This window comes from Ornithorhynchus anatinus, chromosome 2 (genome assembly GCF_004115215.2).
Source record: "Ornithorhynchus anatinus isolate Pmale09 chromosome 2, mOrnAna1.pri.v4, whole genome shotgun sequence".
NCBI lineage: Eukaryota > Metazoa > Chordata > Mammalia > Monotremata > Ornithorhynchidae > Ornithorhynchus > Ornithorhynchus anatinus.
The window spans coordinates 63,038,926-63,108,653 of NC_041729.1; the positions used below are offsets into that span (position 1 = coordinate 63,038,926).

A 69,728-nucleotide genomic window follows, 5' to 3' on the forward strand; every position below is an offset into this window, starting at 1 on the left:
CAGAGAAGTGAAGCGACTCGCCCAAGGTCACACGGCTGACAAGCGGCAGAGCCGGGATTCGAACCCATGACTACACACGAACCGAACCTCGTACTGGCGACGTGGAACCGCAAGTCGTGAAAGAGTTCCGTTACGTCGACGGCGCGCCGTCCACCACCTTCTCTGTCTCTCAGACGCGTGACCTCGGCGTCATCCGCTTCTCATCTCTCTCAGTCAACCCTCCGCTTCGACCTGTCGCCACATCCCGTCCGTTCCACCCTCGCGGCGTCTCGGGAATCCACCCGTTACCCTCCGTTCAGACCGCCTCCACGTTGATCCAAGCACTTAGCCAGTCTCGCCACTGCATTCGCCTCTTCCCTGACCTCCCTCCCTCCCGTCCCTCCCGACTCCGGTCTAAACTTCACTTTGCTGCCTGGATCGTTTCTCTCAAAAAGGTTCAGCCCACATCTCCTGACTCCTCAGCGGTTGCCCTCATCAGACAGAGAGTCCCCGCCGTCGGCTTTAAGGCGCTCAGTCGGCTCTTCCCCTTATACTGTTATTAGAGAAGCAGCGTGGCTCAGTGGAAAGAGCCCGGGCTTGGGAGTCAGAGGTCATGGGTTCGACTCCCGGCTCTGCCCCTTGTCAGCTGGGCGACTGTGGGCGAGTCGCTTCACTTCTCTGGGCCTCGGTTCCCTCATCTGGAAAATGGGGGTGAAGACTGTGAGCCTCACGTGGGACAACCTCATTCCCCTGTATCTCCCCCAGCGCTTAGGACAGTGCTCTGCACGTAGTAAGCGCTCAACAAATACCAACATTATTATTATGACTTTACCCGGCTGATTTCCTGGATGATTTAATCCTACCTGCCCACTTTGCTCCTCTGATGCCAACAGACTCAGCGAACCTCAGTCTCACCTGTCTTGCCCCCGGGCCCCTTGCCCGCGTTCTTCTTATGCTCTGGAACTTCCCACCCCTTCATAACCGACACATCCCCCCCGCCATCAAAACACTCCTAAAAATCACTTCTCCTCCAGAGGCCTTCCTCCACTAAGCCCTCATTCCCCTTCCTCTCCCTCCCCTCTGGGCCTCCTAAGCACTCGGCTCCGCCCCCCCGGCACCACGACATTCATTTCCGTATCCTTAATTTATTTTAATTTGTCTTTCCCTCTACACCGCAAGCTCCCGGGGGCAAGGATGGCGTCCACCACTCTCTCCTGGTTCTCTTCCTATCTCTCGGGCTGCTTTTCCTCCGCCTCTCGCGTGGGCTCCTCCTCCGCCTTCCATCCTTCAACGGGGGTCCTTGGAGGCGTAGTTCCGGGTCCCCTTCTGTTCTCCGTCTCCACCCACTCCCTCGGAGAACTCGTTTGGAAGTCCCTCAGCGGTCCCTCGGCTTCGACTCCCATTTCTACCCAGATGATTCCCATGTCTTCATCGCCGGTCCTTCTCGGCAGTCTTGCATTTCCTCCTTCCTTCGGCGCGTTTCCGCGTCGGCTGACGCCTCGTACCCGACGGGTCCGAAATAGAACTTCTCTTCTTCCCACCCGAACCCTGTCCTTCCCCTTCTCTTTCCTCTCTCCGTAGGCATCTTCCTTGTCTCCTATCCTTAGGCTCTGCCGTGTCCCTTGCCAATCGATCTGCCACACAGTAAGCACTCAAAAAGTATGATCGAGAGGTAGATATTAAAATCAATCGTGAGTATATATTTGTGTATATTATATACATATAGATAAAGTGCTGTGGGGGCTGAGGGTGAGGTGAATATCAAGTAGGGAAGCAGCGTGGCTCAGTGGAAAGAGCCTGGGCTTTGGAGTCAGAGGTCGGGGTTCGACTCCCGGCTCTGCCGCTTGTCAGCTGGGTGACTGTGGGCGAGTCGCTTCACTTCTCTGGGCCTCAGTTGCCTCATCTGTAAAATGGGGATTAACCGTGAGCCTCACGTGGGACGACCCGATGACCCTGTATGTCCCCCAACGCTTAGAACGGCGCTCTGCACATAGTAAGCGCTTAACCAATACCAACATTATTATTATTATTACTTCAAGAGTACACAGCCAGGTCCGCGGGCAGTGGAGAAGGGAGAGGGAGTAGACGAAAAGGGGCTTAATCACGGAAGGCTTCTTGGAGGAGATGTGATTTTAATAAGGCTTCGAAGGTGGGGAGGGTGGCGGTCTGGCGGATGGCGAGAGAGAAGAAGCTCCAGGCCGGAGGGGGGATGTGGGGGCAAGGGAGTCAAAGGACCCCTGTTCTAATCCTCGCCGTGCCCCTTGTCCGCTGTGGGACCTTAGGCAAGTCAGTTCTCTGGGCCTCGGTTCCTTCATCTATTTAATTAAATACCCGCCCTCCCTCCTACTCCCACCGTGAGCCCTCTGAGGGACAGGGGTTTCGTCTGGCCTGACTAGAGAGTATCTAGCCCAGCGTTTAGTGTAACCCTTGGAACGTAGCAAGTGCTTCACGGATCCCTTTAGTACCATCTAGGAGGGTTTTGAGGATGGAGAGGTCTGAAGTTTGAGGAATTTGGCATGGGAGGGAGTTCCGGGCCCGGAGAACAGCACAAAGGATCACCTCCTCCGGGAGGGTTTTCCCAGTTAATTCGTCCTCTCTCCAAGTCATTTGCTCCCGACCACCGTCTCTGAACGTGCACCCGTGGCATTTCTGTACGCGTCGATTACGTACTCGACTCTATAGCATTTCCTTTCGCACGCACCCATCTCTTCAGGGCCCTTGTCCTCCTGCGGGTAGATTCATTTTCCGCCCGTCTCCCGTGCTGGAATTCGCAGTGCTCAGTTCGGGAGGGATGAGCTCACGGGTTAAAGAGCGGGGCGAGGGTTTACTTACGAATTCCCTCCCGCACCCGGGGCTTCGATCGAGCGGCTACGAAGGGGGAGGTGTGGCAGAGAGGGGGAGGGGGTGGAAGGATGCCAAGCCCCCCCTCTTGCCGGGTCCCCCGCCGGCAGTCACAATGGCCCGGTTCTTGCGGGCGTCGGTCTCCATGGCGACGGGCTGGCCATTCTCTGGGAAGGCGAGATGCCCGAGGAGGCCGCAGGGCCCAGGCGGGGTAGGCCCGGCTCCCGCTCCTGCCCCCCGGGACAGCTCTGCCCGCCCGGCCCCCGGCTCTAGGACACCCCGGCGGGCGGGGGGGGGGGGGTCACGCCGGCACCCGAGCACCCCTTCGGAGTCACCTTTCTCCCTCCTTCGTCCCCCTCCCGCTTCCCTGCTCGGTCCCCTTGGGCAGCTCACTTCCCTTCTCTGTGCCTCGGTTCCCTCCTCCGCGACACGGGGGCTCATCATTCATTCAATCAGAAATATCGGGCGCTTACTGCTGCAACTCCTGATGATGATGGTATTGGTTAAGCGCTTACTATGTGCCAGGCACCGTGCGAAGCGCCGGGGTAGATTCGAGGTGATCAGGTTGTCCCCCGTGGGGCTCCCGGTCTTCATCCCCATTTTACAGATGAGGGAACCGAGGCCCAGAGGAGTGAAGTGGCTCGCCCAAGGCCACACGGCGGGCAAGGGGAGGAGCCGGGATTAGAACCCACGTCCTCCGCCTCCCAAACCCGTGCTCTTCCCACTAAGCCGCTCTGCTTCTTTACTGTGTGCAGAGCCCTGTACTGAGCGCTTGGGGAAGTACAAGACGAACAACAATAATCGTAATAATAACGGTTTCGGCGAAGCGCTTGCCGTGTGCCAAGCACTGAACTAAGCGCTGGGATGGATACGAGCGAAGCGGGTTAGGCACAGCCCCTTGTCCCACGCGGGGGTCACGGTCTCAATCCCCACTCTGCAGATGAGGCAGCTGAGGCACAGAGAAGTTAAGTGACCCGCCCAAGGTCACAGGCAGCTGACGGAGCCGGGGTGACGGAACGCGTTCTCCCTCCTGCTTAGTCTGTGAGCCCCACGTGGGACCCGATTATCTTGTCGGGACTTAGGACAGTGCTTGGCACCTAGTAAGCACTTACGCGATGAAGACTTTATTATTATTATTATTATTATTATCATTGTTACGATCACTAGCGTTACGCCCCGAAACGTATTTTCTGTCTCTCCAGCTCCTTGTAAGCCGCTCGAGGGCGGGGATCATTCCTCCCAAACCCTAGGGTGCTTCCCTAGGTGCCGAGGGGAGTGTTCTGCACACGGTGGGTGCTCAGTGGGCGCTATTCATCACATCGGGTAGATGGATCGATCGATCGGCAGTGGACCGCGGCAGACGGTCCAGCGTGGTGCAGTGCAGGGAAGGGAGGAGTGGCTCTTAACGAGAAGCTTCATAAGGGATCCTGAGACGAGATGAGTTAGCAGGGAAAACAGTGCCAGGCGCCGCCAACGGGAGACGTGGCAGCACCACAACAGACAGGCTCTGTGCGGCACAACGCGGCCGGGCACCGCGCACGACAGACAGGACGGCCCCGCAACAGACGGGCTTTGTGGGGAACGATTCAGCCGTTCATTTGTTCATTCAATTATCTTTAGTGAGCGCTTCCGTGATGCGCAGAGCACCGAACCGAGTGTTCGGGAGAGTACGGTTTAACGGTAAAGAGGCACAGTCCCTGCCTACAGTGAGTTTACAGTCCTGACGGGGAGAGAGACGTTATCGTAAATCGATAAATGACAGATATGGCCAGAGAGACGTTATCGTAAATCGGTAAATGACAGATATGGCCAGAGGTGCCGTGGGGCTGGGACGGGGGAAGGAATGAAAGGAGCAAGTCAGGGCGACGCAGAAGGGGGTGGGAGAAGAGGAGAGGAGGGCTCCGTCAGGGAAGGCCTCTTGGAGGAGATGGGCCTTCGATAAGGGTCTGAGGGGGAGGAGAATAATTTTCTGTCCGATCGAGAAGGCGACACCACGACGGACGGCCTCTGGGTGGTAGAGTGCGACCGGGGCTGTGGGGCCCGCCTTGGTCTTTTCTGTCAAACGGCCCGCTTAGGTGAATTTAACCCCCGGAGACGTCTTCTTCTAGGATGAAGGACAACTATATATATAATAATAATTCCGTTATTCGTTAAGCGCTTACTAGGAGCCGAGCACTGTTCTCAGCGCTGAGGTAGGTACAGGGAAATCAGATCGTCCCCCGCGGGGCTCACGTTTTTTAGTCCCCATTTTTACAGGTCAGGTAACTGAGGCACAGAGAAGTGAAGTGACTTGCCCAAGATCACACGGCAGACAAGCGGCGGAGCTGGGATTAGAACCCACGTCCTCTGACTCCCAAGCCTGGGCTCGTGCCACTAAGCCACGCTGCTTCTATACATATATATTCCCCCCCCACACACACACATATGTACACACACACACACACACATTATACATACATTATACATATATACACAATGTATATACGTTCTGTATACATATGTGTGTATACATATATACATGTATGTATATATATACACACACATATACACACATATATAAGTATATATGTGTATATGAGATATATATATATGTATGTGTGTGTGTATATATATGTATATGTGTGTGTATATATGTGTGTATATATGTGTGTGTACATATATATATATATAAGCTGACAGTAATAATGATGATGGCATTTGTTAAGCGCTTACTATGTGCAAAGCACTGTTCTAAGCACTGGTAGTAGACAGGACAGCCTCACAACCGACAGGCTTAGTGCGGGAAATTGTGGCCAAGCACCGCAAACGAGAGACATGCAGCATCCCGACGGGCAGGGAACGCGACGGCTGATTTTGTTGTATTTAAGTCTCCCGAGCTCTTAGTGCGGGTAAGTGCTCAATAAGCACTATTGGTTGATTTATTGTGTGTCAGTCGATCGTATTTACTGAGCGCTTAATGTGTGCAGAGCACTGTACTAAGCGCTTGGGAGATACAACGGGATCAGCGGACACGTTCCCTGCCCACAGGGAGTTTAGAGTCCGTAAGCCTCTAAACTTACGGGGATTGTCTCTCTTTGTTGCTGAACTGTAATAATACTGTTGGTATAATTAAGGGCTTACTATGTGCCGAGCACCGGTCTAAGCACTGGGGTAGTTACGGGGTAATCCGGTTGTCCCACGTGGAGCTCACAGTCTTCATCCCCATTTTACAGATAACTGAGGCCCAGAGAAGTGAAGTGACTTGCCCAGAGTCAGCCGACAAGCGGCGGAGCCGGGATTAGAACCCCCGACCTCTGACTTCCAAGCCCGGGCTCCTACTGACCCCCACCGCTCAGTGGAAAGAGCTTGGGCTTCGGAGTCAGAGGTCATGGGTTCGACTCCCGGCTCTGCCTCTCGTCAGCTGTGTGACTGTGGGCGAGTCGCTTCACTTCTCTGGGCCTCAGTTACCTCATCTGGAAAATGGGGATTAACGGCGAGCCTCACGTGGGACGACCTGATGACCCTGTATCTCCCCCAGCGCTTAGAACAGTGCTCTGCACATAGTAAGCGCTTAACAAATACCAACATTATTATTATTATTATTGTTATCCCCAAAGCGGCCCTTGGGTGCCCCGCGATGGTTCTTTCATTTACCCATTTATCATTTCAGAGAAGCAGCGGGGCCTAGTGGAACGAGCGTGGGCCTAGGCGGCAGAGGACCTGGGTTCTAATCCAGACCTGCCACTTGCCTGCTGTGTGACCTTGAGTAAGTCACGCGACTTCTCTGGGCCTCGGTTCTCGCATCTGTAAAGCGGGCGTTCGGTACCTCTTCTCCATCTGTGGAACCGAGAATGTGTCCAACCTGATTGCCTTGTAGCAACCCCAGCGCTTAGTGAGCGGTTGACACACAGCCCGCGTGAAATAGCCGCGGCAAATATCATTATTACTACTATCCGCATACTTGCTATTTCCCCGGGTGCATCTGTGATTTTCCTTTCTCCTGTTCGCACGCAGATTTTCCGCACCTCCAGTCTTCCCCATTAGAATGCGACATGGCAGGGGCCGTTTTTTTTTACTTTTAGTTTACGCAGTCAAGTGCCTCGTCCACTGTTTTCTCTGCATACATTAGTTGTTCTGTCTCACCTCACCTACCGCATCAGCCTCCTCTCCGACCTCCCTGCCTCCGGCGTTTCCCCTCCTCCGGTCCGTTCTTTGCTACCCAGATTATTTTTCTAAAAATCCATTCTGCCCAAATCTCCCCGTTCCCGATCGATCGACGGTATTTATTGTCAGTCGAGTCAGTCATATTTATTGAGCACTTGCTGTGTGCAGAGCGCTCTACTAAGCACTAGGGAGAGAGCTGGTAGATATGTTCCCTCCCCTGAAGGAGCTGACATCTAGAGGAGGCTCCTCTAAGGCTCGTTGCGGGCAGGGAACGTGTCCGCCTACTCTGTTGTTTTATATTCTCCCAGGGGCTTACTACAGTGCTCGGTACATGGTAAGCACTTGATAGATACCACTGATGGCTTGATAAATAAATGGGGCCCAGGCCTAATTCCGAGGCCCGTGCCCTTCCCCGGCAGCCACGTTGCCTCTGAAAGTTTCTCTCTGCTTCTGTGCCTCGGTCAGTGGACGCAGGACTACAAAATGGCCTACCCAAATGGGCCGGCCCACCTTGTCTGTGGGCCATGAATTGGGAGGAAGAAAATGATGAGAGGGGGTCGATCCCCGGGACCGCTCCGTGGCCAAGCTCGTTGTGGGCAGGAAATACGTCTGCCGATTCTCTCCCAAGGACTTCGTACGGTGCTCCGTACACAGTAAGTGCCCAGTAAATACGGTTGAGGGACCGACTGAATCTCAGTAGTACCTCTTGCCAAAAAAAAATAAGGCGCCCGTCTTTGCTGAGCTTCCTATTGAGGTGCTTCAGGCAGCTGGAGAGGAATCAGTTAAAGTCCTCACCAAATTGTGCCAACAAGTAAGGCTGACCACTCAACGGCCATCTGACTGGAAGAGATCAGTTAATGTTCCGCTCCCGAAGAAAGGCGATAACGACCGAATGCGACAATCATCGTACAGTTTCCTTGTTCTCACACGCCAGCCAAAAGTCACACAGCATCGAATGGAGACCTATATGGAATGGGAATTGCCCGATGTTCAAGCAGGATTCCGGAAAGGAAGAGGGAGGCGAGGAATTATTGCTGATGTCCGTTGGGTGATTGAAAGGGCAAGAGGATACCAAGAGGAAGTCGGCCGGTGCTTTATCGATCACAGTAAGGCCTTAGACTGCGTGGATCCTGAGAAGCCTTGGCGCACATTAAGGGAAACGGGCGTGCCGGACCCCTACGCCAGGCAGGAGGCTACGATAAGAGCAGAATATGGAGAAACTGATTGGTTTCCCCTTAATGACAAGGATGTATCGTCTTCTCTGTTCATCCTTTATGTGAATACGCAATGAGAGAAGCCGGATTGGATGGAGACGAATCGGGGAGCGGAGGTTGGAGGACGGAATATAAACAACCCTCATTATGCTGATGATACTACCCTACTAGCAGAAAGTGAAGAAGGTTTGAAGAACTTCTTATTAAAAGTTAAGGAGCAGAGCAAAAAGATGGGCCTGCATTTGAATGTCAAGAAAACAAGGACCGTGACAACTGGAAGTCTTAACACATTTATAGCAGAGAGAGAGAAGATTGAAATACTTGACGGTTTTTCTCTCCGGGATCAATAATCGATAATAAAGGAACCAGTAGTGAAGGAATATGCCGTAGATTAATATTTAGGAAGATTTGCCATGAAGAGCCTGGGAAAAATCGTGAAACGCGCTGATCTAGCAATGGCCACAAAAATCCAAATCGTCAATTGAGTGGTGTTGCCAGGGACGGTGTATGGATCCGAAAGCTGGACGGTTAAAAAAAAAAAAAGGACAGAAAGAGCATCGATTTTTTTGAAATGTGGTGTGGGAGAAGGCTTCCGCAAACACCACGGGCTGCCCGGAAAACAGACAAACGGGTTTCGGAGCAAATTAAGCCAAGGTGATCTCTGGAAGGCCAGATGACTGGATTTAGATTAGCATATTCCGGACACGTCGTCAGGAGGACTAATTCTCGGGAGAAGATACTAACGCTAGGAAAAAAGAAGTCCAGGGAAAACATGGAAGAGGCAGACCGGCAGCTAGATGGATAGCAACCGTCACGACGGCAACGGAAGCACCGTTAGCAAGGTTAGGGATCACGTCTGGAGGTGGGACGTTCTGTGGATACAGGGTCGCCGCCGATCGGAAACGACTCGACAGCGTTTGATAATAATAATCATCCCCTCCCCGTCTCTGCGCGCTTCCCTACGATGGATCGATGGGTGGTATTTATTGAGCTCTTTCTGGGTACCGGAGCACTGAACTAAAACTCCTGGGAGAATACAACAGAAGAGGTGGGTAGACATCCTTCCTGTCTCCAAGGAGCTTCCGTGGAATCCATTCCCTCCCGTCTCCGTGGAGCAGCAACCTCACGGATATTCCTGTCCCTCAGTCCCCTCCCTCTGCGAAGCTGCACCCGGGATCTCAACCTCCTCACGTGCGGCCCCAGATACTCCCTCGGGGGCCGGAGTTCCCGCCCTCTTCCCCGAAGCCCCCAGTGCTGTGAAGAAGCAAGATCTCTGGGAAGAAACTCTTGGCTGTTGCCTCGGAGCTGGCATTCCCTAATACGAACAGCCCCGGGGCTCGGCCCGCCGCTCCCATCCCTCTGCTTCTCAGACCTCCTCTCCCACGCTGGGCTAGACTGGTCGTGGCCCAGTGGAGAGAACGTAGGCCCGGGAGTCGGAGGACCTGGGCTCTAAACGGCCGTTTTGCCACCTGTCAGCTGTGTGACCTCGGGCAAGTCACGTAACTTCTTCGGGCCTCAGTTCCTGCATCTGTAAAACGTAAGACGGTGCGCCTCATGTGGGACGGGGACTGTGTCCAACCCAATTATCTTTTATCCACCCCGGCGCTTAGTACAGTGTCCGGCACATCGTAGGAGAGCAACACATACCACAATCATTAGTTTAAGCGAACAACAAATACCACAATTATTATTTTCATTAGTTTGCTCTGCCGTGTGCCAGCGTCTCCCTCAACCACTCAGCTCACCAGCACTGAACTTTGCCCTACACAGGAGGATCCTACTCACTCAGAATATTCCTGGGATTCCCACTCTTCGTTGGGAATTGCACTCTCCAGGAGCTCAGCTCCGGTCACCTACCCGCCCGTGGGCCCCTCTTGCGCATTTCTAAACCACGTCGATCCTTTTCTCACATCGATCCTTGGGGACTTCAAAATCCACACCGATGTTCCTAATGACCCCTCTGCTGACCGTCTTCTGTCACTCCTCATCTCTACTGACCTCCTGCTCCACCCCACCTCACTCACCAACCTGGACACTCGATCTCATCATCTCTAGCCACTGTACAATCGGAAATCCCTCTCTCCGACCACCTCACTTAGCTCCTCTCCCACGCGCCTCCTCCCCGTCAGTCCGTACTATTCCCCCGCAGGGACTTCTGATCTCTCGACCCCGTCCGATTCTCTCGACTCCTCGTGGCCCGCTTTGTCTCCGTACACGAACTATTTTCCTTTCGGAACAAATCGATGCTCTCTACACCACCCTCTCTACTGAACACGACTCAGTCGCTCTCTAATCCCTTCGTCGATCTCATACCGCTGATCCACGGCCCTGGATCACCTGCACGGTCCGCCTCCTTCCCTCTTGCGCACGAGCCGTAGAGCGCCGCTGGCGGAAATCTACGCAATCGGGCCGACTTGGTCCACTTCGAGTCTATCCTTGCGCGTTTTAACTCCGCCCTCTCCTCTGCCCGGCAAAATTATTCCTCCACCCGCCTTGAGACCCATGCCCGTCACCCTCATCATTTCTTCCAGACATTTAACGCCCTCCTCAGGCCCCCTGCACCCCCACCTCTCCCATCCCTTGCCCCCAACGACCTGCCCATCTACTTTAATGAGAAAAATGACACTCTCAGGCGTGGGTTCCCTAAAATCTCCCTTGCCCAGTCCCTCCTTCCTCCTGTCCCCGCTTCAACTCTCCCATCCTTCCGAGCAGTATCTCTAGAGGAGATCTCCTGCCTCCTCCCCCAATCCACCCCCCTCCACCTGCGCATCCGACCCCCTACCTTCGTACCGCATCGAAACACTTGCCTCCTCCCTTCTTCTCTCCCTAACAGCCTTCTTCAACTCTTTGCTTTCCAATGGCTTCTTCCCCATCGCTTTCACACATGCCCATATTAATAATAATAACGATAACCCTGATGGCATTGACTAAGCGCTTACTATGTGCCAAGCACTGTTCTAAGCGCTGGGGTAGACACAGGGTCATCAGGTCGTCCCGAACCCGGGGCTCACGGTCTTAATCCCCATTTTACAGATGAGGTCGCTGAGGCAGAGAGAAGTGGTCTTGCCCAAAGTCACACGGTTAAGTGGTGGAGCCGGGATTAGAACCCATGGCCTCTGACTCCCAAGCCTGTGCTCCTTCCACGAAGCCACGCTGCTTCTCTGTTTCCCCCATCCTAAACAGAACCCTCTCTTGACCCCTCAGCTCCCTCCGGTTATCGTCCCATCTCCCTCCTATCGTTCCTCTCCAGACTCCTTGAGCGAGCTGTCTACACCCGCTGTGTCAAATTCCTCTCCTCCAATTCTCTCCTTGACCCCCTCCAGTCTGGCTTCCGTCCCCTTCGCTCCACAGAAACCGCCCTCTCAAAGGTCACCCATGATCTCCTTCTTGCCAAATCCAGTGAGCTCTATCCTGTTCCTCCTCGACCTCTCAGTTTTCTTGGACGCTGTCGACGACCCCCTTCCCCTGGAAACGTCATCCGACCTCGGCTTCGCCGACGCCGCCCGTCCTCTCTCGGTCCACCTCCTGTCTTTACGATGGATTGACCTGAAACCCAATTAAGACAATCCCCGGGTAACCGCCTGGGTTCTCCCCACTGCTCTGCCTGACGACGTCCTTCGCTCGAAACGTTTTCAGACCTCGGTTTCACCCGCTTCCCTGACTTCACTGACCGCTTCTGCTTAATTCTCTCATTCGTTGGCTCCTTTTCCACCTCTCACATCCTGTTATAGCGGGTGTATCCCGAGCCTCGGTTCTGGGTTCCTTACCCTTCTGGCTTTACACTCTCTTGGGGAGCCTATCCTCTCACCACATGTAGATGTCTCTTAAGTCTGCAGTCCCGACCTTTTTTTAAAAAATTTGTAATGGTGTTGGCTAAGCGCTTACTATATGCCAGGCAGAGTTCTCATCGCCGGGGAACTCCCCCTTCAAAGGTGACCAGCCCCACCACTCTCCCCGCCTTGCGTACCCTACCGAAAGCACGTTAATCAATTAATCGATCGTGTTTACTGAGCGCTGTGTGCAGACTCAGCAGTCGGGAGAGTTCAACGTAACAGAGGCGATAGACACGGTTCCCTGCCCTCCGCAGGCCCCCGGCCTAGAGGGGGAGAGAGATATTAATATAAATAAATTACGGAGACAGACGTTAAATAGATTACAGATATGCACATAAGCGCTAGAACGATTGCAGGTGGAGGTGGGTTCGTTTCGGGAGATTAGGGGTCCACGGCGTCGCTACGGGTCGGAGACGACTCGACGGCGTAAGGCAAGACGAGCTGTGGAACTGAGGGCGGGATGAATAAAGGGTAGAAATCCAAGTGTAAGGGTGACAGAGAAGGGAGAAGGGAGTAGAGGAAATGAGGGAAGGCCTCTTGGAGATGTGGCTCCTTGGAAAATGGAGAGAGTTAAGCGGCTGTGGGGTCGGAAAAGGGAGGGCATCCAGGCCAGAGGCGGGACGTGGGCGAGAGGTTGGCGGTGAGATAGAGGAGACTGAGGTGCGGAGGTCGAGGAAGGTGATCAAGCCGTAATCGAGGTAGGATAGGCAGCCCCCCCCCCCCCCTTTTCATTCATTCATTCGATTGTATTTACTGAGCGCTTACTGTGGGCAGAGCACTGTACTGAGCGCTTGGGAAAGTACAATACAACAATAAACAGTGACATTCCCGGCCCCAAAGGAGTCATTAGCGGGGAGGAGACAGACATCAGTACGAATCAGTGAAGTTACAGATATGCACATGAGCGCTGTGGGGCAGGGAGGGGAGAAGAGCAAAGGGGAAGACACGGAGTAAGGAAGCGGGAGGTGAGGAAAAGTGGAGCTTTGGTCTGGGAAGGCCTCTTGGAGGAGAAATGCCTTCACTAAGGCTTTGATGGGGAGGAGAGTATTGGTCTTGCGGATTTGAGGAGGGAGGGCGTTCCAGGCCAGAGGCAGGAGATAGGCTAGGGGTCGGCGGAGAGATGGAGGCCCAGTGAGAAGGTGAGCACTCGAGGAGCAAAGTGAGCGGGCTGGGTTATAGAAAAATAATGTTGTTGGTATCTGTGAAGCGCTTACTAGGTGCAGAGCACCGTTCTAAGCGCTGGGGGAGAGACAGGGTCATCAGGTTGTCCCCCGTGAGGCTCACAGTTCATCCCCATTTTCCAGATGAGGTCACTGAGGCCCAGAGCAGTGAAGCGACTCGCCCACAGTCACCCAGCTGCCAAGGGGCGGAGCCGGGATTCGAACCCATGACCTCCGACTCCCAAGCCCGGGCTCTTTCCTCTGAGAGAAGGGAGGTGAGGTAAGAGGAGGCAGGGGGACGGAGGGCTTTAAAGCCGACGATGAGGAGTTTTTATTTGATGTGGAGGTGGGTGGGAGCCATTGGAGGGTTTTGGGGTTTTTTTGAGGAACGGGGCATGTTTTTGTAGAAAAATGATCCGGGCAGCAGAGTGAAGTATGGATTTCTAGGCCTTTTTCCCTTGCTCAGTCCTGGAAAGGAGGGAGAGAGTCAATTAATCAATGAGTATTTTTCTATGTGCAGAGCACTGTACCGAGTGAAGCAGCATGGCTCAGTGGAAAGAGCCCGGGCTTGGGAGTCAGAGGTCATGGGTTCGAATCCCGGCCCTGCCCCTTGTCAGCTGGGTGACCGTGGGCCAGTCACTTCACATCTCTGGGCCTCAGTGACCTCATCTATAAAATGGGGATGAACACAACCTGACTACCCTGTATCTCTCCCGGCGCTTAGAACAGTGCTGTGCACAGAGTAAGCGCTTAACGAATACCAACATCATTATTAAGTGCTCAGGAGAGCACGACAGAAAAAAAAAAGCAGAGACGCCCCCTGCCCACAAAGAACGTGGAGGGGGAGACAGACAGTAATGAAGTAAATAATCTATACTCTGTAATCTAAAGATACGTGCATAATGGCGGTGGGGGTGAGGAAAAAACTGTTAATGTGTCTGTTAAATTGTGTTGTCCACCCCAAGGTGCTTAATACAATACCCTGCACACAGGAAGGGCTCAGTAAAAACTCCCGCATGACTATCAGACACCCAAAACACCCCTCCTACTCGGACTGTGAGCTCCGTGTGGGACAGAGGCCGTGCCTCAGTATTCATTCAGTAGTATTTACTGAGCGCTTACTATGTGCAGAGCACTGTACTAAGCGCTTGGAGTAGACAGATCGGTAACAAATACAGTCCCTGCCCTTCGACGGGCTTACAAGTCCAACCTTGCCTCCCCCAGTCATTCATTCATTTAATCGGATTTCTTGAGTGCTTACTGTGTGCAGAGCATTGTACTAAGCGCTTGGGAGGGCGCAATACAGCAATAAACACATTCCCCGTCCGCAGTGAAGCTTAGGGCCTCGGGCGGGGAGACAGAGACATTAAATAAATAAAAGATTATGGACCAAAGGGCTGTGGGGCCCGGAGGGAGCAAGTCGGGGACGCAGAAAGGGAGTGGGAGAAGAGGAAAGGGGGCGGTTAGTCAGGAAGGGCCTCCCTGCTTTCCTGCCGCAGCCCTGCGGGCACAATTCCTATATACTGAGCGCCTATTGTTGTGCAGATCACCGTACTAAGCGCCTGGAAAGTACAGCCCGCCCCCCAATACCAACCTTCTCACTGGGCCTCGATCTCCTAATAGCAATAATAATGTCGGTATTTGTTAAGCGCTTACTAGGTGCCGAGCGCTGTTCTAAGTGATGGCCTTCGTTAATAGTAATAATAATGATGGTATTTGTTAAGCGCTTCCTAGGTGTCAGGCACTGTTCTAAGCGCTGGGGGCGGGGGGGCGGGGAGAGATACAAGGTGATCAGGTTGACCCCCGTGGGGCTCACAGTTTTATTCCCCATTTTACAGATGAGGGAACTGAGGCCCAGAGAAGTGAAGCGACTGGCCCAAAGTCACGCAGCTGGCGGAGGCGGGATTAGAACCCACGACCTCTGACTCCCAAGCCCGGGCTCTTGCCACTTTGTCGCCGACCCCCGGCCCCCCACGCCCTTTCTCCTCAAATCCAACAGTGACTCTCCCCCCATCCCCACCCCAAAGCCTTAACCGAAGGCCCGTCTCCTCCAGGAGGCCTTCCCAGACTGCGCCCCCCCTTTCCTCTTCTCCCACTCCCTTCTGCGTCGCCCCGACTTGCCCCCTTTATTCATCCCATCCCACAGCGCTTATAATGATAATGTTGGTATCTGTTAAGCGCTTACTATGTGCAGAGCACTGTTCTAAGCGCCGGGGGAGACACAGGGCCATCAGGCTCACAGTTTTATTCCCCATTTTGCAGATGAGGGAACTGAGGCACAGAGAAGCGAAGTGACTCGCCCACAGTCACCCAGCTGACAAGTGCAGCGTGGCTCAGTGGAAAGAGCCCGGGCTTTGGAGTCAGAGGTCATGGGTTCGAATCCCGGCTAGGCCACTGGTCAGCTGTGGGACTTTGGGCAAGTCACTTCGCTTCTCGGGGCCTCAGTTCCCTCATCTGTAAAATGGGGATGAAGACTGTGACCCCCACGTGGGACAACCTGATTCCCTCGTGTCTACCCCAGCGCTTAGAACAGTGCTCGGCACGTAGTAAGCAGCGTGGCTCACTGGAAAGAGCACGGGCTTTGGAGTCAGAGGTCATGGGTTCGAACCCCGGCTCTGCCACTTGCCAGCTGTGTGACTTTGGGCAAGTCACTTAACTTCTCGGTGCCTTAGTTCCCTCATCTGTAAAATGGGGATTAAGACTGTGAGCCCCACGTGGGACAACCTGATTCCCCTGTGTCTACCCCAGCGCTTAGAACAGTGCTCGGCACATAGTAAGCGCTTAACAAATACCAACATTATTAAGTGGCAGAGCGAGATTTCGAACCCAAGCCTGGGCTTTTTCCACGGAGCCACCCTGCTTCTGGACGCTTCTGTCCAGATCTGTCATTCATTTCTATTGCTGCCCGTCTCCCCACTTCTAGCTGCTTCTTAGAGAAGCAGCGTGGCTCAGTGGCAAGAGCCCGGGCTTGGGAGTCAGAGGTCAGGGGTTCGAATTCTGGCTCTGCCACTTGGCAGCTGTGTGACTGTGGGCAAGTCACTTCACTTCTCGGTGCCTCAGTGGCCTCATCTGGAAAACGGGGATTAACTGGGAGCCTCACGTGGGACAACCTGATTCCCCTGTATCTCCCCCAGCGCTTAGAACAGTGCTGCGCACATAGGAAGCGCTTAACAAATACCAACATTATTACTATTATTACAGTGCTCTGCATGCAGTAAGCACTCAACAAACTGTACAGTCCAAGTGCTTAGTACAGTGCTCTGCACGCAATAAGTGTTCAACAAATTGCACTTCCACGCGCTTAGTACAGGGCTCTGCACGCAGTAAGCGCTCAGTAAATACGATTGAATGAATGAATGAATGAATGAACTCTGTGCGGTCAACAAATTGTTCATTCCAAGCGCTTAGTACAGGACTCTGCATGCAGTAAGCGCTCAGTAAATACGATTGAATGAATGAAGGAACTTCTCTGTGTGCTCAACAGATTGTACATTGGCTCAGTGGAAACAGCCTGGGCTTGGGAGTCAGAGGTCATGGGTTCGAATCCCAGCTCTGCCACTTGTCAGCTGTGGGACTGTGGGCAAGTCACTTCACTTCTCTGGGCCTCAGTTACCTCATCTGGAAAATGGGGATGAAGACTGTGAGCCTCACGTGGGACAATCTGATTGCCTCGTATCTACCCCAGCGCTTAGAACAGTGCTCTGCACATAGTAAGCGCTTAACAAATACCAACATTATTATTATTACATTCCAAGTGCTTAGTACAGGGCTCTGCACGCAGTAAGCGCTCAGTAAATACGATTGAATGAACTTCTCTGTGCGGTCAACCAATTGTTCATTCCAAGCGCTTAGTACAATGCTCTGCACGCAGGAAGCGTTCAGCATATTGTACATTCCAAGCGCTTAGTACAGGGCTCTGCACGCAGTAAGCGTTCAGCAAATTGTTCATTCCAAGCGCTTAGGACGGTGCTTGGCAGCGCTTAACACATACCAACATTTTTATTATTAATATTAATTCACAAGAATAAATGAATGAGTGAATGAATGAATGAACAAATCCGACTGAACGAATGAATGAGTGACAAGAGAGAGCCCCCCCCCGCTGCGCCTGCGCAGTTGAGGAACGTGCGCTCGGGAGCCCCGCCGCGCCTGCGCAGTAGAGGAACGTGTGAACGAAGGAATGAGTGAGAACGAGGGCGGTGCAGCCTCCCCCCGCCCCTCCACCGCGCCTGCGCAGTAGAGGAGCGTGCTCTCCGGAGCCCCAGTGCGCCTGCGCGGTTGGGGAACGTGTGAATGAACGAATGAATGAGTGAGGACGAGAGGGGCGGCCCCCCCCCCCGCCACGCCTGCGCAGTGGAGGAACGTGTGAACGAATGAATGAGGACGAGAGGGGCGCGCCCCCCTCCGGCCCCGCCCCGTCGCGCCTGCGCAGCGGAGGAACGTGTGAACGAATGAGGACGAGCGGCGTGCCCGCCCCTTCGCGCCTGCGCAGTTGAGGGGCGTGCTCTCCGGCGCGCCCCGCCCCCCCGCCACGCCTGCGCAGTTGTGGAACTGGTGAAGGAACGAGGGCGATGCGGATCTCCGACCCCCGCCGCGCCTGCGCAGTTGAGCGTGCTCTCCGGAGACCCCCCCCCCCCTCCCCGCACCTGCGCAGTAGAGGGCCGTGCTGTACGGAGCACTCCCACCGCGCCTGCGCAGTTGCGGAAGGTGTGAAGAAGCGAGGACGATGAGGTCCCTGCAGCGCCTGCGCAGTAGAGGGCCATGTTGTATGGAGCTCTCACCCCCCCCCCGCCGCGCCTGCGCAGTTCCGGTAGGTGTGAAGGAGCGAGGGCGATGCGGTCCCCCGCCCCCTCTCCTCCACAGTTGAGGAGCGTGCTGTCCGAAGGGCCCCCCCGCCGCGCCTGCGCAATCGCGGAAGGTGTGAAGGACTGAAGGCGAGGGCGATGCTGCGGTCTCCCGCCGCGCCTGCGCAGTAGAGGGCCGTGCTGTCCGGAGGCCCCCCCCCATGCCGCGCCTGCGCATTTGAGGAGCGTGTTCGCCGGAGACCGCCGCGCCTGCGCAGTAGAGGGCCGTACCGTCCGGAGGCCCTCCCCCCCGCAGCGCCTGTGCAGTCGCGGAAGGTGTGAAGAAGCGAGGACGAGATGTGAAGGATGCAGGTCCCCCCCCCCCGGCCCCCGCGCAGTAGAGGGCCGCACTGTCCGGCGGCCCCCCCCCCCATGCCGCGCCTGCGCAGTTGAGGAGCGTGCCGTCCGGAGGCCCCCCCATGCCGCGCCTGCGCAGTTGAGGAGCGTGCCGTCCGGAGGCCCGCCCCCCCGCCGCGCCTGCGCAGTCGCGGAAGGTGTGAAGGAGCGAGGACGATGCGGTCCCCCCCGCCCCGCCGCGCCTGCGCAGTATAGAGCCGCGCTGTCCGAAGCCCCCCCCCATGCCGCGCCTGCGCAGTTGAGGAGCGTGCCGTCCGGAGCCCCCCCCCCGCCGCGCCTGCGCAGTCGCGGAAGGTGTGAAGGAGCGAGGACGATGCGGCCCCCCCCGCCCCGCCGCGCCTGCGCGGTAGAGGGCCGCGCCGCCCGGAGCCCCGCCCCCCCGCGCGGGTCGCGCCCGCCGATTGGCTCCTTCCCCGGGTGACGTCACAATGAGGAGGGCCCGCGAGGAGCCGTTCGTCCTCGTCGACGGGTCGGCGGGTGCGGGCGGAGGAGCGGCGGCCGGCGGAGGGGGCGCACCGGCCCCGCCCCCCCTCCCCCCCCGGGACCCCACTTCCGCCCATTGTGTGTGCGCCCCCCGCCCCCCCCCCCGCCCCGCCGCCCGACCGCACGACGGACACGGTGGGTGCAGCCGCGGACCCGCCCCCCGAACCCGAGGGACACCGATGCGGGGCGGGACCCCCACCTCTTCTCCCTTCCCATCCCCCCCGTGACCCCCATCTCTCTTCCCCCCCCAGGACCCCCACTTCTTCTCTTCCCCCTCCCCCAGGACCCCTACCCCTTCTCCCTTCCCCCCCCGGGACCCCCACCTCTTCTCCCTTCCCATCCCCCCCGTGACCCCCATCTCTCTTCCCCCCCCCAGGACCCCCCACTTCTCTTCCCCCTCCCCCAGGACCCCTACCCCTTCTCCCTCCCCCCCCCGGGACCCCCACCTCTTCTCCCTTCCCACCACCCCCCGGGATCCCCACCTCTTCTCCCTTCCCACCCCCCCCCGGACCCCCACCTTTTCTCCGTCCCCCCCCCCAGGACCCCCACCTTTTCTCCCTTCCCATCCCCCCCTTCAGGACCCCCACCTTTTCTCCCTTCCCATCCCCTCCTTCAGGACCCCCGCTTCTTCTCTCTTTCCCCCCCCGGATCCCCACCTCTTCTCCCTTCTCATCGCCCCCAGGACCCCCACTTTTTCTCTCTTCCCCCCAGGACCCCCACCTCTTCTCTTTTCCCAACCCCCCCCCCCCGGGACCCCCACCTCTTCTCCCCAGCCCCCCCCAGGACCCCCACCTTTTCTCCCTTCCCATCCCCCCTCCAGAACCCCCACTTCTCTCTTTCCCCCCCAGGACCCCCACCCCTTCTTCCTTCCCTTCTCCCACCCTCGGCACCCCCACTTCTCCCTTCCCATCCCCCCCGGGACCCCCACCTTTTGTCCCTTGCCCCCCAGGGACCCCCACCTCGTCTCTCTCCCCCCTCCCCAGGACCCCCACTTCTCCCTTCTCTTCCCCCCCCCAGGACCCCCACCTCTTCTGCCTGCCCATCCCCCCCGGACCCCCACTTCTGCCTTCCCATCCCCCCCAGGACCCCCACCTCTTCTCCCTTCCCACCCCCCCCAGGACCCCCACTTCTCCCTTCCCATCCCCCCCCAGGACCCCCCCTCCCTTCTCATCCCCCCCCGGGACCCCCACCTTTTCTCCCTTCCCCCCCAGGACCCCCACTTCTTCTCCCTTCTCATCCCCCCCCCGGGACCCTCACCTTTTCTCCCTTCCCCCCCCCAGGACCCCCACCCTTTTCCACCCCCCAGGACCCCCACCCCGGGACCCCCACTTCTTCACCCTTCTCATCCCCCCAGGAGACCCCCACCTTTTCTCCCCCCCCAAGGACCCCCACCCCCCCCAGGACCCCCACCCCTTCCTCCTTTCCCTTCCCATCACATCCTCCCTCCCCCCGGGACCCCCTACCCCTTCTTCCTCCCCCCCCCCCCCCCCCGGCACGGCCCCCCTCGTCTCCTTCCCGACCAGATCTCGCGGCTCCCCGGAGCCCGTTTCGATGGCGAGGTCGGGCATCGACGGAGGGGCTTTCATCGAGCGCCTACTCTCCGCAGAGCCCTGGGGAGAGCGCGCCGCGGCAGCGCTGGCAGGCGGGCCCGTAGCCGTTACTAGAGGGCAGATGCCCTTTTCGGGATCGTTGGGGGGGGGTCACTTATCCATCCGTTCATTCCTTCAGTCTGATTTACTCGGCGTGTGCGGAGCACTGCGCCAAGCCCTGGGGATGGACGGTTCCGCAACAAAGACAGGCGACCCCTGCCCACAGCGGGCTCACCGTCTGGAAGGGGGGAGACGGCCGGCAAAAACGAGCGAAGGGGCGTCGGTATCGACGAACAGGCGGAGAGATATCTCCGCATCATTAAGGGGAATAAATAGGACGATCGATAGGTGACATCTAACAGACGAGCGCCGCGCGGCGGGTTGCGGACCGATGGGAGACCCCTCCTGGCTCGCCGCTGCCTCGGCTTCGGCGCAGCCCTCTTCCCCTGACCTTCCGTACCCCTTCCCCCTCTTTCTTCTCTCTCTCTTTTTTTTTTTTTTGGATTTAATTTTCCATCCAGTTCCCCGCCCCCCTTCCTCCCTCCCCCTCCCCTCTCTCTCCGAGCGAGCGCTTTAGAGCAAAACTGGTGCCCGGGCCCCGCCGCAGGAGGAGCAGCAGCAGCGGGTCTGCAAACAGCGGGAGCATGTGGTTCATTTTCTTTCCCTTTTGTGTGCGACCGTGTGTTCCCCGTTAAGTTTCTTTGTGAGGGAACGTGCGTGTTTGTCAGCGCTCTCCCTGAATCCGCCTCCGCGTGGAAAATTGCCCTTCCCTGCTTTCCTCTAACCCTCCTGTGGTTCCTTCTGCCCCCTTAAAAACCCTTTTCTTCTTGGACCCCAGCCTTTCGTCTTTATTTGCCCCCCCCCCATCCACCCGGTGTGTTTCCTTTCCCCAAACAATGCCCAGAGGGAAGCCTCACCGGCGTTTTAAAACGCAAAGTTGGGAGAAAATGAACTGCCGAGCGTCATCCGGTCGGTGGTTTTTATCGAGCGCTCGCTGTGTGCTAAGCGCTTGGGAAGTACGGTCGGGCCACAGAACCGCTTCGCCGGGAGCGAGCTCAGTATTCCCAGCCGTTCCTTTCCTAACGTATCCGCCTCCCATCGATCTCACGGGCTGACGTTCTGGAGCCTCTGCTGAGCGGTAGTCGTTGGATTATTCTCCCCACCTCCCTCGATTGGCTTTCCGGTCGCTGTCTTTTGTCTCCGCCGCTGAAATCCGCTCCTTCCCGTTTCTCTCCACACCGCGGGGGTATTTTGCAGCTCTCCCCAGCCGTGCATCCGAGTCCTGGGGGCGATTAGTGTATTTTAACCGATCCCGTTCCCTCTCCGGCGGGTGCCCCTCTCCCAGCACAAAGGACGGTGGACCTCTACGTTCTCTCTGTTGAATCAGGTGCCGGGACCGAGTCGGAAAATAAGGCATCCGCTCCAGAAGACGACTTTGAGGAAGAGGTAGCGTCACTTAGGTCCGGGGCCCTGAGATCGGACGAGCCCGAGGGTGTGAGGGCAGCGGGGAAACCTTACGGGGAAAGCCGAATCCCGTCACTCCCGGGACCGGGAGGGTCTCGGGTGAAGAAATGTACACGAGGGAGGAGAAACAGGAGTAGCGGTGAGAGGGTTTAAGGGTTTTCTGGGGGTAAAGCCCGGGGCTAAATATTTGGGAAAGGAATACCTGGATTAAAGTACAGATCGGGTCCCCGGCCCCCGGTGCAAGTGTGGGGGGCGGAGGGCGGCGGCCACGACACGTAAAGGAAGGTGAGAAAAGTGCAAGAGGATTTCAGGCTCCTTAGAGCTCAGACCGACAGTCACAGCTGCGATCATGGCGGTAAACCTGCCTTGTAAATCCGACCGATCAGTGGTATTTATGCAGCAGTTACTCTGTGCACGGCCCTGCGCTTGGGAGACTACAGTGCAGATGGTCGACCTACTGATCCCTGCGCCAGAAGAGAGCTTGCAGTCTAGTCGGAGAGAAAGCAAACTGAATTACAGAGAGGCTTTTAGTTATTGTTGTAGCGTACTTTCCCAAGCTCTTAGTACAGCGCCCTGCACACAGTAAGCGCTCAATCAGTACGATGGAATGAATGATCGGGAAACGACCGAGTTCAGAGATGGGGGACGCAAGGGTCCCGGCGGCTGCGGTGAGTATCAGGGTGCGTGGGGGTTAAGGGCGCAGAAGGCATGGGAGGATGCGAGCTTAGTCGGGGAAGGCTTCCTGGGGGCGATGTGCTTCGAGTAGGTCTTTGAAGATTCCTTCAGTGGTATCTATCGAGCGCGTACTGTGTGCAGAGCGCTGTACTCAGCGCTTGGAATGAACAGTTCGGCGACAGAGACGGTCCCCGCCCGACAGCGGGCTCACAGTCGAAGACGGGGAGACAGACAGCGAAGCAGAAGTCGTCAGGCATCGAGACCCTCAAAATAGATAAATACAATCGTAGATGTGTAGACGTCGTTAATAAAATAGAGTAATATATGCAAATAGGCACACGTGCCGTGGGGAGGGGAAGGGGGTAGAGCGGAGGGAGGAGGGGCGACGGGGAGGGGTGGAGGAGAAGGGAGGGCCTCCTGGAGGAGGTGAGCTCTCAGAAGGGCTTTGAAGAGGGGAAGAGAGTTAGTTTGGCGGATGTGAGGAGGGAGGGCGTTCCGGGCCAGAGGGGGGACGTGGGCCAGAGGCTGATGGCGGGACAGGTGAGAACGAGGCACCTTTAGCGGCAGAGGTGCGGCTGTAGGAGGAGAGAAGGGAGGTGAGGTAGGAGGGGGCCGGGGGATGGAGAGCCTTGAAGCTGCCGGATGAGGTGGACGCAGTAGAGGTGAGATGGACGTACACAAAGTAGATTGGGATTATAATAATAACGGCATCTGTTCGGCGCTTACTTTGTGCGAAGCCCCGTTCCAAGCGCTGGATTGAGAGGAATGGAGTGCGCGGGCTGGGTTGTGGTGGGAGAGGATGGAGGAGCGGTAGGAGGGAGAGAGGTGGCGGAGGGCCTCAAAGCCGACAGCGAGCGTCTGCTTGGTGCGGGGACGGCTGGGAAACCACCGGAAAGGCTTCTGAGGAGCGGGGAGGTGGGTGCAGAATCATTTTATAGGAAAAGGATCCGGGCAGCAGAGTGAAGCCGCTGGTCGGGCCCTTCCCGGGCCGGGGTTCGGTGGGAGCCGTGGGGGGCGGGGCGGAGTCTCGGTCCCAGCGGGCGGGAGTGACGGGAGGAGTAACGCGGCCACCGCCATCTGGGGCCTCTCCTGCCGCCTCTTGGGGTTCGTTAATAAGATCTTCGGTCAAGATGTCACCGGCCGTCATTCAGCCTGCACGCTGAATGACCCACTGCTGCCTTGACTCCCCGATAGGTTTTTCTAGGAGACGGACCCCACCGCCCGTGCGCCGACCCCTCGGGAGCCTTCCGTTAACTTGGCCCGACTTGGTAAGTGACTGGATCCCTCCACGGGGGCGGTGGGGATCCCTAAAAAAGCCCGAGAATGGGGGGGGGGGGGGGCGAGGCGAATGAGCCACCGGGGAGTCGGAGACCAGAAACGGTTGGGCCCAGCCCGCCCGCACCGCCCTCCCTGACAGCGCCGTCCTTCCGCCTCCGCGGGCCGCGGCGAGGCCCGGCCGCGGGGCCGAGCGAAGCCTGGGGAGGCAGGGCGGCCCCGGGCGGGAAGGAGAAGGGACAAGTCCGGACGTGAATGGGTTTCACCGGTGGAGAGCCTGCTCTGGCCTGTTCTCAGAGAAGCGGAGCCGGGGGGAAGCTGCTCGTTGTCCCCCGGCCCCCCGGCTACCCCTTTCCCTGGGCTGTACGTTTGCCCTCTGCTCTCTGGATCTCCTTCCGGAGCGGCTTCGTTTCCCCCAGCGACGGTCCCCGCTGGGTTAAAGTTATGGGGGAACCGTTGCTCGGAAAGGGATCGGAAAGAAAAGAGTTGGGTTTGGACGAGGGAGCGAGGGCAGACGGGGCCGAGAAGAAGGGGTTCACGGTTTTTGATCTCCAGTCTTCTGTGTACGTCACCCTCTGCTTCAGTCGGTCAGTCAGTGGTATCGACTGAGCGTTTCCTACGTGCAGAGCGCTGAACCGAGCACCCGGGGGAGCACAGTACATCAGAGTTGGTAGGCTTGATCCCTGCCCCGTGGGAATTTGCAGTCTAATAGAGGAGACATTCCAAGAAATTACAGCTAGGGGAAGGGGCAGAGGACTGGGATGGGTTCCTAGGTGTTGGGGGGCTGGAGGTGGGGTGAATTAAAGGGAAAGGACCCCGAGTACGTAGGCGACGCAGAAGGGAGAGTGACTAGAGTGGGGAAGACTCACTGGAGGAATGGTGACTGTTTTAGGGTTTGGAAGACGAAGAGGGTGGTGGCGGGGGAGGGAGTTCCAAGCTAGAGGGACGACCCGAGCCGTGTAAAAGAGGAGCTGGAGGCCCGGCGGGTGGGTTAGCGCTAGGGGAGCGGAGTGCGAGGGTTGGGTCACCGTAGGAGATTGGTGAGGTTTGATCGAGAGGGAGAGCCGACTGACTGCCTTAAAGCTGATGGCGAATAGCCCGCTGGACAACCGTAGGCGGTTTTGGGGGAGCGGGGAGCCGGGCGGAGAACTCGTTTTTAGAAAAAATGATCCGGGTAGCAGAGTGTAGTTTGGACTGGAGTAGGGAGAAGCTGGAGGCGGGGAGGTCAGCGAGGAGGCTGATGCGGTAGTCGAGGTGGGGCACGGAGAGTCCTCGGGAGCGGTTTGGATGGAGATGAAAGGGATGGATTCCGGAGATGCTGCGAAGGGAGAATCGACGGGATTCGCTAACGGACCGACTGTGTGGCTGGAAGGAGAGCGATGGGTCGGGGAAGATGCCTGTGGTGGTGTTTTCTTCGGTGATGGGAAAGTCAGTGGGAGGAGAGAATTTGGGTGGGAAGATGAGAAGTTCCATTTTGGACGTGTTGAGTTAGAGGCGTTATCGGGACATCTCAAGTAAGAGATGTCCTGAAAGCGGCAGGCAACTTGCGACTCCAGAGAAGGAGAGAGATCGGTGTCAGGAAGGTAGGTCTGGGAATCCTCCACACAGAAGGGATAGTTGAAGCCTTGGGGAGCGAATGACCTGTCCAGGTAGTCCCTGTCCTGGTGCCCGCTGCCCTCGGGAGTGAGTCTCCAGTGCTCTCCTTTGTTGGGGATTGTTGACTGTTACGTCGTCTGAGATCTTAAATTACTAGGCGATTCCCAATTTAAATTCCCTCACTCGCTCAACCCCTCTCTGCTGTGATGTCCGTTATCCTCAGGCCCTGGCCCGTGCAGCTGGACAGGAAGTGCGCTTGACAGAGAATCCTGGGCCCGGTTCGAGTTGTCCTCTCGGTGGCAGATCCTCGCCCAGAGGTACCAGGTTTGATACCTTTCAGCCCGTGGTCCCTCCCGCCTCCCTTTTCTCTCTGTCCTTTTCAGTCACTCCCTGTGGGGAGGTTTTTCCTTGCCTCTGATCGTTTCACTTCCCCTTCTCTGTACTTTTCTCCAGTTCTACTCAGTCGAAACTAACATGGGATGATGTCTTATTTTCGTAACTCTCCCCAAGCGCTTAGAAGAGTGCTCTGAACACAGTAAGCGTTCAGTAAGTGGCGACCGATGGATCGATTCCTGACCCTAGCGCGCTAAGCCCGGATATTCTACGGTCGCGTTTAATGGAAGGTTTTGTTTCTATTTGCAATAATCGTGATGATATCCAGGGTGTGGGAGATCTTTTGGCTACTGCCACGCTGGGGTTAAATGATGTGAGGGATAGTTGTCAGGAGCTCTGTCCTGAGGCCCTTCAGGTAACATTGAGCCAATGTTTTCGTATGGGTAAGTGTGGATTTTTGACTCCTTGAAGATATATCTTGTATTTTTCTTACAGAGCCTCCCCACCCCAATTTTCTCATTGATATCTTTCAGTCTGCTTTATTATGTATCAAGTAATAGTAATATTGATTTATGGGCTACAAAATCTTCTCTCTGAATCCATCGACATATTCTTTCTTCTTACCACCCCCCCGGGTGTGCTCTGCAACTCTGAACACTGTCGACCCCTCTCCACTCCTGTAGCCGTGAGAACACGTACTGCGCGCTTTTCGAGTGCGTTGTACAGCCTCCGCCTACCAAGAGCTTATTTTGTGGAGACGCCCCCGATTGCCCTAGCGTTTCCTACTTTGGCCTTTGCATCTCCGATCGTTCTTTCTGTGTTTTTTGCTGATTCTTCCCACGCCCCTTTGCTGTGGAAAAAGTCCAACGCTCCTGTGCCCTCTAATAATACTTGCGGTATTTGTTCAACACTTAGTGTGTACCGGGAACTGTACTCGGAGCCGGGTCGGACACAACAAGCAAATGGGGTCGGACCCGGTTCCTCTCCCACATGGGGCTCCCAGTCTCAGTCCCCATTTTACAGATGAGGGAACTGAGGTACAGAGAAGTGAAGTGACTTGCCCAAGGTCACACAGCAGACAAGTGGCGGAACTGGGATTAGAACCCGTCACCTTCCGACTCCACTGTGCCCTGCTTCTTCTGCTTTTCTCCCCGAGTCCTCACTTAACGGGGGAGCTCTTCGAGGTCCATGGGTTTGATTACTGATGATTTGTGGATCTCTACTGATAATAAGGGTGTTTGTTTGTTAAGCGCTTACTACGTGTCAGCCGCTACTTTAATCGCTGGGGTAGATCCAGGCTAGTCAGATTGGCCACAACCCCCGTCCCACATGGGGCTAACAGCCTTAATCCCCATTTTATAGATGAGGTGATGAGGCATAGATAAACCGAGTGACTTGCCCAAGGTCACACAGCAGACAATGGGGCGGAGCTGGGATTAGAACCCAGGTCCTTCTGATTTTCGGGCCCATGCTGGATCCCCCTAGGTCGTGCCGCTTGCCTTTGGTCTTTAAGCACTTACTGTGTGTCAAGCACTATGGTAACCACTGGAACAGATGGAAGTTCAAATCAGGTCGGACACCGTCCCTGTCCCCAGTGAGGTTCCCAGTCTAACTAGGCCTTTGACGATAACTTCTGTTCCATATTTCTCCCTGTTTTCAGGTCATCTCCTCTTGGTTGTTCTCCTGCTTCAAGTGAAACACATCCTGAGGAGTGTGGATTTCTCCACAGAGAAGCAGCCTCCCCTGGTGCAAAAAGCCCAGGCCCGGAGGTCAGAGAATGTGGGTTCTAATCCCATTTCTGCCACCAGCCTGTTGCGTGACCGTGACGAAGTCACTTCTCCCTGCCTCAGTTTCCTCAATGGAGATTCTATGCCTGTTTTCCCTCTTGCTTAGACTGAGCCCCGTGTAGGGCGGGCACCGTGTCCGACCTGATTATCTTGTTTCTACCCCGGCGTTCCGTCCGGTGCATAAAAAGCGCCGAACAAATACCAGCATTACTATCATCGTTGTTATTATTATTATTTTGGGAGTGACGGATCAAGGAGGGGAGCAAGCAGATAGAGCATCTGATTTGAATTTATTAGACTCCAAAGAAAACATTCTCATGCGCTCATAGACGCACAGAGGTAATTACTGTCTGTTGAGTTATCATTAGGAGAGCCAAGTCCTCGTGATAAACGGGGTGAAGCGGAAGTCTTGTACCACGTGTGCGGTCCCGATGGCGTCAGAGATTTCCTCTCTTGAGATGCCTCTCTCTGGTTCCGTAGCGCTCAGCCCTTGCCGGTTGGGTGTCTTTGTGGCCCGGCCCATTTCGCTTCTGTTCTGTGACTCGTTCACGGCTTCTCCCGTCTCAGAAAGCTCGAGAAGCCTAAAGCAAGCAAGCCTCGAGGCTCATCGTGTCGGAGTACGGTGGCCGGCGTTTCGCTCGAAGCGTCGACGGCTGACCGTTCGCCCTTCGCTCGTCACGTTTTCTGGGGGGATAATTAGACCGTTCCTGCTTTCACGTAGCCTTTTCCTTTCTTTTAAAGACAAACTGATTAAGGGTGGTGCAGCTTTAAGGCAGACTCGGTGACGGAGAATCAGTCGGTCAGTTGGTATCGAGTGTCTACTGTGTGCAGGGCACTTTACTGAGCACTTGGGAGAGCGCAGTACAACACCGTGGGTAGACGTGTTCCCTGCCCACAGAGAGCTTCCACTCTAGAGTATTCACTGATGGTTACTCGGTCCTAAAGCCTAGGCACGTACAGTTCCGAGGCGGAATCGCGGAGAATCCGTTCCGTCGCCTTACCTGGGGGGGATCCCGGGATTGGTTCCTTGTGGACTCATTAGAGGTGGTCACTGGTCTCACTCGGTCGCTCTCTTCTCCTCCCTCAGCTCCGCCCGCTCCATATGAGCCTGCCCTTCCCCGAGAGGGGAGTACAGAGATCGGGCAATGGCGGGCGCGCCTCAGAAAGCCGGGGCTCAGGTAAGTTGTGGCTCCTTCCGCCTTTCTTGACTTTCTCTTGCTCGTGCCCCCGTCTGGCCTTCAGCCTGGAGCCTCTTCAGCCAACGCCCCCCCCCGGGAAACTCACCCCATTTCCTCCGCTCGACACGAAGCCCGTTTTAGTCTGCCCCACGTTCCCTTGGCCACGTGGAGAAAACTCCTCTCCTTCCCCCCCGGCATCCTCCCTCGCCTTAGGCCGCCCGGCCCCCGACGTTGCCGGATTCCCTCCCTCCGAGATCGAGCCGGCTCTCGGCTGCCCCTCCGAAGGGAAGGGTCGGCTCGAGGGTTGCTAGGCTCTGAACGGAGGCCTCCTGGTCTTTCAGGGACTGGTGACATTTGAGGATGTGGCCGTGTCGTTCACCCCGGAGGAGTGGAAGCATTTGGATCCCGCTCAGTGCAACCTGTACTGGGACGTGATGCTGGAGAATTACGGGAACCTGGCCTCCCTCGGTGAGTATTCCGTCTCCCTGGGTCAGTAGCGGAGAGTTGAAGGGGTTTCATCTCCTCTGCCGTCAAGGCACGGGAGCGAAAGATTGCACGGAGGCATTCGGCGTCGGCCCAGACCCCCCGTATCTTTAGCCGCGAGGTGTCTTCTTGCCGATCACCCTCCACATCCCCTTGCCGATGGGTCGGATGGAGGTGGCGGAGGCATTTCAGGTTTCATCGGGCTCAGCCGGTAGAGCCCCGGTTAGTTCTGCCGCTGACTGTCTTCCCCCCTTTCACGTGCCCTTAAACTCCATCCGGGAAGGATCCGACCACATGGACAAGTGGAGAAGGAACAGCAGGTCCCCAGTTGCTGTCCCTGCACTCCTTGCACCCCAGGTCACCGAAAATAGCTTCCCTTTCACATCGGGGCAGGAAGAGGGGGAACAAATACCGTTAAACACGAAAGCCAACAATAAAAAACTTACTAAGTGGAGGCACACAGGATGTGATCGCCGAGAGCCGGATGAGATGATCAGGGCAGGCAAATAGTTAAACGGCTTTACTTTATTTCATTTTTACTGTGGTGTTTGTTGAGCGTTTGCTACGTTCCAGTCACTCCTAAGCCCTGGTGGGGTAGATACAAGCTAATCATGTTGATCACGGTCCGTGTCCCACATATAAATCCCCCTTTTTGCGGATGAGGTAGCTGAGGCCCAGAGAAGTGAAGTGACTTGCCCAGGGTCACACAGCAGAGACGAGTGGCGGAGCCGGGATTAGAATCCAGGTCCTGTGACGTCCAGGCCTGTGCTCTGTCCACTAGGCCACACCGCTTCTTTAGGTGTACCGGGGAGTTCTCCAATCACCTTTGTCACAGAGACAAGGTAGGCTGGGTGGGTTGAGTCCAGCAGAGTCTGAGTCTACCAGGAGGCTGCCCTCGAGGACTTGAACCGGCATTTTTTGTATAATGTCCAGCTTTGGCCCACATGCTAACTGTTGTAGCCGTGTTGCCTGATCGGGCGCCTGGTGGTGGAAACAGGATTCTGCCGCGCGTTAATGTATGCTGGCCACGGTCAGGAAACAGAAAAGAATCCACAGGGACTATAGACAGATGTAGATTATCAAGCCTCCAGTGTCCTATTCGTCCTCAGAACAAACACTGGGCAGAAATCATTTTATAAAGAAAAGGCTGGGCGGCAAAGACCATCACAGTGGCCACCAAGGCCGCAACCGTCCGCCAGGTCGCGGAGCTCCGTCCCGGCAGTGGCATTCCGGGTCCTCACTTCAGCTGGCGGTGTATCCTGCAAACAAAACGCCCCCGGGCTGTTTTTGGCGATGTGTCGCTACCCCCCCCCCCCCCCCGCCTGTCTGACCGCTGGGTGTGGCCCAGGGGGTTTGTCCTGGGGCGGGGCGGTCCACGAGCGATGAACTGGTGGGTGCTCATTCTGTTCCTGGAAAATGGGGCTGTCTCAGGAGGTGGGTTTTCCCCACAGTACCGCAGGTTATGTGTGAAGAGCCATCCCAGCATCCTTGGGAAAACGTGAGATTCCTTTATGTGCCATTCCTTGGGTCTCTGTGAAATAAAACAGCACAGAACGTAATGTCACAACGTGAACTAAACCCAGGGTTGTAGTTTGAGCGTGAGTCTGTGCAGAAGGCTACAGGGGTAGAAGCAGCTTGTTCTGCGGCATGCGGTAAGTGGGATTTTAAACTCAGTGAAGACGTTGTCCAATTTAAATTGAACAGCTTTCTTGTCTTCATAAGGTCCCTTGTGGCAGGGTTTCCTTCTGCACACCTTTGAACTCCTCTCTGCATCAGAGAGGTCTTCAGACTTTTTTTTTAATCATTTCATCCTCCTCCTCGAAAGTCGAGGCGGGACTTTCTTAAATCTCAGATTTTTTTTTTGCTGGTGCGGAGAGAGTAGCTCCACTCTCTCTACCACTTCCCGGGTTTGCAGTGACGAACCGCAGCGTGAAACGTAATGCCGTTCTCGTTGCGGGTTATTATAGCAGGTTCAGTTAATTCCCCAGTATCCGTATCATCCGCCACCCAGTTAGATTGCTTCCCCAATTCAGCAACCTCCTTGGTTATTCCCTGGGGTGGGGGGCCTGGCAGGGAGGCAGGTGGCGGGTTATTACTAGGCCTTGAAAATCTGGCGCAGAACGGCGGGAGGATCTTCTCCCAAGGTCTTAATCTCAGCCCCGGTCGGGGAGGGTTTCCTTACCGAGCCGCTTGTCTGAATCGTCACCCACAAGTCATCAAACGGTATAGGTCGTAATCCTGAGGTCCTTGGATTGAGAAGCGGTTTAACGGGCTGAGGTGTATCAGGCAGTGCTGGCTCTCTCCCCAGGTTGTACGTGTTGGGCACGGCGGGGACCTGGGGTAAGGTGTCAGGCAGTAACAGCTAAATCCCTAGATTGTATGGGATCATTTATTCATTCACTCATATTTTTTAAGCCCCTACTGTGTGCAGAGCACTGTACTGAGCACTTGGGAAAGTACAGTACCACGGTAAACAGTGACAATCCCGGCCCACGGCAGGCTCACGGTCTAGAGGGGGTGAGCCAGACACCAATACAAATAAAAAGACATCGATACAAATAAAATTACAGGTATATACGTAAGTGCCGCGGGGCTGTGAAGGGGGGGAAGAGCAAAGGGAGCAAGACAGGGCGACACGGAAAGGAGTGGGAGATGAGGAAAAGCGGGGTTTAGTCTGGGAAGGCCTCCTGGAGGAGATGTGCCTTCATTAAGGCTTTGGAGGTAGGGAGAGTCACCGTCGGATTGAGGAGGGAGGGTATTCCGGGACAGAGGCAGGGCGTGGGCCAGGGGTCGGCTTTGAGGCCGGTGAGATCCAGGCACAGTGAGATGGTTAGCACCAGAGGAGCAAAGTGTGCGGGCTGGGTTGTAGGAGAGAAGCAAGGTGAGGCAGCAGCGGGCAAGGTGATGGAGAGCTTCAAAGCCAATGGTGAGGAGTTTTTGTTTGATACCGAGGTGGCTAGGGAGCCTCTGGAGGCTTTTGAGGAGGGGGGGGTGACGTGTCCTGAACGTTTCTGTAGAATCAGGGCAGCGGAATGAAGTACGGACTGGAGCGGGGAGAGGCGGGAGGTTGGGAGGTCAGAAAGGAGGCTGATGCAGTAATTAAGGCGGGATAGGATGAGTGATTGTACTAACGTGGTAGGAGTTCGCATAGAGAGGAAAGGGCAGATTTTAGTTATGTCGTGAAGGTGGGACCAACAGGATTTGGTAAAGGATTGAATATGTAGGTTGAATGAGAGAGGAGTGAAGGATAATGCCGTGGATACGGCTTGTGAGACAGGAAGGGTGGCGGTGCCGTCCATGGTGATGGTTAAGTGAGGACAGGGTTTGGCGTGGGGGGGAGTTAGGGAACTCTGTTTTGGACGTGTTAAGTCTGAGGTGACGAGAGGACATCCGACTAGAGATGTCCCGAAGGCAGGAGGAGGTGTGAGGCTGGAGAGAGATGAGGGAAGGAGGTGCAGATTTGGGTATCATCTGCATAGAGATGATAGTTGAAGCCGTGGGAGTGAATTTCTCCCAGGGAGTGATGTAGATGGAGAATAGAAGGGGACCGAGAACTGACCCTCGGAGGACCCCCACAGTTGGGGGCGGGAGGCAGAGGAGGAGCCCGCAAAGGAGACTGAGAGTGAATGGGCAGACAGATAAGAGGAAAACCAGGAAAGGATGGAGTCAGGGAAGCCAAGGTTGGCTAGCGTGTTGAGGAGAAGGGGATGGTCGACAGTATCAAAAGCAGCTGAGAGGTCAAGGAGGATTAGGATCGAATAGGAGCCGTTGGATTTGGCAAGAAAAAGATCACTGGCGACGTTTGAGAGGACGGTTTCTGTGGAGCGAAGGGGCGGGAAGCCATATCGGAGGGGGTCAAGGAGAGAATTGGAAGAGAGGAATTTGAGACAACTTGCTCAAGGAGTTTGGAGAGGAATGGTAGGAGGGAGAGGAGGCAATGACTGGAGGGAGCCGTGGGCTCAAGGGAGGGTTTTTTTTTTAGGATGGGGGAGACAAAGGCATGTTTGAGGGCAGTGGGGAAGAAGCCATTGGAGAGTGAATGGTTGAAGATGGCTGTTGAGGAGGGAAGGAGCGAGACTTTTTAAAAGGTGGGAAGGAGCGGGGTCTGATGTGCATGCAGGAGGGGTCACATGTCAAAGGAGGCAGGAGATCTCCTCTGGAGATTCTGTTGGGAAGGCCTTCATTCCCAAAGTCTCAGGACCAGAGCTCATCCTGATGGGAGACTCCGTCATTATCATCATTGACCTCATCATCATGATGATAATTATGATGTGATAATTGAGAAGCAACGTGGCTCAGTGGAAAGGCTTGGGAGGCGGAGGACCTAGGTTCGAATCCCGGCTCCTCCGCTTGTCAGCTGTGTGACCCGAGACAAGCTACTTCACTTCTCTGGGCCTCAGTGACCTCATTTGGAAAATGAGGATGAAGACTGTGGGCCCCACGTGGGACAACCTGATTACCTTGTACCTACCCCAGCGCTTAGAACAGTGCTCTGCACATAGTAAACTCTTAACAAATACCAACATTATTATTGTTATTAATTAGGGTATTTGTTAAATGCTTACTATAGACAAGCACTGTTCTAAGCGCTGGGGTAGATACAAGGTAATCTGGTCGTCGCATGTGGGGCTCACAGTCTTAATCCCCATTTTACAGATGAGGTAACTGAGGCACAGAGAAGTCATGACTTGCCCAAGGGCACACAGCAGATAGGTGGCAGAGCCGGGACTAGAACCCACATCCTTTGACTCCCAAGCCCCATGCTCCTTTCACGGGGCCGTACTGCTTCCCATCCTCCTCCTCCTCCTCCTCCTCCTCCTCCTCCTCCTCCTCAGTTTATTCATTTAAGCCGAACCTCTGCCGCCTCCCTGCATTGTTTCTTGGGCCTAGTCCCCAAACCTACTTACCAACTTTACTAATTTTAGCAGATTATTATAGTTTCAAAATTATACGCACTAGAGAACAGCCTGTACCCCACGGCCCCGCACCCAATACTTGAGGTTAGGAGGTCGCTGGGTAGGGTTCAGCTCCCTTGCTCCAATAAACCCATTACCTTCTGCAGCATTCCTGTTGTCGGCATCCGGGTCCCCACAGCCTGGGTTTAGGACTACCTTGGATCTAATTCAGATCTGCTAAGCGTTTCCCATGTGCTGTACTAAGCGCTGGGGTAGAACAGAAGCTAATCAGGTTGGACACAGTCCCCGTCCCCTACGGAGCTCACAGTGTTAATCTCCACTTTACAGATAAGGTAACTGAGGCACAGGGAAAGTGAAGTGACTTGCTGAAGTTCACTCAGCAGACTAGTGGAGGAGCCAGGATTGGAATTCAGGTCCTTCTGACTCTCAGACCCATGCTCTATCCACTAGGCCTTGCTGCCTTTCATCCCCTCTCTATAGAAGTAGGCCAGCAAACCCTATAGTAGAACTATATATCATCTTCACCTAGCTTTGGAGTCCTTGAAGTGATATTAGTGCCTAGCACATTGTAAGTGCCTAACGAATACCGTTAAAAAAAACCCCAGACCTTCCCTTTACGAGACATTTGGCAGTTTCCAGGGCAGGGGACGGCTTGCAGATGCACTCGGATCTGTGCCCTTTGGGCATTTGATAGTCGCCCCACCCCCAGCCCCACAGCACTTAGGTACGAATCTATAAGAGATTTATTTAGAGAAAGATTGTCTTCTCTTATTTAGAGAAGCAGCGTGGCTCAGTGGAAAGAGCCCGGGCTTGGGAGCCAGGGGTCATGGGTTCGAATGCCGGCTCTGCCACTCGTCAGCTGGGTGACTGTGGGCGAGTCACTTCACTTCTCTGGGCCTCAGTTGCCTCATCTGGAAAATGGGGATTAAAACTGTGAGCCCCACGGGGGACAACCTGACTTCCTTGTATCTCCCCCAGCGCTTAGAACAGTGCTCGGCACACTGTAAGCGCTTAACAAATACCAACGTTATTATTATTATTATAATATTCAGGAGGGTTGTCTGGAGGGAGGTTTGGGAGCACAGAGGGAAAATGGTGAGATCCTTCGGGGGCCAGAGGAAATTTCTCTCTCTCACACCTGTCTGGCCCGGCCCCGTTCTTATCAGTACCTTGTGCTCCGCCTGACCCTTTTACTTCCTTGTTCTCTGTTGCCCCTGAAGGATTCTTATTATTTATTCATGGCATTTGCCGACTGCTTACTTTGGATGAACCGCTGTTGTAAGGATGGGGAGGAGTACAGGGATTATCGCTTCAGGCATGATGGTCCCTGGCTCACAAGGGGTTCCCGGTCTCAAATGGGGCAACTAAAAGAGCTACGGGGAATGAATCGGTGTAATAAATGAATATCCCAAAAGGTAAAAGCTGCGAAACGTTACGGCTGCATCCCGGGTTAAGCCACCCGCACTGTACAACCGTCCTAGGGATCCAGCTTGTCCAGCTCGCTGCCTTCCTCGCTCCCAGCGGACAGCGGCCTGTCCCGATAGTCCAGCCGGGTTTAAGTAGTGCGTCGATCGAAGCGGTTTATTAAGCGCTTATTCAGATCACTGTACGGAGCGCCTGAGTGAAATGGGCAGGGTCCCAGCTGTCCAGGAGCTTACAGCTGGGGAGATGGACGGTAAAATAAAGTACTGATGGGGGATGGACGGCGTTTAAAGATCCGTACCTAAGTGCTGCAGAGGGGCGGAGGGGAGTGCCCAGGCACTTAAGTGACGTGGAAATGTTGAAGTTGGAGGAGTATGGGGGAGAGCATTAATGTCCCGCCTCGAGTTCTGCCGCCTCCTTGCTGACCTTCCTACCTTCTGTCTCTCCCCACCTCAGTCCAGCCTTCATCCGGCTGCCCGGATCATTTTTCTAAAAGAACATTCAGTCCACGTTTTCCCTCTCCTCGAGAACGTTGCCCACCCACCTCTGCGTCAGACAGACGCTCCTTCCCCGTAGGCTTTGAGACGCTCAATAAGCTCGCGCCACCCTCTTACCTCAACGGGCTGATCTACTGCAACCCAGGCTGCGCGCTTCACTCCTCTTACATCGACCTGCTCACCGAACCTCGGTCTCGTCTGTCCCGCCGCCGGCCCTTTGCCCGAGTCCACCCTCTGGCCCGGGACTTCCTCCCCCTTCCTATCTGACAGATCGCCGCCCTCCCCACCGTCAGAGCCCTTTTAAAATCACATCTCCTCCAGGAGGCCTTCCCTGACTGAGTCCTCATTTCCCCTATTCACCCAACCTTCTCGGTTGCGTGTGTTCTGTGGAAAGAGCACGGGCTTGGGAGTCAGAAGTTACGGGTTCTAATCCCGGCTCCGCCGCTTGTCAGCTGTGTGACTTGGGGCAAGTCACTTCATTTCTCCGGGCCTCAGTTACCTCATCTGTAAAATGGGGATGAAGACTGTGAGCCCCACGTGGGACAATGTGATTACCTCGTATCCCCCCCAGCGCTTAGAACAGCGCTTGGCACATAGTAAGCGCTTAACAAATGCCACGATTATTCTTGGATCTAAACCTCTACCGCACTTGATAATCCCCCCATCCTCAGCCCCGCAGCACGTATGTCCGTATCCTTGAGTTCTGCCGTTTCCCCTGTCTGTCATTTATTTTAATCAGTCAGTCAGTAGTATTTATTGAGCACTTTTGTGCAGAGCACTGTTCTAAACGCTTGCGGGGGAGTACAGTACGACAGAATTAGGCACGTTCCCTGCACATAATGAGCTTTCAGTCGAGGGGGAGACAGTCATATGAATAAATAAGTAATTTATAGTAAATAATTTAAAGAGGAGGTAATGTCTGTATCCACCTCTAGACTGTAAAAGTTCTTGTGGGCAGAGGCAGCTCTCTTGTATTGTCTCAAGGACTTACAATCCTCTGCTCAGAGCAGGCTTTCAATAAATACCATTTATCGATTGCTTGAGATGAGATATTAGTGAAGGCCCCTGGAGGAAATGTGATTTCAGAAGGGTCTTAAAGGTGGTGGAGAGAGCAGTATATGAAGGGGGAGGGACTTCCAGGCAGAAGGGTTAGTTTGAGCAGGAATTTGGAAGCGAGAGAAAGAGTAGGAAAAGTGAGGGGGTTGCCTTAAGAGGCGCAAAGTACACAACCTGGGCCATAGTGGGAGAGGAGTGGGGATAGGAAGCGTCCTCGAGATTCCAAGCTCACCGTCGTCAGGGAATGTGTCGGTTTATCGTTGTAGTGTACTCTCGCAAGTGCTTAGTACAGTGCTCTGCGCGCAATAAGCGCTCACATACAACTGAATGAATCAATACCCTCCTTCTGGATTTTCTTCAATCGTATTTATAAAAACATTTCCTTTCTGGGAAGTGGATGACCGACGTTTTTAATTCCCAAATTCTCATAGTGGGTGAAGAGACTTCTTCAACTGGTACGGTACCTCGCGGTGACACACTGAGGGTCAGAGTTATCGTCATCTTTATCCTCAGTGGTGTCGAGCGCTCACGGTGTTCAGAGCGCCGTACCAAGCACTGGGGAGAGTGCAGTTCCGCAGAGTTGGTAGACCCGTTCCCCGCCCGCAGTGACCTTACTGTCTACATGGGAGACATATCAATACAAGTAATTTATGGATCTGTACGTAGTGCCGTGGGGTTGAGGGTGGGGCGGAATGCCTGGAGTTCACAAATCCAAGTACGGGGTAGTGCAGAAGGGAAAGTGAGCCGGAGAAAACAGGACTAACTCAGGGAAGGCCTCTCGGAGGAGTCGTGACCTTAATGAGGCTTTGAAAGTGGGGAGAGTGGGGGTCTGAGATGCTTGAGGAGTGGGGAGACATGGGCTGAACGTTTCTGTAGAAAAATGATTGAGGCAGCAGAGTGAAGTATAGACTGGAAAAGGGAGAGACAGGAAGCGGGGAGGTCAGCAGGGAGGCAGATGCAGTAGTCAAGGTGGGATAGGGTAAGTGCTTGGATCAGGGTGGTGATAGTTTGGATGATATTTTTTAAACGCTTACTATGTGCCATGTATTGTTCTAAGCGCTGGGGTAGGTACAGATTAATCAGGTTGGACACAGTCCCCGTCCCATAAGTGTCTCGGTTGTAATCCCCATCTTACGGAGGAAACAAGCGAGGTACAGAGAGGTGACGTGACTCGCCCCAGGTCACGCGACAGACGGGTGGCGGAACCGGGCTTAGAATCCAGGGCCTTCCGACTCCCTGGCTCGTGTTCCATCCGCACGGCCAATACGTGGAGAGGAAAAGGTGGATTTTAGCAATGTTGTGAAGGTAGAACCCATGAGGGTTTGGCGGCAGATGGAATATGCGAGTTGAATGCGAGAGGTAGGTCGAGGACAACGCCTCGGTTATGGGCTTGTGAGGCGAGGAGGAGAGTGGTGGTCTCTACAGTGATGGGAAAGACCGGGGGAGTTCAGGGTTCAGGAGGGAAGGTAAGGAGTTCTCTTTTGGACGTGTTAAGTTTGAGGTATTGGTGAGAGGTCCAGGTAGAGACGTGACGAAGGCAGGAGGAAATCCGAGTCTGTAGAGGAGAGGGGTCAGGACCGGAGATGTCCATTTGGGAATTATCTGCCTGGAGATGGTAGTTGAAGCCATTGGAGCGAAGGAGTTCTCCAGGGGAGTGGGTGTAGATGGAGAATAGGGAGACCCAGAACTCAGGCCTCGAGGGATCCCTCCTGTCGGGGTGGGAGGCAGAAGGGGGACCTCCAGGTCAAAGACCCGCGACGGCGTTCGGAAGACGAGAAGCCTGCCGTTCAACCTAAGCTGGACGGACTCTTCACCGCAGGTGAAGACGACTGCACTAGTCCGCAGAACAAGCGTCTGCTTCTGCAGAGTCTTACTTAGACTCATAATTGTATTACAACTCCTCATTTAATGGTGTGGCTATTACCCTAATAAAGAATAAACCAATCACTTATTTATTGAGCACCTTGAGTGCGCAGAGTGCTGTACTGAGCACTTAAGAGAGATCGATAGTCAGTAGATCTGATCCCTGCCCTCAGAGCATTTACAAACTAATGGAGTAGACAGAGACTAAGTTTCTAGACGGGAAGAAGGAAAATGAATTAGTGCTCAAGTAGTAGGTTTCCAGTTTGTGTTCAAGGAGAGGCAGGGGAAGTGGGCGAGAAGGGAATCGAGTTCTTTCCAGTGATTGGCCATTGCAGCAGAATGTTCCATTCTTGGAGTATGTGAGTAATAAAAATAGGGATTTTACATAGCGTGGGTGTTTGGTAGCGGGGGTTCACCTGCAGATGAACTTTCATGTTACGGCTCTAGAGGTTATACAGTTGATCCCAGGTTATAAAATATAAATCTGTGAAGAAACATACCCCCTAAAACAGTCACATCTTCAAGGAACATCACCCGGGTCCATAAGCTCGTTGTGGGCGGGGAATGTGCCTACCAACTCGGTTATATAATTAAACTGTTCTATCCCAAGGGTTTAGTAGAGTGCTCCGCACACAGTAAGCACTCAATAAATAGAATCGATGGATTGATTACAGGGTGGAGTGGTAATAGCCTTTAGTGAGCGCCGTTCACCGTCCTGGCGCTCGGGAAGTACCGAACCAACAATTTTCCTGCTCCTCACTGTTCCGGCAGCGTTCATGAGCTTCAACGGTGGGGAAGGCTGCTCTTTTGGCCCAAGCTGGATGAGACGGTAGGGGTGATGGCAGGCGGGGCCGTAGAGCTCTGTCTTTCGCCGGTTCCCCCGGGGTAGGGGGTGATGGCGGGCAGGGGAGCTTGGCTCAGGGGGAGGAGCCTCTTCTGTCTGTCCTGCTTGAGTGGGTTAGGTCTTAGCCAGCTGTATTCATCAGCAGGATCCCAATTACAGATCTGAATGGGGATAATCTTCCAAACCTGCCGCAAACCAGCAACAAAGTCCCCATACTGGGTCCCACCCTAAACTTGGCCTGTGGGGCGGGGCGGTTCAAGTCTGGATATGCAGTACTAGTAATAATAGCATGTATCGAGCACCGTGTGCCGAACATTCTACCGAGCACTGGGAAGGAATACACGGGTGGAAAGTAGACAAGCTAGGCAAGGCTTACAGTTGGAAAAAAAGAGAGAGGGGCGAGAGACACGAAAGGAGAGGTGAAATGAAGCATAAGGTCGCATAAAGACAAAATGTGAAGATCTGTAGAGCACCGTGGCTAAAGGAACAAAGTAACAGGCTCTGTGTGGCCCCATCCACGGTCCCAATCACGGCCAGTCCCCCCCAGGTTTTGTGGAGGTGGTACCGGGTTGCGGCTGCCTCTCTCTATCCCACTGGGGCGGTGCGGCGCCCAGCCAGGTTGGGCTGGAGGTTCTTTGGAGATGCGGAGGGGAGCCGGCGTGGGTTCCCGGAGAGGCTGCCCGCTGGTCCGGGAGAGGAGGGCCCCAAGAGCCCTGGACGTCATGGTAGGAGCGCAGCAGTTTCAGAGAATCTCTACACTCCCTGGTGGAGAGAGACGTGTGGAAAACCGTGCAGTGGGGATCTAATCCCCCTAGGAATGCCCCTTTTGGAAACGTTTCCCCTCCAACAGGGAGAAGGCAGGTAAGTTAAGGGGTTTCTGGGGCTAAACTGTCCCCTCCAGATCCACTTCCCAGCTTGGCTGGGACAGGTTTCTTTGGCCCTTCCACCCAAGGGTCCCGGGGGCCTCTTCGCCTGTGCTCCTCTCTGACTGTCTCCTGCCGCTTCCCCATCAGCCGCTGAAGACCGAGGAGTCTGAGGCGGACGGGACTGAGCTCTCGGGGATGAACCTGGGGGACCGGTATCAACCACCATGTGTAATTTCTTTTCCTAAAGCTGGATGTCCAGTTCCCAAGCCTGAAGTGATTTCTCAGCTGGAGGAAGGGAAAGACCTATGGGGCCTGGTTCTTCAGGAACCTGACAACAGAGAGACCCTGAGAGACCCCTACACAGGTGAGTGAGAAAAGGAGAGGGTGGGAGTGACTTCCGACAGAAATTCCTGATCTTCGGTTTCAAGGCTCTCCACCGTCTCTCTCCCTCTTTCCCCTCTGCTCCCCAGCCTGAGACCTTCACCGTACCCAAACTCATCTCCTACCTGTTCCTTCGACCCTTGCTCACCCCATTTTCCCTGGCCAAAACCCCCTCTCCTTTTAAATCTGCCAAACCACAGCCCGCCCCACCTTCAGAACCCTCCGAAAACCTTTCTCTCCAGTTCTCCAATTTTAATTTCCATTAGCTTGGGTCATTTATATGTACCCGTCCGTTTGTTTACTCTCCTTGGTCATTTATTCACCAGTCCATTTTTCCATGCTTTGTTCCCGCTGTCGTAGCTACTAATTCTCCTCCTGCCTCCCCCGTCGTTCCCACTACCTGCCAGTAATTTGCGTCTGTCTTCCCCATAGGATTATAAGACCCTGGAGGGCAGGAATCTTGTCTTTTATTTCTATTTGCTCTCCCAAGTGCATAGTCTTAGTAGTGCATGACCAGAGGTTCCCATGTGCATTGCTAATAGGAAGAATAAATTAGGATGTTCTTATGTGAATCGTCCACAGTATCCCAATCCCCAAAGTATCCGGTTTAGCCAGGCATTCCTAGGTGAAGCGCTGTCTTGTCGAGGCACCGTCGAGGGATGGGCTACCTGTGGCAAGCTTTGAATTCTTTTAGTTCCATCGTGATCGGACCCTGTCTGTCTCAAGATGCCCGCAGCCAACAACAGTCTTGCCTGGTGATTTTGCTTTTATACTCCTGTGGGCGGGGAATGTGTCCGTTATTGTTATATTGCACTCTCGCAAGCGCCTAGTACCGGGCTCTGCACGGAGTGAGCACTCGGTAAATGCGATCGATCGATACCTTCAGCGAGCCGTCTTCAGGGAGCCAGAGTGAATCCTCCGCTAAATAAAGGGCTCTCTCCAGATCCGGTCTCAGACCCTCAGGTAGGGCCGAACCCTACCCTTCCCCTGCTCACCTCTTCTCAAGGGGCCAAGTGCCCTCCCTTCCCTGGGCGGCTGACAGAGGAGCCTCAGAGTCATGGTTTTTGCCTCAGACTAATCCTGCTCCCTGTCAGATGTGATCGCTTTGTTGTTTTTTTTTCTGGTTAAAGACAAACACCACACCCCTCTCCCACTCGGCCAGCTGAAGAGGAATCCCGTGGGCCTCAGTTGAAACCGGTTTTGCCAAGATTCGGGATCCCGAGTCGGAAGGGAAACCTGGCCAGCCCGGGGGCCTCTCTCCACCGTCGCTGCTTCCCCCCATAGGCCAGGCGTTACGGTAGACCCTGGGGAGAGCCCCCGGTTATGTTTTGCCGGTGCTGTAATAACAAGATGGAAATAGGCCGTTGGCAGCGACGCGCAGTTCACTGATAAGAGGGACTGAGTTTTTTTTCGTTCATTCAGTAGTATTTATTGAGCGCTTACTACGTGCAGAGCACTGTACTGAGCGCTTGGACTGTACAAATGGGTAACAGATAGAGACAGCCCCTGCCCTTTGACGGGCTTACGGTCTGATCGGGGAGACGGACAGACAAGAACAGTGGCAATAAATAGAATCAAGGGGATGAACCTAACATTAAAACATCTCATTTCTCATTGGACGTCACATGTAGGACCTTCGCAGGTTCCTATCCTGCAATTTTTTCTCATATTCTGTTCCTGCGGAGTGTGTTCATTCTTGGAGAACTGCAACCCAAATACCTCACCTTATCCATTATTACTATCAATTCTAGATAGAGGGCCTCCATCAAGGTGTTTTGATCACATTTGTCTCGTCTTATGCCGTCGCGTCGTTTCCCACCCCTAGCGACACCACGGACGCGCCTCTCCCAGAGCGCCCCGCTCTCCGTCTCCAGTCGTTCTGGTAGTGGATCCATAGGGTTTTCTTGGTGAAAATACGGAATTGGTTTACCACGGCCTCCTTCCGCACGGGTAGACTTGAGCCTCTGCCCTCGACTCTCTCCTGTGCCGCTGCTGCATTAGGCAGAGGGTACTGTTTGAGCGCTTACTGTGTGCAGAGCACTGTACTGAGTGCCTGGGAGAGTACAGTCCAACAGAGTTGGTAGACATGATTCTTGTCCACAGGGAGCTGACAGTCTAGAGGGAGGAGCCTACAGACCGGATGAATAATAATAATGTTGGTATTTGTTAAGCGCTTACTATGTGCAGTCATCAGGTTGTCCCACGGGAGGCTCCCAGTCTTAATCCCCATTTTACAGATGAGGTAACCGAGGCCCAGAGAAATTAAGTGACTTGCCCACAGTCACCCAGCTGACAGGTGGCAGAGCCGGGATTCGAACCCGGGACCTCTGACTCCCAAGCCCGGGCTCTTTCCACTGAGCCACGCTGCTTCTCGTGAATGTTGAGGAGGAGGGACTAGCGAAGCCAGCACCTGCCGTGGGGGATCGGGGAGGGGTGGTACAAGCAGGCTTGGGCTTTGGGGTTCTTCCAGTAAGTCAGTCCATGGTTTCCGACTACTTTACGCGGGGAATTCTAAGAAGTCTTTGGAGCGTACATCTGTAGTAAAGAGCACGATTCCTGCCCTCCAGGAGCGTGGCCTAGTGGCAAGAGCCCGGGCTTGGGAGTCAGAGGACGTGGGTTCTAGTCCCGGCTCTGCCACTTGTCTACTGTGTGACCTTAGGCAAGTCACTTCACTTCTCTGTGCCTCAGTTATCTCATCTGGAAACTGAGGATTAATAATAATAATGGTATTTGTTAAGCGCTTACTATGTGCCAAGCACTGTTGTAAGTGCCGAATATGATGGTGAGCCCTACGTGGGACAACCTGATTACCTTGTATCTACCCCAGAGCTTAGAACAGTGCTCGGCACATAGTGAGCACTTAGCAAATACCATTATTATTATTAAGGAGCATACGCTCTAACTGGGGAGGTGGGCAGAAATAAATTGTTTACAAATAGTGGGGCCTGAGGAAGAGCAGGTGAAACAGTAACTGAGCGTACAAGTGAATGTTTATACCCAGGCTCGGTGTGGTCAAGTGGGCGTTGGAGGGACCCGAGTTCTAATCCCGGCTCTGCCACTTGTCTGCTGTGCGGCCTTGGGCAAGTCACTTTATTTCTCTGTGCCTCAGTTACCTCATCTCTGAAGTGGGGATAGAGACCCTATGTAGGACAGGGACTGTGTCCAACCCAGTTAGCTTGTGTCCACCCCAGTGCTCGGCACAGTGCCTAGCACATAGTAAGCGCTTAGCACATACCTCAGTTATTGTGTGTAAGCGCAAAGAGTGGCTGATGGGCTGATGCCACGGAGGACGTTGGGAATTAATCGGGAAGGACTTATTGGAGGAGAGGGGATTTCAAGTGGGCTTTGAAGATGGGAGAGGTGTGGTCCGGTGAATTCAAAAAAGAAAGGAATTCTACGCTGGGGGGATGGCTTGGGCAAAATAGCAGAGGCAGAAGGATCGAGGGGGAGGTTCAGTTTTCGTGTTCCTGGAAGGAGTGAAGAGTGTGAACTGGAAGTACGGGGAAAGGACAGCCTCCATATCTGCAAGATGCAGAAAGCTAGTGGTGTGTCACGAGTTGACAGTTGACACAAAACAAAGTGGGTAGCCGTGGAGGGAGTGGAGAAATGCGTGCTGAGTATCTTTTTAGGAAGAGGATCCTAGCAGCTGAGGGCACTCGAGGCCGAAGTAAGGGAGGAGGCTTATGCAGCAATCTAACGGCCAGAAGGTGAGAGCCTGAATCAGGATGGCGATTGTTTGGGTGGAGAGGAAGGGGTGGATCCTGGAAACATTTTGGAGGAAGAACTGGCACGATTTAGCTCGTATTTAAGCGCTTACAGTGTACAGAGCCCTGGAGAGAGTACAGTCTGACAATAAACAGACACATTCCCTGCCCACAGCGAGCATACCGGCTAGACGTTGACTGAACGGGACAGCCGAAAGACAGAGGGAAGTTGAGAATGAGCTCCGGCCGCCTCAGGTTCCCCAGAGACTTCAGTCGTTGAAGTAGTGATGCCAGCATTCCCTCACCCTCCCGGCCTCTCTTCTCCTCTCGTCCTTTGCCATCCTTCCCCTCCGTAACGGAGGTACTTCCCTGCTTCCCCGGAAAACTCGGCGCTGGTCGGCTTCTCGAGGCAGGTGCCGTTGCCAGTCTCCGAGGCAGTGGGGTCAGCCACTGGACTGAGGACAGAGACCCCTGAGGATTCTGGGCTTCATTTAGAGGCAGTGAAGGAAGAAAATAACCGTGGCCGGGAGAGAAAATCGGAGTTGGCCAGAGAGGGGTCCAAGAGGGAGTTAAGGGGCTTAAAAACCTAGGTCTTCTGACTCCCGGCCCCGTGCCTTATCCACTAGGCACCGCCGCAGACTAACATCCGGCTATCAGGAGGGTCCTAGCCGGGACCCCGCCGACATCAACCTGCTTGGCAAAGGGGAGAGCAGAAAGCGTGTGGGCCGAGGCCAAGGAGGGGGCAGAGAGGGAATCGCCTTTCCCGCGGCGACTGCAGCCCAAACAAGCACGTGACAAAAGGCCAGAGTGGAGTTGGTAGGGATGGGCACGAGGAGACGGGTGCGGCGGATGGAAAACTGCTAGAAACGGGGGAAGGGGGTGGCAGCTTGGGGGGCCACCAGAGGTGAAGTGATTCAAGGAACACTTGGAACAGATTGGACATCCATAAATCCCTCTAGGATCCTAGTGCCCTCCGCTCTTTCCTGCTACGCAAGGGGCAGTTTTTAGAAATTTCCTTGTGCACGTTTCCAAGTACCCACCCTTTACACAACCGCTGCCGTCCCATGGTGTTCCACGTTGCACCCAGACTGTGCGGGAGCATCTTAAATCCACTTAGTTCCGCTTTCAGAGGGCTGGTTGCTGGGGGAGTTTCCTCTTCTTCCCTCCCCATTCTGCAGCAACTCTTTTTTCTGGACATGAGTCCCACGCCCTCTTCTTGGGCAGACTTGAAGGGTTAGTTGGCATTTAATTAAATGACCCTAACCTTATTGAGCTAGGCAAAATGCCTCTACTGAGAACTTCCATTCATTCGTTCTTTCAGTCGTATTTATTGAGCGCTTACTGTGTGCAGAGCACTGTACTAAGCGCTTGGAAAATACAATTCAGCAACAGATAGAGACGATCCCTACCCAACAGCGGGCTCACGGTCTCGAAGGGGGAGACGGACAACAAAACAGGTAGACGGGCATCGACACCGTCAAAATAGATAAATAGACCCATAGATAAATGCACATCGTTAATACAATCAGTAGAACGATAAATATGTACAAATATACACAAGTACTGTGGGGAGGGGAAAGGGGTAGAGCAGAGGGAGGGCGTAGGGGCAGGAGGGAGGGGAGGAGGAGCAAAGAGAAAGGGAGGGCTCAGTCTGCGAAGGCCTCCTGGAGGGCTTTGACGACGGGAAGAGAGTTTGGCGGATGTGAGTAGGGAGGGCATTCCGGGACAGAGGAAAGACGTGGGCCAGGGGTCGACAGCGCGACAGGCAGGAACGAGGCACGGTGAGGAGGTTAGCGGCGGCAGAGGAGCGTGGGGGCTGGGCTGTAGGAGGAGAGAAGGGAGGTGAGGTAGGAGGGGGCAAGGTGATGGAGAGCTTTGAAGCCAATACTGAGGAGCTTTTGCTTCGTGCGATGGTTGATAGGCAACCACTGGAGATTTCTGAGTAGGGGAGTGACGTGCCCAGAGCGTTTCTGTAGGAAGATGATCCGGGCAGCAGAGTGAAGTATAGACTGATGAGGGGAGAGACAGGAGGAGGGGAGGTCCGAAAGGAGGCTGATGCAGTAATCCAGTCGGGATATGATGAGAGATTGTACCACCAAGGTTGCAGTTTGGAAGGAGAGGAAAGGGCGGATCTTGGCGATGTCGTGAAGACGAGACCGGCAGGTTTTGGTGACGGATCGGACGTGTGGGGTGAATGAGAGAGCGGAGTCAAGGATGACACCGGGGTTGCGGGCTTGAGACGGGAAGGATGGTAGTGCCGTGCCGTCCACGGTGACGGTAAAGTCAGGGAGAGGACAGGGTTTGGGAGGAAAGATAAGGCGCTCAGTCTTGGACATGTTGAGTTTTAGGTGGCGGGCGGACATCCAGGTGGAAATGTCCCGAACATTTACGAAAGGGGCTAGCCCCTCCCCTCCCCCAGTACCCTTGTACTTCCTGGCAGTGGTTCTGGTGGTTTTCCTTGCCCAATTTCTCCCATTGAATACGGCCCTCCTAGGGGAACTCCAGTCAGTATCGGCTAACAAAGCTTTGTTCCTGGGTTTGCACTTACGTACGTGTCCGTACTTTATTTCTGTTAGTGTCCGTCTCTCCCTCTAGACCGTAAGCTCATTGTGGACCGGGAACGTGTCTCTACCAACTCAGTTATATTGTACTCTCCAAGCGCTTGTACGGTGCTCTAGACGCAGTAAGCGCTCAATAAATCATCACCGATGGATTGATTGGGTACTAGCGCCCTGGACCTAAAACAGAGACCTTGAGCCCTGACCCTTCAAGTACTCGACCTCAATTAACTCTAACTAGCACCCTCCTCTTATTGCATGAACCCGACTGAATTCCAGGTAGTGCCACCTGATAAATGACTGGCATTTTATGTAAACAAACCTTTCCTTGAGGGGTGGTACTCAGGAGTGAGTGGCTTCCTCTCTCACAAACTTCTAGTTCCGGTGTGGGGCTAGATCAGCTCGGCCGACGTAAGAGGCAGAAGGAATAGAGAGGGAATGGGGGATTTCCAGTGTAATCTTATTTACCCAGAAAACTTAACGGCTGTGATGGGGCTGGTTCTGGAATGGGTTGGACAACTGCAGTTAGTCTAGTGGGAAAAGGTACCCCATGATGCTGCCAATGAAGATTTCACCGCACTTCCAAGGAACAAAATCCAGCAGTATCACGGGTATCGTACCCCTGTTCCAGCAGTTCTGTCAACTTCAGGAAGCTCACCAATCTCTTTCATTCATTCATTCCATAGTATTTATTGAGCACTTACTACGTGCAGAGCACCGTACTAAGCGCCTGGAATGTACAAATCGGTAACAGATAGAGACACTCCCTGCCCTTTGACGGGCGTACGGTCTAATCGGGGGAGACAGACAAGAACAGTAGCAATAAATATGATCAAGGGGATGAACATCTCATTAAAACAATAGCAAATAAATAGAATCAAGGTGATGTACATCTCATTAACAAAATAAATAGGGCATATTCCACTGTAACTACTCTGGAATGACCCCTCTTAAACACCCCTCCAGCCTCGTATCTGTCGAGCCACGCTTTCTGACCAGGCCCTCTGCTGCACAAAGACCCTCACCTGTAATAGAGCAGCAAGGACTAGTGGAGAGAACGTGGGGCTGGGAGTGAGTGGACCTGGGTTCCAAACCAGCTCCATCGCTTGTCCGCTGGGTGACTTTGGACAGATCACGACGTCTCTGTGCCTCTATTGAGCCCCGGATGAGAGAGGAACCGTGACTGACTAGATTATCTGGTATCTATTCCAGCACTTAGATGGGAGGTGCTTGACAACACCATATTATTACTGATTATTATTTCTCCTCCCCTGACTGCCAACCCAGCGTCTGTCAAACACAACCGTCCTTCCTTTAGTTCCTAAGGAACATAACGATGATAATAAATCTGATGAGGGAACAAGAAAGGAGTGACCCAAAAGGGTTTCTCTCTCTATAACGTGTGGTCTTTTACCAGCTGGAAAAGCCGAAAGCTGGGGTTCATTTTGCTGACTCCTTGCTCCTCCAAGGACTTGACCCCCATTCCTACCCTTTCCCCCCGAATCTTCCAGTTGGTAGACGGCATAGCAGTTTTGAGTCGGGAAGTATCCCGAGAAAGGGCATCCCGGTTGCTAGCGAGTGCCCCCCCCCCCCCCCCCCCCCACTTCTGATCCGTCTCCCTCGGTCATTCATTCAGCGTAGGGAAGCAAAGAGGTGGCTGATGTTTGCATTTTCTGTTTATTTTAGATTGTAGGACAGGAACTGAGACAGAGTCAATTATCACAAAGCAGGACATTTATGAAGAAGGAGATTTCCGCAGGCCACTGTTGGTAAGACGCCCACAGAACGTTCTCATGGCTTCTGTGGATGGGAACACCTATGAAAATGAGGGCAGAAACTTCAAAGAATTCCATTACAAAGCCTCCCCAGACAAGCAGTCGTATGACTATGAGAGAGCTTTCGAGTGGAGCTCCTTCCATATTGAACATCAGCGCATTCGTATCGAAGAGAAGCCCTACAAATGCTACGAATGCGGGAAGGCCTTCAAACGGAGTTCGTGTCTCATCGAGCATCAGAGAATCCACACCGGGGAGAAGCCCTACATCTGCAGCGAATGTGGGAAAGCCTTCAGTCACCAGTCGGCCCTTATTAAACATCAGAGGATGCATACCGGCGAGAAACCCTACCAGTGTAATGAATGCGGGAAAGCCTTTGGTCGACATTCAACCCTTATTGTGCATCAGCGGATCCATACGGGCGAGAAACCCTACCAGTGCAACGAATGTGGAAAGACCTTCAGTCACCACTCGACCCTTATCAGACATCAGAGGATCCATACCGGAGAGAAGCCCTACCAGTGCAATGACTGTGGGAAGGCCTTCAGCGACCACTCCAACCTTATTAATCACCAGAGAATCCACACCGGAGAGAAGCCCTACCAGTGTAATGAATGTGGGAAAGCCTTCAGCCAGCTCTCGGCGCTCATCGAACATCAGAGGATGCACACGGGCGAGAAGCCGTACAAGTGTAACGAATGCGGGAAAGCCTTCAGCCGACATTCGACCCTGATCGTCCATCAGAGGATCCACACGGGGGAGAGGCCGTACAAATGTAACGACTGCGGGAAGGCCTTCAGCCACCACTCAACTCTCATTATACATCAGCGAATTCATACCGAAGAGAAGCCCTACCACTGCAACGACTGTGGGAAAGCCTTCAGTGACCACTCAAATCTTATCAATCATCAGAGGGTCCACACTGGAGAAAAGCCCTACCAGTGCAACGGGTGCGGGAGAGCCTTCAGCCAACTCTCGGCTCTTATAGAGCATCAGAGAATTCACACCGGAGAGAAACCCTACCAGTGTAACGAATGCGGGAAAGCCTTCAGCCGCCATTCGACCCTTATCGTCCATCAGAGGATCCATACCGGAGAGAAGCCCTACAAATGCAACGAATGTGGGAAAGCCTTCACTCACAATTCCACGCTCGTTATACATCAGAGAATTCACACCGAGGAGAAACCCTACCAGTGCAACGAGTGCGGAAAGGCCTTCAGCGACCATTCAAATCTGAATAACCACCAGAGAGTCCACACCGGCGAGAAACCCTACCATTGCAATGAATGCGGGAAGGCCTTCAGCCAACTCTCAGGCCTCACCGATCATCGGAGGATGCACACCGGAGAGAAACCCTACAAGTGCAGCGAGTGTCGAAAAGCCTTCAGTCGCCATTCCAACCTGATGGTGCATCAGAGAATCCATACTGGAGAGAAGCCCTACAAATGTAATGACTGTGGGAAAGCCTTTACTCTACACTCGGCCCTGATCGGGCATCAGAGAATCCATACCGGGGAGAAGCCGTACAAGTGTACCGAGTGTGAAAAGGCCTTTAGCCTCCATTCGGTCCTCATCGTACATCTGCGAACTCACACCGGGGAGAAGCCCTACGTGTGTAACCAGTGTGGAAGGGCCTTTAGTCAGTACTCTGCCCTCATTAGGCATCAGAAAATTCATACTGGGAAGAAACCCTTCCAGTATGTCGGACATGAAATGGTTTCAGCAGCCGCCCAACCCTTGTTGAACATCAGTGATTTCTTAATGGACAGAAACCCTACAAATATAATGAATGCGGGAATGCCTTCGGTCAACGCCCAGTCCTTCTTCAACATCCTCATGGATAGAAATCCCGCAAATACGCCCGCATTTGGGGCCTCCTATCCGTTTCTCTGAGTTAGCGTGTTTTTCAAGAGAACTAGACCGCGAGATGTAATAAAAACGCTATTAGGGGGTGGGCCGGTGCCCATGGTTGGGTGCCCTGGGGATTTCCCAGGCCCCAAGAGATTTTTCTGATGTTGAACCGCTCTTCGCTTATTTAGAGTTCAGAGCAAGCGAAGAGCCACCCGTCGCTGAAAGCCAGCTGGGAGAGTGGCCTACGCAAGTAGAGGGTCTTCCCTTCCAACACTCCACTGTAATCATTCACACCGTAGGTTCCGGGAATGTTTACATTTTCCCTTCCTCTAGACGAGTGAAAGAACAATAAGGACGGACCCTAGTTAGGACTTTTTTTCTTTTTTCTTTTTACACTAGCAAACGTGCACTACAGAGAAACCGGGTGGATGAGATTAGTGTAGTCTTAGAGTCTAACTTATTCGCCGGAAGGAGCAGCGTGGCCCAGTGGGAAAGGCACAGGTCTGGGAGTCAAGAGGACCCGGGTTCTAATCCCGGCTCCCGTCGGCTGCTTGCTGCGTGACCTTGGGCAAGTCACATAACTTCTCTGTGCCTCAGTTACCTCATCTGTAAAGCGAGGATTAAATCCTCCTCTCTGCAACTTAGGCTGTGAGCCCCACGTGGGACAGGGACCGTGTCCACCCTGATGTACTTCGATCTACCCCAGCACTTAGAAGTAGTCCTTGCCACGTAGTTTAGCGAGTACCATTTAAAAATAAAGAAGGAGAGAATCAAGAACGAAAAGAAACCCTAAGAACCCTTCCTCAGTCCCTTTTGTACCCAAGACTGTTTATAGATTTTCGCCAACCGTCTACCCGACCTGATATTTTGTCTTGGGTGACGGGATGCTAAGAGCAACGGTGGGGTTGCCCTGCCTGACCTCCATCGCGACGGGCAGGGGAGGGCAACCCGTCGTCCTGAACTTTAACCGTAGCAATTAATTGTGGACCCAGCGTCTATGCATCTATCCGAGCCCTTCTGGAAGCTACCGATGTGGTGGCCTGCACTTCTTCCTCTGTAGTTTGTCACCTGCTGTGAGAAGAAACTTCCTTTTGATTGCTTTAAAATGATCAGCTTCGGGTTTCAACGGATGCCCATTACTCTCCTGGTGAGGTGGGACTGGATGAACCGTTCCACGTGAGCCTGGTCTGCACTCTTCACGTCACCTCTTGGCCTTCAGACTGGCGACGCTTGATTTTTTTTTTTTTTATTTTTTTGAAAGAAAGCCCGCGCCCAGAGCTCACAACCTATTAAAGCGCCGGAGAATTACGTGTGCCACCGAGGTGGGACGTCTTTCCCTGAGAACTGACTGCCTGCTCACCATCAGAGAGTGAATGCTTCAGAGAAACCCTGGAAATGGATGGTCAGAAATTCTGTCAAGACTAACTTGACGTCGAAGAACTTATTTTCATTTCAGGTGAATCATAAGCTAATTTTACATATACTATTTAAGAAAAAGAGAAAGCTAAATCCGAGTCGGATACTTGGGCGACCAGGTGTAAGAGCAGACCGCGTGTCGTTGACTTACCAAGACGAGCAAGGATGCGAATTGAACGTTCATCTGATCGTTTGATCAGACAAGTAAGTAGCATGGTTCTCATATTTATTGGCCAGAGGCCAGTTTTTTAGTCATTTCAGATGCGACCCCTGAGCTGTCGTCCACTTGTCAGAGCACGGTCCCCGGCGACGGGGTCCTGGGATGCCGCCAGCCTTCCCGGCGTTGAAGCGATGCCGCGGGCCGCTCCGGGGTGACTCCGTGCTGATAACGGGCAACGGACGCCCGAGCCGCTGCCGCACGGTCAGCGCGAAGTGGGACCGACCACAGACGGGTCGAGGCCAGAGGCATGAGGGATGCCGAAACGTTTGGCCGTTCGCTCAGCAGTCCATACTGGACGAGCTCCTTTTAGATAAGGCATCGGGGGAAATCGGACTCGAGGATTCCAGTTAGGGGTGCTTGTTTTTCATTTTGAGTGGCGGGGTGGGGCCGCTGATGAGGGGAGAGAAATGAGGAGAGGCCCGGGAAAGAGGGAGCGGAGACGGAGGAAGAAAAAGGTACTCCTGGGTCCCCCTCCTCCAACGCTACTTCCGGGTTCTTGTTGGCACTGGCTGGGTGCAGGTGGCTCGGGGGAGAAGGGGCGGAGGATGGCATTTAGGGACTGCGCAGGTGCACCTGGGTAGAAAGAAGAGTTTGTCATCCCCGCTCCAAGTTCCCATCAGAAGGAGCCGTCTAGCCACCGGGAATCCGCCCGGAGTGGCTGCGGCCGCCGCGGGCGTCACGTCGAGCTGCGGGAGCGGGGCTCGTCGATGCGGCCTCTCGTCTGGGCCTCCCGGGCGGGAGCCCAGCGGCGTGATGGCAAGGGTCCGGGACGGAGACCCTGCCGGACCCCTGGACTGGGGGTAAAGGTGAGCAAATGGCCGATCCTCAAGGGGCCTCCGAGTAGGGGCAGAGGAAACCGGCCCTATCCAGCTCTGGTGAGAACAAGAAACGCGGCGGTGGAATTCTCCTCTTCCGCTGCTCGGCTTGTCTGCTTGGCCCTGCCGGAGGCTGCTTTTGTGTCTGTATTATTATATGTCTGTATTCTGGCTTGTCCAGCTCACTTTTGGTGCTCTTGCCGCTTGCTGATGGCGGGTGGCGTGCCGGGCGAGGGGGGGGGGGTGGCGGCTCGCCCCCCACGGGTGCCAGGTAAGGACACGGCTCACCCCGTTGAGCCTCGGGGTGGGGGAAGAGCAGCTTGGGCTCACCCCGCAGCCCGGTGAGGATTGGTCACCTCACGGGTCCTGGCGGCCGGCAGAGGGCAAGGCCTAGAGCTCCGGGCTCCACCTCTGGCCCCGTCCTGACTCCGAGGGGTGGGGTGGGCTACCTCCGGCTACCCATCGTGTCTCGGGGCCTCCCGTTCCACCGGAGCAGGGTCGGCAACCTCGGGGCGCATCTGGCTCTTCTTGGAGCCGAGTCTGGCTCACCACCTACGAGGAAGACCCCCTCCCCTTCCCCCCCCCCCCCCCGCCCCCCACACACACACCGACACACACACCACCTCCCTCTCCCCCCGGACCCTCCAGAAGGGGTAGCGCCGCTGCTGGCCGTTGCGCACGGTACACAACCTACCTAAAAGTCCTGGCAGACGGAGCCGTCAACCCCGTCATTCCCGGGTGCGGGGGAAGGAGGGACGGAGGGTGGGAAGTCAGCGACGGGCAGCTCCCCCCGAGCCCTCTTCTGGGCAGGATGTGGTGGGAGCCAACCCCCAAAAGGGTCCCCCTACCTCGGAGGACTCTGGGTCACGGCAGGCGGGCCCAGCCGGAGACGCACCCCCCGCCTTTCAGTTCACCCGCCCGGCGCCATTTGGATCGCAGAATCCTCTCCCCCAGGGTGGACTCCCCACCCCTCACATCAGCCAAAGGGAGGGAAGTCCCCAGACCCCACTTGTTGCTGGCCACGGGCTGGGGAAGGACAGAGTCTGACCGTGAAATGGGGAGAGGAGGAAGGACTCCCCTCCTGGGCTGGTGGGTCTGGGAGGCACAGAGCGACTGCTGCCCGTGCCCAGCCTGTGGTGGGTACTGTCATTTCTTTCCCCTGGTGGGGAGGGGGAGGGAAAGGAGAAGAGATCGAGCTTTGCCAAGGCCGCCCCGTGGACTGAGCTTCCCCACTGTTGCTATGAAATAGCAGTGAGGAACGGTGACGTCCTCCCGCAGCGACACGACAGCGTGGCGGCATTTGGAGGCCCGGGGGGGGGGGGGGGAGACGGGACACCCACAAATGGTATGATCGGCTCTCTGCCCGGTGTCTCTTTCTGCCGTTCCCTTTTCTGTCAGTCCTGTCTACAGTCCTTGAGCGTGTGGCCGTCCGTTGCTATAAATTTCCGTTGAGCGAAGGGCCCGCTCACCGTCAGTTGGGGGACAATAGGCCTAACCGCTCAAGGTGCAGGAAGGACGCCGTCACATTTCCCGCATCTTCAGATGTGTCACCACTTTGCACTTGCAACTTAACGCGATGTTCTCGTTCCATTGCTGTAGTTTCCTTTTAACCCTTCTCCTCACCTGGTGTTAGGGAACCCTCTGGGGGGTCTAGATGTTGTCTTGCCACCGCCGTGTATCGGGCCAGCGTCTTCTACGCTACCGTGGATAAAGCGTGCGTTAGGTTACGGGTCTTTTCTGGCCCCCGGGAGCCTGGGGGGTCAGAAGGACCCGGGGTCCGATCCCGGCACTTGCCGCTTGTCTGCTGCGTGACCTTGGGCAAGTCACTTCTCTGTGCCTCAGTTTCCTCATCTGTAAAATGGGGGTCAAGACTGTGAGCCCCACGTGGGACAGGGACCGCGTCCAACCCGATTATCTTGTATCCATCCCAGCGCTTAGTACGGTGCCCGGCACGCAGTGGAGCGCTTCACGGATACTGCAGTTATTATTATTAATATTATTATTTATCTGCCGACTCCGTTCCCTCCGTCCCGTTTCGGCCTCTCCTCATCCGTCTTCTGTGCTCCCGTGAAGCTGCCGTTGACGGCATCGCCGGCTTCTCTTCCCCAGCACCGGTCTGCTCGACTGCCGTTTATAACGTCAGCCCTCCCGTTCGTAACCCTAAACCCACATTTCAGAAACACTGCACTTTACAAGTCCTCAGACCTCTCTGCTGCTTTTTCAGTCAATCAGTCGACGGTATTTATCGGGCGCTTACCGTGTGCAGGGCACTGAACGACGTGCTTGGGAGAATACAGTATAACAGAGTCGGTAGACACGTTCCCCGGCCCCGACGGTCCCTTTCTCTAGGTCCTCCTCTTCTCCTTGTCGTTGAACTTTGGGTTTTCTCCTGGGATGCCCCTCTCTCATCTCTCTAGGTCTTTCTCCTCCATATGCATCCCTCTCGAGAGGTCATCGGCCCCCATGGTTCCGTGTCGCCAGACTGTGGATTTAAAGTTACACTTCCAAGCCCTCACCTTCCCTTTCTTCCTCATCTTAAAGCTCAGCGTATCGAAAACAACAGGTCATCGGGTTCTTTCCTCGGTCTCTCAGTTCCAGGAATTTCTCTAGCATTATAGGAGGTGCCGCCTTCTCACACCTCATGCTGCTAATCTCGCATCGTTCGATTTCGCCCTCCGACATACCTTTCTCCAGTCTGTTGCCAAGGTTGCTAGTTGGTTCGGGGACCTGTGTCCTAGATCCGCCCATTTCCCACAGCCTGTGCCCTAGCTCAGGCCTTAATTACCGTACTTCCGAGGGCCTCTTTCCTGTACTCTCAGCCTTTGGCCTCTCCCCCGCCGCGTCTGTCGTTCCCCTCTCTTCAAGAGCCTTCTTCAAGCTTCAGTCTGATTTTCCACCCCGTACCGTTCCCTGTGGCCACGCCGCCTCCCCGCCCCCCTCCGTCACACACACCCCGGGCCCGCGAGGGATCCTCCTGACGCCCCAGGGCTCTTGGGGCCCGTGTTGCTGTGGCCGGCAAACCTAGTGGTGGTGACCCAGACGGGAGAGGAGCCTGCCCAGGTTCCGGGCCGATCCCGTCCCCCGTTTTGTTTTTTTTTTTTTTTTTAAAATAAAAAAAGAAACATGGGTGAAGATCCTGAATTAGCTTGGATAAAATTTTGCCATTATTATTATAGCATTTATTAAGCGCTTACTGTGTGCTAAGCGCTGAACCAAAACGTGTGTGTGTGTGTAAATGTTTTCATTATTCCTAAAGAAATGATATGACCTTGAAATGAGAATGACTAAAGGAATAACAAAAAGGATGGTTAATAAAGTGCTATTTATAGAAATATGCACTGTCAGTAAATTAAAGTATAATTTTCAATGTTCACATTCTACTTATGTACAAGTTAAAAAAAAAATTAAATACCTTGTCTTTGCAGTGCTTCCCTGTGTTATTTTTTAAACCTTGCTTGTTCTCATTAGAGGAAGAAACCGAAAGCCTCCTGCAGTCCAACACCGCAGTCTAGATAGAGATGAGTTAATTTTCCTTCTGTGCTGTCTTTGGCCCTCTGAACATCCCAACTTGTATCCACAGCCCAGCTCTGCCGAGATCCAAGCCTGTTCCTCTAGTGGCCTGGGATCATCACACATCTCTGCGGGTGCTCCCGTGCCACCCCCCATCAGAGAGGCAAAGAGAGAGGAAGGGTCAGCCGCTAAGGCACGACGTTGACTGGCGAAAGGAAGTACGATGCAGTGTGATGGCTTGGAAGAGAGTCCCGGCCACCGGGAAAGTCTGGTCCGCCGTCCACTGCCAAGACCCGCCACGGTTACGCCCGCCTGTCGCAGAACCCCGGGTCCCTGCAAGTCATCGCCAGTTGTACAGGGAGCGGGGGTCGGGGGGACAGAGTTGGATGGTCAGAAAAACCAGACCCCCATGGAGAAGGGAGAGGGATCCAGCACGCCGCCCAGCCCTCGGGGGAAATCCAGAGACCGGTTTCTTTACCACCCCTTCTCCTGGCGGTCGGGAGATGGAGGACCTCGTACTGGCTCCTCCTCTCCGTCACGGCCAAGCGAGAGCCGGGTCCCTCCGTGGACAGAGGACAGCTGTGTTCAGTGTGCCCCTGAGAGATGGGGAGCTCTTGGAGAGCTAGTGGAGTGCTCTGCATTTGGAAGTCGTATTTGTTGACCACGTTATTTTACCGTGGTTATAATTGTATTTCTGAAATACCTAAGAGGTGCCAAGCACCGTTCTAGACGTCGAGGAGCTACAAGATAATCAAGTTGGACATAGCCCCTGTGCCGTTCGGGGCTCACCGTCTAAGAGGAAGAAGTTGCGGTTGAGGTAACTGGGGCAGAGGGGAGTGGAGTGACTTGCACAAGGTCTCCCAACAGGTGAGTGGAAGAGGTGAGATTAGAACCCAGGTCCTCCGACTCCCAGGCCCATGCTGTTTTCGCTAGGCCGTGCTGCAGCGCACCTTCATAAGCAGTCGGGAAGTACAAGACATGTTACACTCCGGTGAGGGAAACAGACATAGAAAGAGTCACGAACAGTGGGAGCAGAATCAATAATAATTATGGTACCTATTAAGCACTTACTGTGGGCTGGGTGCAATACGATCAAATCAGGTACGGGTTCCCGTACCTCGTGGAGTTTCCGGTCTAAGGGGGAGAGAGAACAGGTATTGAATCCCCGTGATATGGATGAACACACTGAGGCACAAATCAAATGACCTGTCTGGTCTCACAGCAGCCCAGTGGTGGTCAGGATTCATTCATTCATTCAATAGTATTTATTGAGCGCTTGCTAGGTGCAGAGCACTGTACTAAGCGCTTGGAATGGACAAATCGGCAACAGATGGAGACGGTCCCTGCCCTTTGACGGGCTTACAGTCTGATGGGGGGAGACGGGCAGACAAGAACAATGGCAATAACCAGGTCTCCTAGTCCTTTGCGCTTTCAATCGGGCCACACCGCTTCTTCACCATTGAAATGAATGTTCAGTGGAATCTACTTATATAAAAAAAAGTGCTAAAGGTGGACATAAATGCATATAATTGCAAGAAGTGGCTGAAAGGTGGCTAATATTAGTTGTGCTAATAATAGGGGAAGGATGGGAGGATATCCCATGGAGGATATGGGATTTTAGGAAGGCGAGGAATGTGTCTATTGTAGTATTGCACTCTCCCAAGCGCTTAGTACAGTGCTCTGCACACAGTAAGTGCTCAGTAAATACGATTGAATGAATGAATCAACTTCTCAAGGAAGTCGAAGAATCTCTGAGTTTCTGATCGCTGTCCTTTGTCGAGATTTGAAGGGGAATGGAAAGGCAGTCAGGTAGAGACTCCAGCTTCAGCCCCAGTTCCCTCTCTTCGAATGATGGAAAAAGCACTGGGCTTCCAACTCAGAATCTCCTCTTCCTAGGCAGGGTTTTTAACCAAATCTGCCAAAGAGCCAACCACATGGGTGCTATTTAATCGTCTTACAGCCAAAGGGAACAGAGTTGGAAGGTGATGATGATGATGATGATGATGATGCTGTTTGTTAAGCGCTTACCATGTGCCAAGCACTGTTCTAAGCACTGGGGTAGATACAGGGGAATCAGGTTGTCCCACGCGAGGCTCCCAGTTAATCCCCATTTTACAGATGAGATAACTGAGGCACAGAGAAGTCGAGTGACTTGCCCACAGTCACACAGCTGACAAGTGGCAGAGCTGGGATTCGAACCCATGAACTCTGACTCCCAAGCCCGGGCACTTTCCACTGAGCCACACAAACAACCGAGTTCAGAAGCTGAGGAAGGAGGGAAGAGAAAGCCAGAGAAGAGGCAGGGCAATTTGGGTTTCGATTGAACGGAGTAGACACGCCCCAGGGTATGTCTGGAATTTAAAATAAAACGTGGATCTTTCAGGAATGGCCAGATCACCCCAGTAGACTGTCCAAACTTACCTCCCATTAGGCAAATTCCGCTCCACATCGCATGTTTGACAGGAAGACCAACTCTGGGTAAGTAAGAATTCCTCCACCCACCCCACCTTGCCCCTTCTCTTTCAAATTCCCAGGGGCTTTCTTGACCTCTGTATGCCCCAAACATTCTCTCCCCATCCTGCTCCCGTCCCTTAAACCCTTTAGGAACTGGGCCAGGCTGCTTCCGCTGAGACCAGCAGGAGAACAGGAAGGTGTCGTCGGGGTCTGGTTGAGATCCGGCCGGTTGCCCAAGTTCTTCCCTGTCCGGTTGAGGCAGGACACCGGCTCGGTTTAACGTAACAAAATCCACCCTATGTGCTCCGCCGGCTCCTACAGTCTACCCCTGCCACGTGCCCCACCGGGCTCCAACCTCTCCACGGCTCTTTTCCCGGATCCTGGACCCCGCATCCCTGCTCAAGTCCCTACATTCACCTGCTCCCAGAGCCCAAGCCCCCCAGGACTTGTCAGGCCCAGGGCAGCACTCTGCCTGCCACTGGGCTCCCCTCACTGTTCTCTGGCCGGCCTCTACCTTCGACCCTCTGTCCCAGTAGTAAAGATAATAATAGTGATGATTGTGGTGTTTGGTAAGCCCTTACAATGTGCCAAGCACTGGGTAGGTGCGGGATAATCAGATCGGAAAGAATCCCTCTCCCTCATCAGGCTCACAGTCCAAGCAGGAGGGAGGACGGATATTTCATCCCCAGTTGACAGATGAGAAAACTAAGTTGGGGTAGGGTGGCGTAGTGGGAGGGCTGCAGCCCCGGAAGTCAGAGGTCCCGGGTTCTAGTCCCGGCTCTGCCACCCGTTCATGTCCCTGGGCAAGTCACTCAACCTCCCCAGTGGAGTACGTACGTACAACAAACATTCCCGTCCTTCCAGACATGGGCACGTTTAGCGAATGGGATGTTTCTTGGCCACCCTTTTGGATCCCACATTGGGATGTTCTGCGAGGGGTGACCTTTCATAGGGGGAGTTGGGTGGGGTGAGGCCAGGGACACCTGATAGTCATCCTCAGCTTCACCCCCGCCAGCGGCCGTGGAGCTCTCTCTGGGGCCGTGACACCTACGGGGGACGGGAAGGTGCTCGCCACTGGGACAAGCATTCACTTAAACCAAGGACCGCCTGAGAGACAGCGGAGGCAGGCGGAGGGGGAATAATAATAATTATGGTGTTTGTTAAGCGCTTACTACGTGCCGAGCACCGTTCTGAGCGCTGGGGTAGATACAGGGTAATCAGATTCTCCCACTTGGGGCTCACATTTTTAAATCCCCATTTTTACAGGCGAGGTAACTGAGGCAAAGAGAAGCTAAGTGACTTGCCCGAGGTCACACAGCAGACAAGTGGCGGAGCCGGGATTAGAACCCGTGGCCTCTGACTCCCAAGCCCGTGCTCTTTCCACTAAGCCACGCTGAAGAAGCGGTTGGATGATGGGACCCACTTCACCGGCGGCTCAGATGGGTGATATTTTGTCATACAGCAGCGTGGCTCAGTGGAAAGAGCCCAGACTTGGGAATCAGAGGTCATGGGTTCGAGTCCCGGCTCTGCCGCTTGTCAGCTGTGTGACTGTAGGCAAGTCACTTCACTTCTCTGTGCCTCAGTTCCCTCATCTGTAAAATGGGGATTAACTGTGAGCCTCACGTGGGACGACCTGATTACCCTGTATCTACCCCAGCGCTTAGAACAGTGCTCTGCACATAGTAAGCGCTTAACAAATACCAACATCATTATTATTATTATTATTATTTTGGGTCCGCACCCACGGCCCCTACTCCGTGACTGCGGTGCCGTCAGCCTGGTTTTAGGGGGAGGTTGTGGACGCATTAAATCTTCTGCTCATGCTGCTCGTGCCGGCTGCGACGATGGGAAGGCAGCGAGAGGCTGCTTTGGCTGCTTTTCTCCAGGCACCAGCCAGGCCCTTCGGAGCTGGCCTCCTTTTTTTCAGCCTTTCCCAGACTCTAGAGCTAGTACTCGGGTACTTCGATCTCGACTATCTTGCCACCGACCGCTCGCCCGCGTCCTGCTCCTGGCCTGGAAAACCCTCCCTCCTCAGACAAACAATGGCTCCCTCTGCCTTCAAAGCCTTATTTGAAGGCACACCTCCTCCGAGGGGCCTTCCCTGACTAAACCCTCCTGTCCTCTCCCACCTACTTGTGCATCGCCCTTGCTTGCTCCCTTTATTCATCCCCCCTCCCAGTCGCACAGTACTTATGTACGTAACTGTAATTGATTTATTTTAATGTCGGGCTGCCCCTTTAGACTGTAAGCTTGTTGTGCTTACCACCGGGCCAGAAAGGAGTGGGCGAAGAGGAAAGGAGGGCTTAGTCAGGGAAGACCTCTTGGAGGAGAAATGTTCTGAAAGGGGGGGAGAGTAATTTTCTGGCAGATTGGAGGAGGGAGGGCATTCCAGGTCAGAAGCAGGACGTGGGCAAGGGGGCAGCGGGGAGATAGACGAGACTGAGGCACAGGCATCGGAGCAGCGGACTGTACAGGCTCGGTTGTAGTAAGAGTGGGGAGGTGAGATAGGAGGAGGCAAGGTGATGGGCTGCTTTAAAGCCAGTGGTGAAGAGTGTCTGTGTGATGTGGAGGTGGATGGGCAACGACCGGAGTTTACTGCTAGTAGGGTAGGATCGTCTCAAAGGATTCAAAAGGAGATAATGGATAAAAGGAAGAAGTAGTTAAATAGTATGAAAACGTATTATGAGAACCAGCATGGCCTAGTGGAAAGAGCACAGGTCTGGTGGTCCGAGGACCTGGGTTTGAATCCTAACTCTGCCAAATGCTTGCTGTGTGACTCTGGGCAAGTCCCTTAACTTCTCTGTGCCTCAGTTCTCCTGTTCTCCTACTTATTCATTCATTCGATTGTATTTATTGAGCACTTACTGTGTACAGAGCACCGCGCTAAGCACCTGGGAGAGTACGATATAATAATAAACAGACACGTTCTCTGCCCACAACGAGCTTACAGTCTAGAGAGGAAGAGGGACATTAATATAAATAAAAAAATAGACTGTGAGCCCCATAATAATAATAATTACGGTATTTACTAAGCATTTACCAATTGCCAGACACTGTAATAATTACAACAATAATAATTATGGTATTTGTTAAGCACTTACTATGTATTAAATGTATTAAGCGCTGGGATGGATACTAGCAAATCAGGTTGGACACAGTCTCTTCTAATAATAATAATAATAATAATGTTGGTATTTGTTAAGCGCTTACTATGTGGCAGAGCACTGTTCTAAGCGCTGGGGTAGACATAGGGGAATCAGGTCGTCCCACGTGGGGCTCACAGTCTTAATCCCCATTTTGCAGATGAGGTAACTGAGGCACAGAGAAGTTAAGTGACTTGCCCACAGTCACACAGCTGACAAGGGGCAGAGCTGGGATTTGAACTCATGACCTCTGACTCCAAAGCCTGTGCTCTTTCCACTGAGCCACGCTCTTCTCCCACATGGGGCTCAGTCTCAATCCCCCTCGTACAGACGAGGTAACTGAGGCACAGAGAAGTTAAATGACTGGCCCAAGGTCACGCAGCAGACAAGTAGCCGAGCCAGGATTAGAACCCTCGACTTTCTGTTTCCAGCCCCGTGCTCTCTCTACTACGCCGTGCTGCCGTTTCACATGCGGGACAGGGACTGTGTCCAACCTGATTCAGTTGTGTCTACCCCAGGACTTAGAAAAGTGTTTGCCACACGGTAAGCACCTAGCAAATGCCATTAAAAAAATTTTGACGGGTACAAAAGGAAGTTATGAATGCACAAGTGACGAGGTGTTAGTTGGGAGGATACGATCCGGAGAGAAGAAAAATTAATAGTGCAAAGTCTCTCGGAAGAGGTGGGATTTCCGAAGGGATTTGAAGTTGGGGGAGAAGGGAGATCTGGCAGATTTGAGCGCGGCGGCGATCCAGATAGGAGGAAGGGTGTGGGCAGCCGAGCGTCGAAGGCCGGAGAGTCAGAAATGAGGCGCAGTACGGTGAGCTTCGGAGGAACGTATTCGTTCATTCAATTGTATTTACTGAGCGCTCGCTGTGTGCAGAGCACTGTACTAAGCGCTTGGAAAGTACAGTTCGGCAGGAGGGAGTCCAGCGCGTCGTAGCCAGACGGCTCAATAAATTCCATCACCACCACCGCTACCGCCGAAGGCCGCCCGCCTTAAAGCCGAAGGGCAGGAGTTTCTACTTGCCACAGAGAGGATCGGGCTGTCACCGCAAGGTTTTTGAGGAGTAGGGAGATGAGGTTTCAGAAAAATAATCTGGGCGGCAGGGTATGGACTAGAGAGGGTGGAGACTGGAGGCGGAGAGCTTTGTGAGGGGAATGATGAAGTAGTCCGGGGGGATATGACAAGTTTAAGTCAATCAGTGGTATTTATTGGGCACTTACTAACAACAACAATAATAATAATCGTGATAATGGTATTGGTTAAGGGCCAGGCTGTTAGGTCCCAGTAGAGTCAGTTAAGGCCGACTCCAGGCCCCGGAGCTTTACTGACGGAATAAGCCACGATATTCAGTATCACGGTAAGAAAATACTTATTAACATACAGGAAAAACCCGTCAAGCGCAATGGATAACATAGAGAAACAATCGAACGCGACGGATCTTGCTTCTTTTAAGCCCTCAACCCAGGGGCCATGAGATCTCTGACACTATTTCTGACACAGAAGCGGCGTGGCTCAGTGGAAAGAGCCCGGGCTTGGGAGTCAAAGGCCATGAGTTCGAATCCCGGATCCGCCGCTTACCAGCTGTGTGACTTTGGGCAAGTCACTTCACTTCTCTGTGCCTCAGTTACCTCATCTGTAAAATGGGGATTAAAACTGTGAGCCTCACGGGGGACAACCCGATCGCCTTGTATCCCCCAGCGCTTAGAACAGTGCTTTGCATATAGTAAGCGCTTAACAAATTCCCTTTTTTTTTTTCAAGCCTTCCAACCCGGGGGCACTGCGAATCTCCTATGGAGGGATGAACGGTCCCGTCAGGTGGACGGGTTCTTAACGGGCCGGACCGGCAATAACGTCCCCCGGCCAAGAGTTCCCTCGGGCCTGGGGCTGTCCCTGTCTTCTCTTCGGAGGACAGTGAGCCGCCAGGTACGGGCTGAGACCAGCGCGGGCATTCCCGTCGGAAGATCCCCTCTGCCGGGGCTGTCTCCGTCGTCCTTTCGGTTAACAGAGAGCAGCCGTGACAGGTATTTCCCCCGGCCTTTTTATGCTGTACCTGTTGACCGTTCCGTTGACCTTCTTCGACCTTGAAGCCCAGAGAAGGGAAGTGACTTGCTCAAGGTGACGCAGCAGACGAGTGGCCGAGCTGGGATCAGAACCCATGACTTTCTGACTACTATGTGTAGAATACTGTCACCAAGTGCTCGGGAGGGGACAGATGATACTCAAATCTACATCTCCTCCCCTGACGTCTCTCTCCCTCTCTCCGGGCTCACATCTCCTCCTGCCTTCAAGACGGCTCTACTTGGATGTCCTCCCTTCGCCTCAGACTTAACCCGTCCAAATCAGAGCTCCTTATCTTTCCACCCGAGCCCTGTCTTCTCCCTGACTTTCCCATCACAAGAGACGGCACCACAAACCTTCCCGTCTCACAGGCCCATAACCTTGCCGTTATCCTTGACTCCTCTCTCTCATTCAACCCGCACGTTCTATCTGTCACCGAATCTTGTCGGACCCACCTTCACAACAAGGCTAGTCTGCCCTTTCCTCTCCATCTAAACGACTATCACGTTAATACAATCACTCATCCTAGCCCTCCTATATTACTGCATCAGCCTCCTTGCTGACCTCCCAACCTCCTGTCTCTCCCCACTCCAGTCCATACTTCACTCAGCCGCCTGGATCTCCCTTCTACAAAAACGTTCAGGACGTGTCAATCCCCTCCTCAAAAAACTCCACTGGTTGCCCATCCATCTCCGTATCGAACGGACACTCCTCACCATTGGCTGTAGAGCCGTCCGTCACCTTGCCCCCTCCTACCTCACCTCGCTTCTCTCCTTCTACAACCCAGCCCGCACACTCCGCTCCTCTAGTGCTAACCTTCTCACTGTGCCCCCGATCTCTCCCGTCTCGCCGCCGACCCCTGGCCCACGTCCTGCCTCCGTCCTGGAATGCCCACCCAACTTAAATCTGCCAGACAACGTCTCTCCCCCATCTTCAGAGCTTTACTAAAGGCACATCTCCTCCGAGAGGTCTTCACAGATTAAGCCCCGCTTTTCCTCCTCTCCCACTCCCTTCTGCGTCGCCCCGACTTGCTCCCTTTGCTCTTCCCCCCTCCTCCCAACCCCACGGCACTTTTGTATATGTCTGTAATTGCATTTACTTGTATTGAAGTCTGTCGTCCCCCCTCTAGACTGCGGGCTCGTTGTGGGCGGGCAATGACACTGTGTGTTGTTGTATTGTAATGATGTTGGTATTTGTTAAGCGCTCGGTATGTGCAGGGCACTGTTGTAAGCGCTGGGGGAGATACGGGGTCATCAGGTTGTCCCACGTGAGGCTCCCAGTTAATCCCCATTTTACAGATGAGGTAACTGAGGCACAGAAAAGTGAAGTGACTTGCCCACAGTCACACAGCTGGGGTTCGAACCCGTGGCCTCTGACTCCCGAGCCCGGGCTCTTTCCACTGAGCTGCTTCCCCTGTTGTACCTTCCCAAGCGCTCAGTGTAGTGCTCTGCACACAGTCAGTGCTTAATCAATATGATTAAATTGAATGAATGAATACCACCGAATTAACCGACATGTTCCCCACCCACAGCGAGCTTATCTAGTCTAGAGGGGGAGGCAGACGTCAATAGAAATGAAGGAATAATTCATAACGTATCATTTAAAGATACGTACGTAGATGCGAGTACGTGATCGGAGGTAGATTTGGGAGTCATCCGCATAGAGGTGGTAACTGAAGCCAAGGGACCAGATGAGCTTCCCGAGGGAGTGAAGTGACTGCCAAGTGAGAAGTGCAGAGAACCCAGAGCAAATCACCTCAACCCATTTTGTCCTCGTCTGACAGGCCGGGAATTCCTTTAGGATGGAGGGAAGACAAGAGGCGGGAGGGTAGGTGTCTTTATGGCCTGATCCTGTGGTGCCAACCTGCGTAGCCATAATAATAATAATAATGATGGCATTTGTTTAGCGCTTACTATGTGCCAAGCACTGTTCCAAGCGCTGGGGTAGACACAAGGTTACCAGGTTGTCCCACGAGGGGCTCACAGTCTTGATCCCCATTTTACAGATGAGGTAACTGAGGCACAGAGAAGTGAAGTGATTTGCCCCACGTCACCCAGCTGACAAGTGGCAGAGCTGGGATTAGAACCCACGACCTCCGACTCCCGAGCCTGTGATCTTTCCACTAAGCCACGCTGCTTCTCCCGAGATTAGAAGCCAGGTCCTCCGACTCCCAGGCCCGGCCCTTTCCGCTACGTTAGGCCGCTTCCCGGCTGTCTTAAGGGCAAGTTGCCCCTCTTGGGGAACTTAAAGACCCAGAAGGTCTGGGTCACTTTCGCCGGGACGGTGCGGCCCGAGTCAGAGAAGGAGTGGAGAGAGCCTGGGCCTGGGAATCAGAGAGACCCGGGTTCTCATCCCGACTCCGCCACTTCTCAGCTGTGCGACCTTGGGGAAGTCACTCAACATCTCTGTCCCTCGGTCTCCTCACCCGTAGAATGTCTGAAAGCCCCATGTGGGGCAGGGACAGCGTCCGGCCCGATGATGCGGCATCTACTCCTCACTCTTGGCTTCAGAGCTCTCCGTCACCTGGCCCCCTCCCACCTCACCTCCCTTCTCGCCTTCCGTACACTCCGCTCCTCCGCCGCCGCTAGCCTCCTCACGGTGCGGGAAGGGCTGATGGATGGAGAAATGTACCTAGGGAGGAAAAGTTCGAGTCAGGCACTCCGGCCGCCGTCCCTCCAGCACCCTGCCTTGACGCCTTGATAGTTCCTCCCGGGGGTTTAACACCACCATTTTGTCATCTCCTCCGGGGTTCCGTTCACCAGACTCCCACCGCAAGTGACCCGGTCCCCCCGGTAGAAATAAGCTGGGAATCAGGTGGGGACGCGGATACAGTTCTGCCCACCTGGCAGGGTTGCCCTCCCTACCGGCACCGTCTCCTCTCGTGTTCGGATGGCGGGGGGTCCTGGCGGGCGGGAAGGGCTGAGGGAGGGCCAGGCCAGGTCAGGCCGGTGACTCTAGGTAGGACTGGAGCTGAATGGATTTGTGAGCGTGTTGTCTTGGAGTGGAATCTGCTCCGTCAATCTGAGAGGAGGAAACCGCTTTAGACCCAGTCTTGATGTCTCATCCCCTGACTCTTGCATGGTCTTGGTGCTTTCACTTCTTACCGCCGGAGAGGGGACCCTTTCCCTGCAGTTGGCTTAGGAGCTCTGTTTACCCTTTGTCTTTTCTGGATTTCCCTTGGTTTCTCCCCTCTCTCCCATCTTTTTATGGTATTTGTTAAGCACTGTACAGAGCTGCAGCGTGGCTCAGTGGAAAGAGCCCGGGCTTGGGAGTCAGAGGTCATGGGTTGGCCTCCCGGCCCCGCCACTTGTCAGCTGGGTGACCGAGGGCAAGTCACTTGGCTTCTCTGTGCCTCAGTGACCTCATCTGGAAAATGGGGATTAACTGTGAGCCTCACGTGGGACGACCTGATGACCCTGTATCTCCCCCAGCGCTTAGAACAGTGCTCTGCTCATAGTAAGCGCTTAACAGATACCAACATAATTATTATTAAGTGCTCGGGTAGATACAAGCTAATCAGATTGTGATGGGCTGTGGGACACAGTCCCTGTCCCGTATGCAGCACACAGTCTTCATCCCCATTTTACAGATGAGGTGACTGATTCGCAGAGAAGTGAAGGGGCCTACCTTGTCACACAGCAGACAAGGGGTGAAGCCAGGATTAGAACTCTGGTCCTCTGACTCCCAGGCCTATGCTCTTTCCACTGGGCCTGTTTATTTTGTTAATGAGATGTACATCCCCTTGATTCTATTTATTGCTATTGTTTTAATGAGATGTACATCCCCTTGATTCTATTCATTGCTATTGTTTTTGTCTGTCTGTCTCCCCCGATTAGACCGTGAGCCGGTCAGTGGGCGGGGACTGTCTCTATCTGTTGCCGATTTGAACATTCCAAGCGCTTAGCACAGTGCTCTGCACATAGTAAGCGCTCAATAAATACTATTGAATGAATGAATGGGCCAAAAAGCTTTCCCCCATCCTCTCTTGGAGGCCACATCTCCAGCAAGGCCCTCATTTCCCCTATTCTCTCTCCCTTCTGGGTCACCTACGCACTGGATCTATCCCCCATTAAACGTTTGATATTAGCGCCACGGCACATATGTACATATCCGCGATTTATTTACATTTATCTTTTTAATCTCCCTCTATAGACTGTAAGCTGGTCGTGGGCAGGGATTATGTCTACCAACTCGGTTGCACTGTGCTCTCCCAAGCACTTAGTACAGTGATCTGCACTCAGTAAATGCTTAATAAATACCATTGATTGACTGGGTCAGTTATTAATGATAATAATAATTATGGTATTTCTTAAGCACTTATTATGTGTCACGGAACACTGGGGTGAATAACCAACAAATCGGGTTGGACGCAGTCCCTGTCCCGCATAGGGCTCACAGTCTTAATCCCCGTTTTACAGATGAGGTAACCGAGACACAGAGAAGTGAAGTGCCTTGCCCAAGGCCACACAGCAGACAGGTGGCGGAGCCGGAGTTAGACACCATGACCTTCTGACTCCCAGACCTGTGCTCTATCCACTACGTCAGGCTGCTTTTACTGAGCGCTTACCGTGTGGAGAGCGCTGTACCGAGCACTTGGGAGAGTACAACATAACGATAAACAAACGCCTTCCCGCCCAAATGGGAGCCAAGCTGGGGAAGGCCTTTAGGAGAAGATGCGACTTTAATAAGGCTTCGAAGGTGGGGAGCGTGATTGTCTGTCAGAGATGGAGAAGGGAGGGTGTTCCAGGCCAGACGGCGGGACGTGGGCGGAAGATCAGTGGTGAGGTAGGCGAAACTGAGGTACGGTGAGTAATAATAATAATAATAATGATGGCATTTAAGTGCTTACTATCTCCCCCTGCCCCCGTTCTACGCTCTTCCCACTTCCCCTCCCCTCGGCACCGGGCTCATTTGTATATATTATTTATTACCCTATTTATTTTGATAATGAGGTGTGCATCTCCTTGATTCTATTTATCTTGATGATGTTGTTTTTGTTCTGTTCTGTTTTGCTCTGCCATCTGTCTCCCCCGTTTAGTCTGCGAGCCCCTCATTGGGCGGGAATGGTCTCTATCTGTTGCCGAATTGTACATTCCAAGCGCTTAGTACAGTGCTCTGCACATAGTGAGTGCTCAGTA

General features: G+C 54.1%; 1 protein-coding gene, 1 long non-coding RNA gene and 1 other non-coding gene across 4 annotated transcripts; 2 read left to right on the forward strand and 1 right to left on the reverse strand.

The window, feature by feature from the left end:
* Positions 1-1,108: 1,108 nt before the first annotated feature.
* On the reverse strand, positions 1,109-3,025 carry LOC120638220. Its single transcript, XR_005659768.1, has 2 exons — positions 2,650-3,025; positions 1,109-1,630 (listed from the first exon to the last, which is right to left on the reverse strand). It is a non-coding gene; the product is annotated as an uncharacterized LOC120638220 (long non-coding RNA).
* Positions 3,026-18,966: 15,941 nt separating this feature from the next.
* On the forward strand, positions 18,967-51,509 carry LOC103165227 (zinc finger protein 345-like). Of its 2 annotated transcripts, none has more exons than XM_029056460.2 (8): positions 18,967-18,989; positions 21,831-21,889; positions 23,777-23,850; positions 25,677-25,770; positions 28,661-28,751; positions 29,093-29,219; positions 40,946-41,062; positions 49,028-51,509. In XM_029056460.2, exons 5-8 carry the CDS (start codon positions 28,719-28,721, stop codon positions 51,007-51,009), a joined length of 2,259 nt encoding a protein of 752 aa, XP_028912293.1. In that variant the 5' UTR covers positions 18,967-18,989; positions 21,831-21,889; positions 23,777-23,850; positions 25,677-25,770; positions 28,661-28,718; the 3' UTR covers positions 51,010-51,509. The 2 variants fall into 2 exon arrangements, with proteins under 2 accessions (XP_028912293.1, XP_028912299.1); XM_029056466.2 differs by lacking the exon at positions 18,967-18,989 and adding an exon at positions 27,447-27,555 and having other exon boundaries at positions 21,122-21,889.
* A 1,967-nt stretch (positions 51,510-53,476) lies between these two features.
* MIR7427 (microRNA mir-7427) lies at positions 53,477-53,544 on the forward strand. Its single transcript, NR_127416.1, has one exon. It is a non-coding gene; the product is annotated as a microRNA mir-7427 (primary transcript).
* The last annotated feature ends 16,184 nt before the right edge of the window (positions 53,545-69,728 follow it).

Bases quoted from the DNA above. Each gene is read 5' to 3' on its own strand.
- LOC103165227 (XM_029056460.2), top strand. From the start codon at position 28,719: ATGGCGGGCGCGCCTCAGAAAGCCGGGGCTCAG. The intron at 29,220-40,945 runs GTGAGTATTCCG...CTTTTCCTAAAG, and splicing joins CGGGAACCTGGCCTCCCTCG to CTGGATGTCCAGTTCCCAAG. The intron at 41,063-49,027 runs GTGAGTGAGAAA...TGTTTATTTTAG, and splicing joins CCTGAGAGACCCCTACACAG to ATTGTAGGACAGGAACTGAG.